Source organism: Hibiscus syriacus, unplaced genomic scaffold, assembly GCF_006381635.1.
Source record: "Hibiscus syriacus cultivar Baekdansim isolate YM2019G1 unplaced genomic scaffold, ASM638163v2 tig00112352_pilon, whole genome shotgun sequence".
Lineage (NCBI taxonomy): Eukaryota > Viridiplantae > Streptophyta > Magnoliopsida > Malvales > Malvaceae > Hibiscus > Hibiscus syriacus.
The window spans coordinates 176951-239634 of NW_024063312.1; the positions used below are offsets into that span (position 1 = coordinate 176951).

The 62684-nt window shown below is 36.0% G+C and overlaps 6 protein-coding genes, 2 long non-coding RNA genes and 4 pseudogenes across 8 annotated transcripts; 4 read left to right on the forward strand and 8 right to left on the reverse strand.

Annotated features, from left to right (window-relative positions):
• Positions 1 to 8237: 8237 nt before the first annotated feature.
• LOC120178528 (probable prolyl 4-hydroxylase 4) lies at positions 8238 to 10354 on the reverse strand (the record flags this gene model as incomplete). The annotated part of the gene is made up of 6 exons (XM_039184344.1): positions 8238 to 8371; positions 8578 to 8757; positions 9501 to 9558; positions 9978 to 10082; positions 10180 to 10237; positions 10314 to 10354. Coding segments are annotated over 6 exons (576 nt in total), but the record flags the coding sequence as incomplete, so codon positions are not given.
• Positions 10355 to 11319: 965 nt separating this feature from the next.
• Positions 11320 to 14354, reverse strand: LOC120178530 (receptor-like cytosolic serine/threonine-protein kinase RBK2). The gene is made up of 9 exons (XM_039184345.1): positions 14329 to 14354; positions 13704 to 13912; positions 13204 to 13599; positions 12861 to 13112; positions 12615 to 12769; positions 12459 to 12538; positions 12231 to 12366; positions 11961 to 12110; positions 11320 to 11528 (listed from the first exon to the last, which is right to left on the reverse strand). Exons 1-9 carry the CDS (start codon positions 14352 to 14354, stop codon positions 11343 to 11345), a joined length of 1590 nt encoding a protein of 529 aa, XP_039040276.1. The 3' UTR covers positions 11320 to 11342.
• A 125-nt stretch (positions 14355 to 14479) lies between these two features.
• LOC120178531 lies at positions 14480 to 16982 on the forward strand (annotated as a pseudogene).
• A 355-nt stretch (positions 16983 to 17337) lies between these two features.
• On the reverse strand, positions 17338 to 19547 carry LOC120178514 (peptide methionine sulfoxide reductase B5-like). The gene is made up of 3 exons (XM_039184336.1): positions 19313 to 19547; positions 17575 to 17731; positions 17338 to 17504 (listed from the first exon to the last, which is right to left on the reverse strand). The coding sequence occupies exons 1-3, from the start codon at positions 19408 to 19410 to the stop codon at positions 17340 to 17342; spliced, it is 420 nt and encodes a 139-aa protein (XP_039040267.1). The 5' UTR covers positions 19411 to 19547; the 3' UTR covers positions 17338 to 17339.
• Positions 19548 to 20561: 1014 nt separating this feature from the next.
• Positions 20562 to 29231, forward strand: LOC120178515 (SAC3 family protein B-like). The gene is given in 20 exon segments (XM_039184337.1): positions 20562 to 20869; positions 21147 to 21240; positions 21523 to 21753; positions 22272 to 22514; positions 22769 to 22924; positions 23208 to 23279; positions 23357 to 23616; positions 23887 to 23987; positions 24065 to 24280; positions 24797 to 25024; positions 25100 to 25191; positions 25271 to 25364; positions 25714 to 25806; positions 25898 to 25962; positions 25964 to 26213; positions 26216 to 26862; positions 26934 to 27048; positions 27340 to 28424; positions 28426 to 28762; positions 28765 to 29231. Coding segments are annotated over 20 exon segments (4851 nt in total). The 5' UTR covers positions 20562 to 20754; the 3' UTR covers positions 29122 to 29231.
• A 310-nt stretch (positions 29232 to 29541) lies between these two features.
• LOC120178509 (probable protein phosphatase 2C 35) lies at positions 29542 to 31949 on the reverse strand. The gene is given in 4 exon segments (XM_039184333.1): positions 29542 to 30033; positions 30036 to 30201; positions 30574 to 30705; positions 31016 to 31949. Coding segments are annotated over 4 exon segments (1275 nt in total). The 5' UTR covers positions 31928 to 31949; the 3' UTR covers positions 29542 to 29968.
• A 2531-nt stretch (positions 31950 to 34480) lies between these two features.
• On the reverse strand, positions 34481 to 52094 carry LOC120178517. Its single transcript, XR_005521520.1, has 3 exons — positions 52082 to 52094; positions 47163 to 47168; positions 34481 to 34554 (listed from the first exon to the last, which is right to left on the reverse strand). It is a non-coding gene; the product is annotated as an uncharacterized LOC120178517 (long non-coding RNA).
• Positions 34789 to 35875, reverse strand: LOC120178512 (S-adenosylmethionine decarboxylase proenzyme 4-like). Its single transcript, XM_039184334.1, has one exon. It carries the CDS (start codon positions 35826 to 35828, stop codon positions 34800 to 34802), a length of 1029 nt encoding a protein of 342 aa, XP_039040265.1. The 5' UTR covers positions 35829 to 35875; the 3' UTR covers positions 34789 to 34799.
• On the reverse strand, positions 41231 to 41849 carry LOC120178516. The gene is made up of 2 exons (XR_005521519.1): positions 41594 to 41849; positions 41231 to 41405 (listed from the first exon to the last, which is right to left on the reverse strand). It is a non-coding gene; the product is annotated as an uncharacterized LOC120178516 (long non-coding RNA).
• On the reverse strand, positions 41962 to 45481 carry LOC120178511 (annotated as a pseudogene).
• Positions 52095 to 53567: 1473 nt separating the features above from the next.
• On the forward strand, positions 53568 to 55876 carry LOC120178532 (annotated as a pseudogene).
• A 465-nt stretch (positions 55877 to 56341) lies between these two features.
• On the forward strand, positions 56342 to 62396 carry LOC120178533 (annotated as a pseudogene).
• Positions 62397 to 62684: the final 288 nt, after the last annotated feature.

Sequence of the window (62684 nt, forward strand, 5' to 3'; positions counted from 1 at the left end):
TTGGCAGATAGCTCTTCTCGACTTAAGCTATACTGCAAATGATGTGCCTTGGAGCTGAGCGTAGTCGAACTCAAAGGTCTTTGGCAGATAGCCCTTCTCGACGTAAGCTATGCTGCAAATGATGTGCCGTTGAGCTGAGCGTAGTCGAACTCAAAGGTCTTTTGCTAACAGATAACCCTTCTAGCCTTGAGTTATGCTGTAAATGTTATGCCCTTTAAGCTGAGTGTAATCGAACTTAAGGGTCTTTGGCAGATAGCTCTTCTCGACTTAAGCTATACTGCAAATGATGTGCCTTGGAGCTGAGCGTAGTCAAACTCGAAGGTCTTGGTGGGCAGATAGCCCTTCTGGCCTTGAGCTAAGCTGCAAATAGTTTGTTTAAAAATGGCTTCCCTTTACGGGTCGAAAACGGTCATGATTCTTCAGGTGGTTCCCCTAAGCTGGTCTGGGAAAACCTACTGATAAATTCTGACAGCCGGATATCTTCCGTCGTGGAATTGAAATCTGGCTTGAAAGTGTTAACTGGAAACATGTTGCTCATTGTTGAGTTGAGCTGAACTGAATTTGATCTGAATGGGTTCTCGAACTCATCTGAAATTGGTTCTGAGATCCGTATATATGTAAAGTCGGTTGAGGTGTAGCTTCTTGCTGCTGAGTTACACCATCGTTCTTTAAAGGTGCTTGCAAGTCGAGTATATCTTGAAATAGAATTGAAACCTGACTCAAAGGGCTGTAAAAAATGTATGCTAAAATGATGAATGTGATGCACCTAAGTATGTCTAAGATGCATGCAACATGAATGAATTATGTTTTATCTCTTAGACTGGAGTCCCATATTTTGCCTGCCAATTAGGTTCATGGAATCGATCGTGCCCCCTTTGCTTCTCGGGCTTTGGCTTTATAGACCTTTCAAATATGAGACTGTTTTGTTTGAAAATGTTTCTCCTTTTTCTTGTTTTAGGAAGGAAAATGATAAAAATTCTGTAAAATATTGTCCGCAATTGAATCAAATTATAAACATGAGTTCAAAGAATATCAAAGGAATCAATAGCTCTTTTAATGCTTTCAGAGTTACAGGTCTTTGACAAATGTTCAAAGGGACGAGTTGGCTTTAGGTTGGCCTTCTATTTTCTAAGGTTCTGGCAAAAAGAAAAAAAAGTCATTTTTCTTGGTCATTGAACATGTTTTGACATTTTGATTGGATGCGGACAAAATGACGCAACTAGCATTATCAACTACTAGGCCCTCTATTTCGGTTCTCCGAAATCTTTCATTTGTTCAAGTTTTGTAGGCTCCTCTAACAAAGGTAGTGTAGAAACATCGGTCTAAAAATGAAATTCTTGAGTGCTCGTGTGTAGTTGACTATAACAGGTGTTCCTTAACTCCCTTAGTCCATTTTACCGAAAATTTCTTAGATAAATTTGATTTAATTTGTCATTATCTGGCTAGCTGAATCCATAAAGCCGGGGCATTTAACCAATTGCCTTAGAGGGACAACTTAACATTATAATCACTCTTATCAAGTCAACTGAAGGGTTCATCTCATCACAGAGTCTTCAGCCTGACAAGAGCAGTGGAGCAAACACCGAATTGCCAAGTATCCGAGCAATGTCATGGTTTGAACGTAATCTACTCATAAGGCCAGGGCTTTCAAGTTTCCTCTATAACCAATTGCCTTAGCGGAATAGCTCAGTTTTTACGGATTTAATTTCTTAAGATTGTTAAGAAGAACCTGTTATAGCCTAGGTATTTGTTGAAAGTCAAAAATTTCATCTTTAGAGTTCAATTTTCAAGCAACTGACCTAAACTAGATTCACTTACTCGACTATTCCATCTGTGAAGATCATTATCATCACTGAACGTCTTAAATAAAAAGTATAGTAATCTTCATATGCAAACGATGCCCCATGTTGTCCGCACCTTATGAAAGGAAAATGTTATATTGCAAGAGTAGGGTATGGTGTTTGAGTGTATATTCTGGGTAAGGTCAAAGTCCTTGTTTTTAAATCATGTTGCTTCGTCAAAGATCTTGTAACTTTGAACCATTTACAGAGTTTCTTAATTCAGATGATATTCAAAGAATTGTGAGTTTGCAAATGTGATTCATTGCTTACAACCTTTAAAGTAGCATAAATTTATTCAAATATCCAAAGAAAGTTCAAAAACAAGTCCCAAACATGAAAAAAAAATAAAAACAAATTCGAACAACATGTCTCAAAATTGAATAAGGCCTCATCTGGATGCCCCACTTGCCATGACTCTTTCTGCTTTAGGAGTGTCATTGCTTTCATCGTAAAATTCCAGCTCTTTCCTGTCCATCATTAGTTGGATCAAGGCTCTAAATTCGGCACATTCTTGTACATCATGTCCATCTTCATTGTGATAACAACAATAACTGTCACTTTTGAAATCTGATGTGCTAAGATGTGGTGCAAGAAACCCCTCATTTATCATTTGCCTCCATACCCAAGCAAGAGGTAACTTCACTTCGAAAACTCTGGTTTTGGCCTTTTTACCTTTTTCCTCGGTGACTGCACTTTCCTTATTCTCTTCATGATTTGGTTGGGGGTTCTGTGCAACGTAGAGTGATTCTGAATTATTAAAATGAATCCAACCCCTGTTGCGCATCCTTTGGATAACCCTCTTAAAGGGGAGGCAATTTTCGATAGCATGCCCCGGAACACTGCCATGATATTCACAGTGCGCATTTTTGTCATACCACCTGGGGTATGGGGGCTTTAGAGGTGTCTCGGGATAGGGTGACACCACATGTGCGTCAAACAGTTGTTGGTAGAGCTCCTTATATGTCATGGGAATGGGATCAAAATGCTCTTTTTCTTTCTTCGGTTTTTGCCTACAAAAAGGTACGACTGGAAACGACTTTGAAATGTTGATGATCTCTCTTTCCTTCTTCTTCAGGGGAGGCTTTCCACCCGTTCTACCTCCTGGGTTAATGGTAATTTCTACCCTCTCTGTTTTGACCTCTTCTTCAAATTTCGGAATGCGATAACTATCCGAATTATCTTGAAGTCCTGGTAAGATTCTGGGTGAGACAACCACTTGCGGGGTAAGTGGCATGGTTACCCCTTCCGATGAACCTGTCCCAGGCGCACTAGTCTGTTGTAGGCCAACTAACTTGGCAACGATCTGATCAACCAAGGACTCTTGGTTCTTTGTGATTATTTCTAGAGTATTTCAACTATTTTGGTCTATCTTATCTTCTAGCTCTTTCTGTAGTTTCAACATATTCTCTTCGATTTGTGTAATTCTGGCTTCCATCCTCTTCTTCTTCAAACGAGTGTTATGTGGAAGGGGTGTGTCCAACGCTTGAGGCGGTGTATCTAGTATTTGTCCCCCTTGATGAGACATGTTTATATTAGTTAATGTGAATGCAAAGAAAATAACAAAATGCAAAGAAAATAAGAAATGCAAAATGTCTAAATATATGATGCATGAAATGTCCGAGGCATTGATCCAAAAAATTTGCATGTTATTCTGAATAACCCTTATTGGTGACAAAAGTGTTACGTCTGAAGAGACAAAAAACTCTTTTTGATGGTACAAATCCTGTACAGCTTCTGATTCATCTTTTTCACTAGTTGAATATCCTGTCGAACCATTCCGGCTCCTTTGGCTAAAATGTGCAAATAATGAGATGCTTGCCCAAAAAAAAAAAAGATCTCGAATGACTGCATCTCCGACTTTCACTTTCTACCGAGCTTGTTTCTAACGAAAGTGTCATTGGAGCCTTCCATCGAGAGAAACTATCCGAAGCTTGCTTCTTGAATTCGTCAGTAATGGCATCCAGCTCAGCTAGTGTTTTACCATCTTGTTCTTGTAGTTTTCGAAAGGAGCGACCGGGTCAGTGACCTTTTCCTCGTATTGCCCCTGCAACTTTGCCTTTGAGTATTCTTTGACCACGGTTGGACTTCTGAGTTTTTTTTTATCTCTTTGTATTATAACCCATTCGTCCATTAATGCAGATTATTCATGTTTTAACAAACACATTTTTGGTGGATCAACACATCGTTTTAAATGATGCAAACGATGAACACAAAATAAAAGAGAACAAAAAAGGGTTAGTGAGGTAAATCAAAACAATAATAAAAATGAAAAATGCTACCCCACATGATATCTACCCCACATGCTTATTATTCCTACCCGGACATGATCTCTATCCCGCATGCTAATTTCAAACAAAACCTAACCACATGTTTGTCTAGTTCGCATGCTTTGAACAGAAAATAAAGCAGGAAATAAAACAACCTAGGGTTTGGAATGAGGTTTCGGGGTGGGCTCTAATTCCCTGTACTCTCCCGGTTTAGGTTCTAAAAAGGTACTCGAGTTCTCCTTGCCGGTGCCCCCTTGGGCTTACCAGACCCTTAGTCCTAAACCCATCACAGGCTTGTGTGGACTAAGTTAAACTCGAGGGGACACGTTCCCTTATGCCCGCACGGTGAATAAATTCACACGAAGACATAAGGTATATGAATCCTGAAGGCTACTTGCTAGGCATATGCGGTGAATAAATTCACACGAATGCGTCGCTTTCACCCCCACTTAAAAGGGTTCGGAGCTCGGGTATAGAGCCTGAGATGAAACTTTTCGAAAATCTGAGATCATTGAAAAAATGTTAGTACAACTATTTACTTGGAAAAATAATCAAAGGGCAAATAATTGGAATCGAATAAATAAATTAAAATTTAAATTTACAATTTTCGCATAAAAAGACAACCGAAAATTAATTCTGGCCTGACTCACTTACCTGTCCCCAGCGGAGTCGCCAAGCTGTCGGAACCGTCTTTCGGTTGGGCCCGAAATTGGGCTTCGACTTGAGTGATTGGGTTGGGAGTCGCCACCGACCATTTATTTTAAAACAAATGGGTTGATCGGATACCCTATTTCTTACCTGATCTGCGTTGTACCAGAAATATGTTGGGCTCGGGAGTCGGTTACGGTCAAGGAAGGATTAGCACCCTTGAACCGCCCTTTCGGTACCAATTAATTTACCGATTGTCTTTAATGGCGAAAATAAAAAAAATTTAAATTAGAATTTAAATACTCGATTCGAATTGTTTACCTTTGACCGATTTAAAGGACCACTGAAAATGTTAAAGAAAATGTTAGATGATAAAAAAGATATTAAATAAATCAAAAAAATAATAATAATAATAATAAAAGTAAATAATTAATTAAAATACTAACAAAGTAAACCAAAAAGAAGATTAGTAAAAAAAGGAAAAAAATGAAAAGGTTAGATATTGTAAAAAAACGTCCTGAAAGTAGATGTCGACTAAAATGAGCCAAAATTAATAAATAAAATAATTAATAAATAAAACACGGGCTAAGATATAAACAAAGGATGAATGAGTGCCCAAAACAGAAAATCAAAACTCCATTAAATGATTAAATGGCCATATTACAAAGATCGGGGGACTAAAAAAGGTATTACCCCCTTAAGGCTTAAAAACGCGGGTATTAGGCTAAAACGACGTCGTTTCACGTTTGTCTTATAAACCCTATCACAAGGCTTAATTTTCTCATTTATCTCCCTTTGCTTCCTTACCTTGAAACCAGAAAAGAGAGAGGAGAGAATGAGCTCTCTCAACAGCTTCGGCTGAGCCCAGAATCCGACGAAGCTTCACCGCCTAGGTCGCCGTTAACCGGCGGCGTCCGTCGTCCGTCGGTGCCTGAGGAGAAAAAGGTGTCTCCTTTCGACGCACTTCCACTCCCGGATACGAATCTGGGCTTCGTTTTGTCTGGAAACACCTCAAAGTCCGTAGATCTACAATAGACTTTTCGTATCTTTTGTTTCTTTTGCTAGGTGTCGAGTTTCCTGAATGGTTTTTGTCTCACTGTGATGGCTCGATTTTGTTGTTTTCGCCTTGTTCTTGTGTTCTCGTTTACTGTTGATACTTGGTGCTGTTGTGTTGATGGTGTTTGGTGCGATGTTGTTCCCTCGGCTCTCACGTGGGTATTGTGACTCTCTCGATGATGATGATGGTTGGGTTTTTGACCGTGTTGGTCATGTGGTTTGATGATTCTGGTTTTCTGTGGATGATCTGTGGTACCGATGATGGTCCCTCCCTCTGTGATGGTTGGCCGTGGGTTTTTAACCTACGCCGGCCGTTGGGGGTCCCGACGATCTCGGGATCGTGGTTGGTTGGCCGTCTTTTTATAGCCCTTGAAAGGGCCGTTTGGTCCGATAATCTCGGGACGATCTGCTCACGTTGAGGTCGTCGTGGGCGGAAATCCTGGGATGGTTCAGTCCCGAGATCTCGGCCGGTCGCTTCGATGATTGGCTCCATTGGCTGTGGCGTTCAGCTTCTTCCCTTGACTTGATCTCGGCCGTTGGATTGGGTCAGATCAACGGCCCAGATTGACTTGTGCCTTTTCCCCTTTTGCTATTTGATTTGTGCGGCGCTTGGATACATTCGTTGAAACCTAATGCTCCTTGGGCTAGTTCACGGCCTCCAACCGGACTGAGACTTGTTAGACTCAAAATGGATCTGGACAAAAAAAAACAATAAATTAAATTAAATTAAATGAATAAATGAAATGAAAATAATAATAATAACATACTAATAATAATAATAAAACTATATAATATATATATTTCAAAAATATTTTTTTTAAAACTATATATTATATTCTTAAAAATTTCCAAAACTATATATTATATAGTTTTCAAAAATGATTTAAAAATATTATATAAGATTAAAAATATGTTTTTAAAACTATATATTATATAATTTTTCAAAAATGTTTTTTTTAAAACTATATATTATATATATTTTCAAAATGATTTCAAAACTATATATATATTTTTCAATGCATTTTCAAAACTATACATTATATATGTTTTCAAAATTTTTTTAAAAAACTATATACTATATATATTTTCGAAATGTTTTCGAAACTATATAGTACATATATTTTAAAAACATTTTCAAAAATTATATTATATTGCTATAAAAAACGGACGAAAATGAGTGTCTACACCTATACTAAACAATTTTTTTATTATTCTATGTGATTCACGAGATAATATTTATTCTAAAGACTCACAATCATTTTATAATAAACGCTCAAATACCTATACAAATATTATGCTCAAACCAAATAACTCTAAGATATAAATTATTCACTTAGATCGCTTTAATCGTACAAATAATCTATTTAGTCTTTGAAAAAAAGGTGTGTGGATTTGATATAATTTGAATTAAATAACATATAATATTAATTTTTTAAAATTAATTATAAAAATATAGTAAATATCATTTCTTTGTTAGTCATTAAGTGACATTAACACTTGTTGAACTTGAGTCTAGTTTAATTATGGCATATACAAAATAGAAAACATATAAAAAAACTAAAATGTATAATAAATAATAAATACAAAATTTACATATAATTTAAAATTTCTAATTGTACTTAGAATAGTATAATGTCTAATTGTAATTTGTCAGCGAAGTTGTTTCTTTTTTCTTCTTCAAATTCAAAGAATTCATATAATTTTTGGGGAAACACACACATGTCATTGATTTATATTTAAATGATGAATTTAATCATTGATGTTTAAAAAGCTTCAAATAGTCATTGAAACTCATATAATTTAAAATTTCTAATTGTACTTAGAATAGTATAATGTCTAATTGTAATTTGTCAGCGAAGTTGTTTCTTTTTTCTTCTTCAAATTCAAAGAATTCATATAATTTTTGGGGAAACTACACAACATGTCATTGATTTATATTTAAATGATGAATTTAATCATTGATGTTTAAAAAGCTTCAAAATAGTCATTGAAACTATGACTACAATGTTATACAAAGTGTAATAATTTGATAAAATTTAATAATCATTTTACAACAATTTGATAAAATTTAAATACATTTTTTAGGGGTGGGTACTCAATCGAGTCGAATTGAGAAATATATTTCGAGGTAATCGAGTTGATTGGTAATACTTTATCATTCAAACTTTATTTGAATTTATTTCAAGTCCAATTGTTCCAGGTTATGTTCAAATTTAAATATAATTATTCATAAAAATATGATACATATTGATTTTAATTTAACGTCTTTCTCTAATTATATAAGATATACACCTATGTGTATTCATTTTTTATATTGCAATGTTATTTAATAAATCAGATCACTTTATAACACAAAATATATTTATAACTTTATTTTTTTTTAAATTATTTTGCAAAAAAAGATATTAATGGGAACATAAATGAGTTAATGGATCCACTTTGTTGCTGACCATTTCTCACCTTCAATTACCGGGCATCCGGCATGCAGACTGCTCGGGTCGGGTATAGCATTAGGGTAGAGACTGAAGAAGAGTAGGGCATCCCCTCTTTTTGGTTTCACTAATTATTTCAAAGTAAAAATGCATAGGTAAGAAAACAGCAAAATATCAATTAATTGCTTAAATATATATAACTTTCCAGTTTCTATGTAACCTTAACGCTCGGCACCGAATTACTGGCTTAAAACACCAGTCGAAAAGAACATGTGACCAAAAGCATGTGAAATAACAGAGGTAAAGCTCTAATACAAGTATGGACACTTCAACAAACCTCTGCTTCGGGGAACACTGTTTCGCCACCTTTGGTCACATTTGTAAGATACATCAGCACAGTGGCTATGCGGTGTCCACCCCTGGCAATGTTCACCTTGTCAACAAAGTAATCGTAGTGCGGTTCATATTTCTGCCCATGCTCATATCTCAAAACTTGGATGCCTTCTCCATTTTCTGGACGTGAAAAAACAAAAAACATGTTACTATGTACTTAATTTAATCTCAATTCCTAAATTTGATTCTCCATTCTCCAAAACATGTATGTATCTAGTTTTACATTAACATAACATATATAAGATTTGTTTCTCAGCCAAGGAGTGGCAAGAAGCTTTACAATGACAATTAGAAGATGATCACATTCAGATGATTTAGATATTGAATATTCAAAGATCATTAAAAAAAATTGATTTCCAGATGCATAAATCATCTATTCAACTACATGGTCCAAAGATGAACAGAAATCTGCAGAAGAGCCTTTATCTTATGCAAAACACCTTCCTGCCTACATCATAGTCACCGGTCAATCCTGTGGGTTTAGTACTTTCAAACTTGTGGATACAATCACAATAGCAGAATCTAACTAAATTGCAACTAAAACCTTGACTAATTGAAGATATGTTTCAAAATTCCTTAAACTTATTGTTATTATGTGAAGGAAATATTCACATCCTGTTAAAATGTCATGAAAACAAAAATTTATGACTGGGAATAAAGAAAATGATCGTATTGGTCACCAATTCCACCTGGTGCCAATGGTGCTGACAAGCTGGTGTCGATGGTGGTCGAGCACCGAGGGCCAGCTAGTGGTGTCGACGGTGGCCAATGGTGCTAGCACCCAAATTAATCATGGTAAAAAGTTAAGATCAAGAGAGAAAGATGCATGACCATCAGTTTTCTTGAGCATATATTATTCATACCTTCGGGAAGAAATGTCCATGTTGAAATCTTGTCCTCAATACCATCAACAATAGGATCCTACAAAAAGAAAAGGGAAATGATAACCAAATGCATAAGGGTGCAAAGTTCCGACTGTGACTAATCACTAAAAGCTTGTCAGAGCGAACACTTCTGACCTTGATTAACATACATTTCTTTCATCATCACCGTACAAATCAAACCTATATTAACAATGCAAAAGCATGAAACTATCTATGGGATCAGCACTATTATATGTACTTATAAAGAAAATTGAGTAAGATCTTCAACAAATCATACAAAAATAATTACCTTTTACATCAAAAGGCCAATTTTAGAAAGAATAAGTGTTCAAGTAAAGCTTATCTTGAAACGCCAATAACTAAAAGCTTCCATAAACGGATAAAAAATAAGATTCACAAGTAATATATATATATATACACATTTAATCAATAAAAAAAAGTGTATAAATATTGAACCTTCGCTTTAGCAATAAACATTCCCGAACTAGTACGGAATTCGCTAAGCTTGCTCTCTCCACTAACATTATCAGCAACTGCAGATCTCTTTAGCTCCGATTTCACCTTTACAGTAAGGGGAAAAATCAGATTCTTATAAATGTACTAAAATTAAACGAATTCAAGCTATAAAACAAACGAAAAAAGTGGAAATGCAACTTACGAGAGATATCAAATGATCGCATTCGAGGTCCGTTAAGAAGCCTTCATAGACAAAAGCTCTGCAAAAGAAAAGAAATTTAAGACAAAAATGAAAGAAAATAAAAATTAGTTAAGAATCGAAGAGAAACTGAGGACCTAGGTTTCCAAGAAACTTGTTTGACTTTTGAAGGATCAAACGAAAAAAGTGGAACTGCAACTTACGAGAGATACCAAATGATCGCATTCGAGGTCCGTTAAGAAGCCTTCATAGACAAAAGCTCTGCAAAAGAAAAGAAATTTAAGACAAAAATGAAAGATAATAAAAATTAGTTGCGAATCGAAGAGAAACTGAGGACCTAGGTTTCCAAGAAACTTGTTTGACTTTTGAAGGATTGATAATGGAGCTTGGAGAAGTCAAGAAGGAATCGCAAGATAGGTACAAGAATGACAACAATATCATGAATTGCAGTGTGTAACTCCTCGAAACAGTCATTGCAAATGTGGAAGGATTTGGATAGAAAAGTGAGAGATTTTCTGCGAAAATGAAAAGTCAAAATTTTCTCGGGAAAATGATATTTTCGTGATCTGATTTCTGAGTGAGCTCTGACCCAGTTATCCGTTGAAAACTATATATATGAGCAGTGATCCACGATGGTCGGTAATTTTTCAGGTTATTATTTTATTTTAGATTTGACAAAGTAAACGCTGCCGTTTTGCAAGTGAAAATTGAATTTAAGGGTAAAACAGCATTTGGTCCGTAAAATTTGACCGATGGATTTTATTTTGATCCATAATAGTTTCGTAACTTGACAATCTTATCTAATTTAATCCCTGAATTTGAATTTTTAATCCCTTTGATCACATGAAAATTATGTCACATCATCATCATCCGAAAGTTTTAAAAAATGTTTTTTTAGAATAATGAAATGATACCGTCTTCAAATTTTACATCTAGAAATGATAACGGATGAGGCTGATTTTTTACCTATCTCGAACTCGATCTGATTTAACATAATTTAAATTCTTTTTTCTTTCAAAATAGAAAATTAATTGAATAAAACAAATTTGGTAAGTTCACATAATTTACAAACTTCATAATTTACAAACTTCATTGTAGAAGAATGAAAAACCAAAGCCACCTAGATTAAAAGTAAACTGTCAATGGAGTGAAACTAACAAAGTTCTTTAAACATCATTAGACTGTTCTAAAAGAATCTCCATTTGATGATTGATATCGTTCAAGTTCTTCGTTGAATTGTATTCTTCTGCATCGAAGATCTCCTCCGAGTATGTCCTTTGAAGCGTTGCCTCTGACTCACGTATTTTCAGCACCTCCAGGCCTCTGTCGTTGCCCTTCAGAATGTCTACAACCTACATCCAAATGCCATGTTTGAATCCGGAACACAACACACAAATGAGAGCATTCTGCAGAAAAGTTTTTTTGTTCGCGTTTTGAGTTTGAATATGTGGAGACACTTCAGCGTGATAAAACCTTTAGGGACCTGTAGGTGCCTAAAGAGAACACTGATTTGTATCTCAGAATACGACCCAATGAGTCAGGCTCGGTATGGCCTAATTCTGAATTATCCCCTTTAAGCACCAGTAAATACCTTTGAGGTTTTGTCATATAGGTGCGCCTTCACAATTTCAAACTCACATTAGATTGTGAGTCGAATTTGTGGAGTTGCATATGAAGGTAGCAAAACCTTGAGAGGGACTGTGGGTACCCAAAAGGATGATTTCGGGTCATGCTTGTTTCGTTGTAACGAAAAAATTAGTTAGGAGGGAATGACAGGGACATGCCTCGTTCATTTGGGGTCGATTTGCTGCAGATGGATGTACACAGATAGAAGCTGTTGCAACCATACGTTGCAACTGGTCCGTGTCATAAGCAGCGTCTAAAACTGGATCAATGAGTTCTTTCATCTTATTTTCTTTAATCAAAGGTTTTGCCTGCAAGAATTCGCATACATCAGTGTTTGATGCATAATGGTCTCGGTCATATACTTACATATGACAGTAAAGCTCGGTCCGAGTAACATATTACATAATGATGGAGCAAAGCAAACCTACCCACATAACAATGCTTTGTTGTGAGCTATCTATGGCTTGCCTCCCGGTGATGAGCTCCAAGAGCAATACCCCGAAAGCATAAACATCTGTTTTTTCATCGACCACGCCATGCATGAAGAACTCAGGTGGAAGATAACTGTCATGACAAGATTCTGTTGGAAATTTTTATGTAATAAAAGTATTTTCAAAGGTTCAAAACACCATTTGGGATTTTAAAAAATTACAAACCCGAATGTTCCTTCGACTTTAGAGACTGTATGATGAGTCCATTGATCAGGTAACCATTTTGCCAGTCCAAAATCACATATCTGGAATCACTTTGGAAATTCAGCCTCAAGCTATACATATATATGAATGCATGCATGCATGCATGTATGTACGTACTTGAGCATCAAAGTCTTCTGAAAGCAAAATGTTTGAAGCCTTGATATCCTTATGGATAATTCTCCTCTGGCAACCTTCGTGAAGATAGCAAAGGCCTTCGGCAGCCCCTAAAGCGATCTTGAATCTGAGTTGCCAGTTCAGTTTCTCCTTTGGGCCTGTATATATGTATATATGCATATGAACAAGTTGACTTAAGCACTTTTAAAGAAAATCAAACTTAAGATCGGCCTAGGGGCAAAAACGAACCATAAAGTATTGATGCCAAGCTTCCATGGGGAGACAACTGAAGAACAAGGTGCATCCCTCCTTCAACTCCATAACCAATCAATTTAGCAATGTTAGGATGATCAACATGCACTATAATTCCGAGCTCAGATAAGAAATCGATGGTCATCTCATCCGATGAACCGCGGTTTAGCCGCTTAATTGCGACAAACATTCCACTTTCCAATTGCCCTTTGTAAACCTCTGCATACCCTCCTTCTCCTATCAGATTTTCTTCTCAAAGAAACACAAACATTACCAAATGAATGTTTATAAAAACTTAACATAAAACGATCGAGTCAGATGATGAAATAAAAAAAAATACCAGGGCTGAAGTTATTGGTTGCTTCTTGAAGATCCGAAAGAGAGAAGTTCTTCCAGGAAGATTTAAAACCGCCTAGTTCAGCATCAAGAGCTGAACATATATTAGGAAGTATGTCATCTCTAAATCTTATGCTATTTTTTCTAGTGAGCGTAGGCTTGACCGGAGGTAAGGATTGAGAAGTGGGTCCTCTTTTCAATATCCGAGAGAATCCGCGCCATTGAACAATCTGAGATATACCATTTTGAGATTCAGAGTATGATGAAACTCTGGCCTTATTACCAGAAGTTGGCTCGGATTCTATAGACTCTGCACTTCCTGTAGATTCTTCATTTGGTTCTATGCATTCTGTGGTGGTTGTCGAGCAGTCCTCATATTCTGTGCCTAACGAAGCAACTTCTGAAAATGATAATAGAATCCTAACATTCCATTAGCAAAGGTTGTTGGAATTTTTTATGATATTCAGACTGTGGGGATCAAAGAAATGAATGATCAAAATATACCAGCTGAAGTCGTGTCGGAGAAAGCGTGTCGATGATGCAGTTTCCGTAATTGGCGAAAAGGCTCCCATTTCCTCTTTTCAGGGGCTCCTTTCTTGACAGTTTTGCTACCAGCCGATGTTTCACCACTACAAGTGGGGAAATTAAACAAACAGATTGTTGAACAACTAGTTACACACACACATTGACAATTATTCTCAAGAATTACACAGCTGCATGCTTAAGCACTGTGATTGTGAAGAACAGATTCAAATGCCATTTATTTTGTGTGTATGTGTATATATATATATATATGTTTGTGTGTGTAAAAGAGACTTAAAAATATCAAACTTCAAAGCATAAACACATGGATCTTCTAAATTCTAAATTTTGGTTCATGGAAACTAAAAGACCCCACGTCCTTACAGAGCTAAAAGTTACCAATAAGGTGTTGGTTTTAAAGGCCAAAAGCTTGTGATAATCCTTGAAAACAATAATACAAATGCCATTTGCCTTACGAAAAAAATTAAACATGAAAAACTCAAAGTATAATTACATTTATATCTATGATCCTAAGTTCTAAATTCATATAAACAAAGAAGCTTCAAAACACAAACAAATGACAAATCAATTATTCAAATTAAAGTACCTTGAAGGTTCTTTGGTATCTCCCATGGCTTCTTCTGTTTCTTTTTTTTCTCAAACCAGGGAGATCTGAGAAGCCAAAAAAGAATTTACAAAGAAATAGAGAGGTTGACAATGGGAAGAAGAGTGTTTTCTTTTTGTTTCACCTCTGACGGATGGCCTGGTTTTTGTGCCTAAAAGTAGGCTTTCCCTCACTTTCTTAACATTTCAATCCATTCACTTTCTTTGGCATAAATCTATAAAAACAAAATGGATAATCAAACAGCTTTGATCCTATATTTAGCATGATGTTATGGAGTTTTGGGTCTTTGGAATGTGTAACAAAGTCAACAACAAAATCCATTCTTTTTCTGAGTTCATGCAAGTGTTTTGCTGATATGCTTCAGCCAACAAAACCCTTTTTCCTGGGTCAATAAGATGAACTTTACATGTTGAGAAAACCAGAGAATTTGTCACCTTTTTGTGCTGATTCAAATAAATCCTTTGAGTTGGATCCTTTAAAGTTCATATATGGAATGAGCACATAGAGTCTTTGAAGTTAAGTTCCAATCTTAATGTTCCAAACATAGTAAAATAAATTGGGACAATAATTTTATAATATTTAATTTAAATTAATCGATCAATAAATCAAAATCATTGCTAGATTTACATATTACGTCACCTTTTATTTGAGTGTTAATCACGATAAATATTTTTTTGATAAAATTAACAATCTTGAATTGTGATCGTTACTGGTGATTAACTATTTTTTTGATAAAAAATATTAAACATGGTTTAAAAGATCGAAGTTAAATAAATTAATTTTTTTAATGAGAATGATCGTAAAAACACACATTCTTTCTCTACAGGAGAATCTTCAATCTTTCACCTTTTATATCTTTGATTCTTGTGATTTTTGATGTCATGTCACAACTATTAAACGAGTAACATGGATGATGAGGAGAGATAAGGATACCCTTTATTCTACTGTATGACAGTCTTAATATACGATTAAAGAAATATTTTACTGAAAATATTAATATTTTTTAACATTTCCGGTAAAAGGCTATCTAAAATATTATTTTTTTTGCCGAAAATGTTAATTTCGTTACTTAATTTCCGGTAAAAAAATTAACATAATATCTGAACGTTCAATGTTAAATTATTAAAATTCTTTACGAACAGATAAAATAAGTTTGAGTCATCTTAAGGGCTGTTTGTTTACTTTAGAATGATTAAGCGCTGAATGATTCAAATGATTAATAATTCAGAGGCTTTGTATGAATTAGCTCTGAATGTGACATTTTGTTTGATAATGACTTTGAATCATTCAGAATGTACTTTGATGCTGAATCATTCAATACTGTTTTGCTGAATCAGCAAGCACTGAATCATTCAGAGGTACGAAACAAACGCGTTGAATGCTAAACGGTTCAGAATTCAACGCTGAATGATTTCATTCAGAGCCAAACAAACAGCCCCTTACTCTCCATTTAGACGTCTACTCTAACACAATTTGGATTTAACCAAATCATGACTCTTTGTTGAAATACACGAGATTTTATTATCAGGATCTTGTACAAATTATTTTATAATTTGAACCGTTATGAATTATTATTTTTAATTAAAAATAATTAATTTAATATTTAATGAATAAGGAATTTAAGTTTTTTTAATTAAGACGAATAAACAATAAGTTTAAATAACATAAAATTAAACTGTGTTCAATACTTCCAAAACAAATTATAATTTCATATTGCCCTAACATACAATTCATGACTTAACGTTTATAAAATATTTTTCACTTAAAATAATTTAACTCAAAATCATATATATAAATATATGATATAATAGATATTTATTTGCATGTATATATGAAGACACGCACGTTTTACGTGGTTAGAGAAAGCATGGGGCTTTAAAAAAAATCACTCTCTACTACACCAAATTTACGTGCAAGCATCTCTCTTTAAACCATTCCACGCTACTAGCAGTGTTTATAAATATGATAGGAATCGGGAGAAGTTGTTACATAGAATTGTCTTTATAAACACCAATCCTCAGTCTTTGCTAAGCATCATCACCAAAAACTTGTATGCTACTAGCAGTGTTTCGATTTCATAAAAAAGGCTAGATCCGGCAGCACTGCCGCTGCCTCTTCGGTTCAGGGAAAAAGTACTAGCCGGTTGGGGGAACCTTATCAAGCTCCTCCCGACAGGAGCTATCTTCGTGTTTCGGTTCCTCAACCCTATTTTAACCAACAACGGTCAGTGCGGCATTATAATTCGCAAGGCCCTCGACCTTGTCTTCATTGGCCTTTGTTGCTTCTTTTGTGTTTTTGCTTGCTTCACGAATAGTTACAGAGACAATAATGCTGTAGTTCATTTCGGTGTAGCCACGTTAACCGGCCTCTGGCCGCATCCGGTTTCGGATTCCGTCGACTCGTCGTGGTGTTTACTGCTTTTTCTCTGTTGGATTCCAACACCGTGAAGTGTTTGTATCCGTTTTTGGAGTCGGCTGACAGTGCTTTGGTCATGGTCTTGCCGCCGGTCCTGGGAGTGATTACGGGTGTGGTTTTCATAGTGTTTCCTTACACTCGACACGGTACCGGCTACCCTCCGATTCTGGCGGACAACAAGGACAACTCCTAGATTCCTTTGGCCATTGATGAATAAATGGTTACATAATATGATGCAGTGTGTAAATTTACGAGACAATTTATGCTGTGTTACAAAGATTTATGAATGGGAGTAGGATACTAGTATATGTTAAATACGAATATAATTATTCGAATATATTGATTTTATAATTATAATTTCATTTACATATTATATTATTTGATTTAGCAGACATAAAAATTATAATTACGACTTAAAAAAATTATGAGTCGCTATCATTTCTATTCAAAACTAAGAACAGCACTTCAAATTAGCATATAACATCATCTTCTCTGACACAAAAGGGCTCAAATAACCATACGAGGTTTTATTTTTATTTGTTAAAATCATACAACACAGCTTGTTCTTTCTTTCTTCCTCACATCGAAGGAGCTGCGTTACCCGGAACAAACTTGATTGAGACGCTGTTGACGCAGTGGCGTTCATCGGTCGGAACCGAGAACCCTTCCCCTTTAAAAACATGACCCAAGTGCCCCCCACAAGCTGCACATGTAATCTCAGTTCTTCTCCCATCAGGATCAGGCTGCAAAAGACATTGGTTGCATGTTTATGATCTGATCAAAGACAGGGATTCAGGAACTAGAAAGACTCACAGTTCGGTTTATGGCTCCAGGGAAACCCTCGTAGAATGCAGGCCAACCACAGCCGGAGTTGAATTTGGTCGTGGACTTGTAAAGCGGTGTCCCACAACCGGCACAATTGTACACCCCTTCCTCGGAAAATTTGTCATACTCTCCAGTTCCTCGCAACCTGTAGATGATGAATATGAACCATTATGCAGGTAAATTCAAGCAAAGTTCTATGGTTCCATGTTTGCCAAAACCAAGAGTTTAGTAGTCTTTAAGGGTAAATTCCAGCATTTTGAACTTTGGCATTTCCAGAATTTCATGTTACAAAACTGGACCCAGGAAGAGGAGACTCATGAAATGGAAGAAGATAACAGAAGCCAGTCAGAACATAATAATATAAGAAGCACAACTATATGTCATTGATCAAAGACCTTGTAACCCTAGAGACACCTCCACACCGACCTGCACAGTAGAATCTACTTCAACCTATTGGAACTCACAGTTTTCTCCATGAAGATGTCACGGTGATTGAAAATGGTGTAAAAATTGGCATCTCTAGTTAAACCATAATACGTAACCTACGTGGATGGATCATAACATCTTTTCCCACTCCCACTCCAATGAGGACCCATGATGCTAAACATCAAAATACATATCCACTTTTTAGGTGCTATTTTCTTCGAACCATTGGACTTCATCGTCCTGCCTACCAAAAGTGCTTCACCGGTTGAAGATAGCATGGACACTTATATATGGGTTAAACTCTACCCTCTTTAGGACAATGACAAAGATACATCTGACAGAGACTGGTTATAAGCTCTCTTTTTATTTTCTGAGGGCATTGTAATCCAATTGTATCAAATATTAAATGAATCTGAAACCAATTTTCTTCTAGATCATATAGAAACATTTTTCCAATTGAAACCCATCAGCTGTCAGCTTGGCAGCTTCATGGACCTTTCAACTCATCGATGTTTGTGCTCGGTTGGCCCCGGAAATTGTCTCTCATAACCATACACCTAAAGAGAGTATTGGGAGCGCCTCAAGTGCCCACCAAGAGGGGTTGGTCTAGGGAATACGATATGTAAACTGGAAGAAAAAATGGGAATATGCAATGGATGTGAAGACTCTTGGATCTAGGATTCTATTTTGTCTGTACCACTAACAGTATAGTAATTTTTTCAAGGTCACGGCGACACCGCAACTGCATCTGAAATATAAAATCATAGTTATTTTTAGCAAACAAATCATGACCTACCGCGACCACAATAGAGTGCGTAACTAGGAATCTAAGATCTGATGTTCTCTCATATGATCTTCTTATAATTTGTCGCGGACTATAGCGAAATTCTTCTTATGTGTCACTGGTTTTTTGGTATATCTGTCAGTAGTTTTTTCATTTGGGGTATTTCGGATAAATCTGTGTTCTTGTTTACTATCATCTACCCTTCCCTTCATTATCCGTAACACATATTAACCAATTACTAGGGTTCGACTAGCAACCGGCAGCCACAGATTTCTCTTGAAAGAGAGGGAAGAATACTCACAGACAACTATCGGCTACAAGAAAACTATAAACTATCAGCTACAATGTAGATGAAATCGTAAAATAAACAACAATTTTCACAGTTCAATCTGAACCTGATTTTATGACAAAGTCAACCCAAAAACACAATCGATGGTACAAATCAAAGATACCCAGATTCTAAAACAATACAAAGAATTGTAGTAATGAAATTGAATGATGGGATCGGTTTCTTACTCGGTTCCTTTTTCACGCAGAATCCGAAACTGCTCTGGGGAAAGAATCGCCCGCCATTCTTCCTCTGTTTTCTGAACAGAACCCGACGATGCACTCATTTTCAAAGGCGGCAATTTACAAAGCTCCCGTCTCTAACCGCGCCACTTATATGACGTGAAATCTCACGCGTGAATCTGGACTTATACTTCAAAGAATTTGTCTTTTTGCTGTTTACTCTGTAACCAGAAAATGAAATTGGACGGGAAATCGGGAAAATGGAATAAATTCATAACATTTTAGCTGGCCTTCTAATAAAGGAGGGAATTCCTAATAGGTACCTCCATTATATGATATGACTCAAATTAATCCCATCTATACTTTAATCCCTTAGTTCACATTAATCTTTTTGTTATGTACTTTTAGAAAGTACTAAAATAAGGATCAAATCTTTCAAAACAGTTAAATAAGTGTTTAGTCTTAAAATAAATAATAGTAATTTTTAATCTCTAAATTTTTTAATTTTTTAATTTGATCCATTAGTTTATTTTAGTACATATTATTCTTTGTTTTTAAACTTTTTATTTTTAATCCATTTATTGTTGTGAAAGTTTGATATTATAAAATTCTTTATAGATAAAGATTGTATAATGTTAAAAAATACCTCTAATATTTAATAAAATAATCACTTTGATCCCTTTTTTGAAATAATTTAGCTCAAATGTTTTATTTTAGGGTGAAACAGATTTTAATTGAATATAAACTATTAGTTAACTAACAATTAACACTTGACGTTGATGTTATATGTCAAATGTAAATAAGTGATGATGTCACATTATCACTTTGGATACGTAGGACTTGTCACGTCAATAACAACGTTAATTATTAGTCAACTAACAATTTTAATCCTATCTTGCCTCAAATTGAAATGTTAGGATGTCAAAGTACTTAGAAAAGTTAGGGGCTAATGTGAATATTTTATCAAACATTACGGGTGAATTTTGACATTGCGTCGAAAAAGACTAGGGATGATACTAAGAAAAGTTGTCAGTTCAAGCACTGAAAATTAATTTATCCATTTAAATAATTATTCGCTAAAAATATGAGCTTTTTGGGCCACCAATGGATACTATTACTATAATGACTCTAAATCAAGCCCATGGGCTCAGTATGAATATTTATAAGCTCAAATACAATAGAGGAAAACGGCAGCGTTAAAGGTTTTAAGGAAGCTTTGAAAAGCTAACTCTTTTGCTGATGAATCTGGGTTTTTTCTTCTTCTTAATTTACCGGTTAGCTCTTCTCCTTTCTTTCTAGATTCAAAAAAACCCCAAGATCACTGAGCTCCATAGTTAACCGATAAGAAAAGATCCCTTTTATCGCATCAGCAAGCAAAACCCATATTTTGAAAGCTCCCGATACGCCTTAAAAGTGCACAAAGAAACAAGGAAGAAACGTGAAAAAATATGTCAGGGTTTGGGAAGCATTCAGGTCCAACAAATGCCCCGAAATCTGCAAACCCTTTTCAGTTTCAACGCCCTCCTCCTCCTTCCACCACTCCCCCAATCAGACCCTCGAGGTATTTTGCTTTAAAGTTTGTTCATTTGAGGGATTTAATTTGATTTTCCAGTGTTTTTGTAGTTCAAGTTAATTATCTTTTTTTGTACTCCTTTAATGGTTTTTATGAGTTTGGGGTTTATGAGATTGATTGCATTGAATGAGAGATTGAAGAATGTGGAAAAAAATATGGAACTTTATGGTGTTTTTTTTATTAGGGTTTGAATTGTTATTTAGGTTGCCATTTTATTTTGTTATATACCAATTATACTTTTGGATTGTTTTTGTTATTGTTGTAGAGTAAATGAAGATGTAGATAGAGTCCGGTCACCATCGTCGACTTTTGAGTACTCCGGTCCTGGTGTGAGACCTTATCAATATGGTGGTGTCCAAAGGTAAGACCACATGCTATTTGTATCTTATTTATATATATTTATTTTAGTTTGCTGAAGTTTGATTCTCATTGTTTGAATTGCTTTCTTTTGTTACTTGTGATATGGCTCCACTTATGTTTACATATGAAATAGTTCATGTATAAGTTCTACAATCCATAAATAAGTTTTTTTTTCTAATGGATGTATTTTGTACTGTAATCTGTGTTTCATTTTTGTGACTATGAAATAGCAGAATTTATTTTGTTCCAAAATACTGATTTGATGGTTATTGTTCTCTTCCAGGCCTGTTGAATTATCCCCCCGGTGGGATGATGGAAAAATTTCCTTAAAATATTATGATGCCCAACTTCGTCCTAGGCCACCTGTCATCGCTTCATTTACTGCTCCACAAAATTCAGAAACTAGCTTTACTGCCAAGGCTAGATTTCAAGAGTCAAAGAGGACTAAATCACCTCCAATGGTACCTACAGATGAGACTGTACCAAGAAACTCCACTCAGACGATCCCTCAAAGGCATGTTCACACTTCCATTTTTCAGCTACTTGCATGAGATAGTATAGTCTTTCTGGATGTTGTAATGATTTGGTGCAATTTTGTGACATCTTAACTTGATTTTCCCTTTTCCAGTCCTACACGAAGCTTTTCATGATGATTTCCATTATTTTTAGTTATTGTATGTTTGCTTCTTGCTTTATAAAGGGCCGTCTATCAAGAGGTTGCTTGAAATTGGCATCTATTTTTTAAGCAATCTTAAGACTTGTGGTTTGAATGTGGAAACTTACTATCTTATTGAATATCTGGACTGATCATTTTGTCGTTCATCAAGCCAAGGATTTGGATAAATCAACTCCTTTAACTCTCTTCCGCATTTATGTTCTGTCATGATCTTGGGATTTTCATTGAAGATTTCTTCGTATGGTTGAGACTTTTATGCAGGCAATTTATTCGTAAGGATATGTTATGTATGTTCTATCACTTGCAGAATCCCTTGAAAGTGACAAGTTCTGAAAGAAGTTTTATTTTTATTGCAGGCCTTCTTTTTTTCCTCAAATGCCGCACAATCCAGTCAAGTTGCTAGCCACCTATTCCAATTTCCCAACTCGTCAGGACCGATCTGTGGTCTCACCTCAATTAGGTTCCCCTGACTACGGCAAAAACTTCATACATGAAGTGCCTGATATGCAAGCCCCAAAACAAGGCAAGTTGCCACCTGAACAATTTGATGACAAATTTTCTCAGGAGCATCCCATGTTTTTTCGCAATGGCTCTAAAAGGTGAGTAAGCAATATTAGCGGATGCATAAATGCATTTTTGTGCTTTCTTATGTGTTTGAAAGCCGTGAAGGTAAATGGTTATTGAATGTCAAACCAGTCAATATTGTATGGTAGAGTTGACTATAATTTGTTGGGAAATTGAGAGATCATGTGCTTATGCACACAGATTTCTTTTACTGTCTTGATGTTCTGATTCATCTGTCTTTGTGCTTTCTTCTTTTCATTCCCATTAATTTGGTTATTTACTCTTGCAGGCCAATGGGATCTCCTCCAAGGTTAGGACCGTTAGGTACCAAGTCAACTTCTCCTAGCTCTAACGTACCAGTCCGTCCAAGATCATTGCCTTTTGCGGGAAATGATCCTTCTCCTGCAGTGCGGAACATTGGGCCTCCAGTTTCTAAAAGAACGAGGTCTCCTTCAATTTACGATGATGAATTTCTTCAGGATAACTCCACCCCACTGAAGTGCGAAACATTGGGCCTTCAGTTTCTAAAAGAACGAGGTCTCCTCCTTTAATTTATGATGATGAATTTCTTCAGGATAACTCCACTCCTACTGAAGTGCGAAACACCAGGCCTTCAGTTTCTAAAAGAACGAGGTCTCCTCCTTCAATTTACCATGATGAATTTCTTCAGGATAAATCCACTCCTACTGAAGTGCGAAACATCGGGCCTTCAGTTTCAAAAAGACGAGGTCTCCTCCTTCAGTTTACCGTGATGAATTTCTTCAGGATAACTCCACTCCTATTGAAGATGATACTAAGCGGTAAATTTTAATAACTAGTAAATCCAGTTATTATATATTGCATTTATTATGAGTTCCGATGTTCCTCGTTATTGCAGAGAATTGCAAGCTAAAGCAAAGCGATTAGCTCGTTTCAAAACTGAATTGAATGAACCTGTTCAGACGAACCCTCCAAATTTTGCAAATCAAAGATTGTCTACGACTAGATTTCAGCACAATGTGGAAGAGAAAAATAAACATGTTGGGGAACAGTCTATGGATTCATCCGGGGAGTTCTTGAATGACACTGTTTTATCCGATTTTGACGGCACAGAAGCATCCAGAGTCATCATTGGGTTATGTCCAGATATGTGTCCGGGTATGTTCCTAGACTCCTGAAACCTTGGAGCAAGCAGTTATCAGGGATATTCGAAATAATACTTCGAGATAGATATTAATAGAAATGTTGATGGAGAAACTATTATTCCTTGAAACAAAGAAAGCCACTTTTTATTGTTCTTCTCTTTCGGTCTTCAGTTTTATCTAATTTCTTGTGTCTTGAGAAAACAGTTATCTTATTACATATGAAATAGCTTTTTAATGGACAACAGTTTCCCTGTTGATGTGATCCACATGTTTCCATTTTCAGAGTCTGAAAGGGCAGAAAGAGAAAGAAAAGGTGATCTTGACCAGTACGAACGCTTGGATGGTGATAGAAACCAAACAAGTGAATTCCTTGCTGTTAAGAAGGTAACGTGAAAAGAAACTGCTTGTCTTTGTAATTTGTGTGATAAAGAATGATTAATATGCTCTCATTTGCTATACAGTATACTAGGACAGCTGAGAGAGAAGCAAGTTTGATACGGCCCATGCCAGTCCTGCAAAAGACTATAGATTATCTACTTGATTTGCTGGATCAGCCGTATGATGACCGGTTTCTTGGAATATATAACTTTCTATGGGATAGGATGAGAGCAATTCGGATGGACCTGAGGATGCAGCACATCTTCGACCATGGGGCTATCACTATGCTTGAGCAAATGGTATGCCCTTGCAACTGGATCTTTTTTGTGGTGATTCTTGAATGCTTATGCATGTTGACTAAAAATCAACCCAACAAAGTATCATTAGAAAAAGCTCATTTCATTTACATGGTTAGATGGAATGTGTCCTATTTACAATATGCTTGTGACATATTTACATAAATCATTGATAAGGTGCACATTATAGTTGTCCCTGTTAGGGCTTTAAATCTTTTTATTTTCTGAATTCTAGTTAGCTGTTGTGGGAAACATTTCTGCCACTATATGTGTTGTTCACTTGTAGCATGATACTGCCGCCGCCTAAGCTTCTGCCTTTTTTATTCCTTGAACCATATGGCATTTATACTTAGAACGATGAACTGATAAACATAGCTGTTTTTTGGTCTTGCCTGCATTTTTGTTTGCCATTGTTTACTACCACACCTAAAGCATAAGCTGTAACTTGTTGCATATGGAGACGAATATCTAAATGTGCTCTCTAGACTAATTAGTGGTGCCAATTGCTGTGTTTGTCAGATAAGGCTTCACATAATTGCCATGCATGAATTATGTGAATACACCAAAGGCGAGGGCTTCTCTGAGGGATTCGATGCACATCTAAATATTGAGCAGATGAACAAAACATCAGTCGAGTTATTCCAGATGTATGATGATCACCGGAAGAAAGGAATTAATGTTCCAACAGAAAAGGAGTTTAGGGGTTATTATGCACTTCTCAAACTTGACAAGCATCCGGGGTATAAAGTAAGTCAATACAAATGATAAATTAATTATACAAACTTTGTTAACTTTTCTTTGAAAATAATTACTCTCCATTAGGTTGAGCCTGCAGAGCTCTCACTGGACCTTGCTAAGATGACTCCAGAGATAAGACAGACACCAGAAGTGTTATTTGCTCGTAATGTAGCTAGGTTGTTACTTCCCTTAAAACTTTCATTGCCACTGGGATCTTGAACTTGGTCTAACTATTTAAACTCTTCGCACTTCCAGGGCTTGCAGAACGGGTAATTTTGTTGCCTTCTTCAGACTTGCAAGGAAGGCAAGCTACCTTCAAGCATGTTTGATGCATGCACATTTTGCAAAGGTACGCTTGAGGAATTATTCCATCTCGCACCTCTCCCTTCAACATAAAAATCTCAACTTCCTTGTATTTGCATTCATTCTATACTGTTTTCATATTTGTACCATTTCTTTTGTTTGCTGCTTGGCACCAGAGATGGTGTTCTGGATGATCATGCCTGCGGGAGCAAACGCATTTCCTTTAATAACACATTTATGCCATATTCGAGTCTGACTAAATTGTGTCATTCATGGAAGACATTATGTCTCAAATCACCTATAAATTATAACATTTACTCTTATGTACTGCATAATTATTTTTTCTTTCCTCTTTTCTATATTCATTGGGGTTTGAATTATGGTGCTTTGATTAGTTACGGACCCAGGCTTTTGCTTCTGTACACTCTAGTCTCCAGAACAACCAGGGTCTCCCTGTTACCCATGTTGCCAAGTGGCTTGGGATTGAGGTAATAATCTGTAAAACAGAAACTACATTTTATTTTCATAATCATGTTAAGTTCCTTATTATCTTATGCTGCTTTTGAACTTTGGATTTAGGAAGAGGACATTGAAAGCATTTTAGACTATTATGGTTTTTCAATAAGGGAATTTGAAGAGCCATATGGTGAAGGATGGTTCATTTCTTAATGCTGAAAACGACTATCCTACCAGGCGTTCAAGACTGGTTCTTCGAAGACGATCTAGAACAATAGCTGGAGATGTTGTAGCTCCTCATGAAGTGACTCCCCTGCCCATAGGAACATCAAAAGAGAGCCAACTGGTAAAGCATATACACAAAGACCAGAGAGTCAACCGGTTAAAGCATATATACAAAGACCAAAGGCCTTACCTTCTCCTAAAAGGAAGAGTTCCATTTTAGCAGCCGATGAAGAAATGTCTAATTCTAAAGTTGCTCCTTCTCCAAAGTCTAGTTTGCAATTGCATTCTGCTACCAAGACATCGAAAGGGTTACAACAGCTCCAAGATGGTCATATTAACTCTGGTGCCTACAAACCATTTAATTTCTCTTTGGAACGTAGTTCCCCTAGGTTACCTCCAGCTAAAGTTGCAGTTATGGAGAAAGGAAACAATGATGCTCTTTTCACCATATCGGGTGACAGAACAAATGTTTCTGGCATGAAACAAGTGCCACAACAAATTTTTTCACAACCATCTCAGGCTGAGAGATTGCCTAGTGGTAGATTTGATCTCCCTGCAGAAAACTCCATACCTCGAAGTATGGCTATTGATGATGTAAATTCTCTGCCAGTGAGATCCCCTAGAGGCAAATTTACAAACAACTCGATACCTCAAACTATGGCTATTACTGACTTAAAATCTCAGTCGGAGAGGCCAATTGTCAAATACAATTATGCTGTGGAAAATTTGGAGCCTCAAGGAATGGCAGTTGATGATCTAGGAGATAAACCTCGGGATAGTCATCAAGAACTCGAGAATCGAAAAACAGTAGCGAATACTCGACATAAGGAAGTTGCCGAAGCAAAACTCAAGTTGATCCTGAGGTCTGTAACATTGCCAATCTGGTTTTAGGTGCCACATTGTGTGATATTCTTAATGGTATCTTTCCTTTCAGGTTGTGGAGTCGACGTGCTGCAAAACAAAGGGAATTACGTGAACAAAGGCAATTAGCAGCTGAAGCTGCACTAAGTTCATTACCACTGGGAATACCACTTCGGCAGAATAATAATGTAAGGTTCTTTTCTTATTCTACTGCAATTTTCAGACTCTAAATGTAACTCGTTCTGCATTTTGCTTATTATTTTCTCTACAAGTAATTCTAGTTCCAATTTCTTATTTGAGAAGTTTACATTGAGTCACTGCCCCTCTTCCTCCTGAAACGGATAGTTCTCGGTCCATTACTCGTGACTGATATTTTATTCATCTTCTTTACATATTTTTATGAGTTTATTGACACATATTGAATTAGTTTCTGTTATTTCATTGTGTTTATTCTTATTCTTTTTATTGATCCTTTGTAGCAATGGAACACATTTGGTGAGCTTGACTTTGATCATGTCATGAGGGAGAGATACGAAAAATATGAAAGCTCATGGTCGAGGCTGAATGTTTCTGATGTAGTATCGGGCATATTGGGTCAAAGAAATCCGGATGCTAAATGCCTATGCTGGAAAATTATATTATGTTCTCCCGAGAGCAAACAAGAAGATCAACTGGGGCAGAAGAACCAGGTTGGCCAATTGGCAGCAGGCCCATGGTTGTTCTCTAAGATTATGCCTTCTGCAGAAGATAATAATGATGAGGATTTAGCCATAGCATCTCCTGGTTTGTCGATATGGAAGAAATGGGTTCCTAACTTATCTGGTACCGATCTGATATGCTGCCTAACTGTTGTGAAGGATGCAAGTTGTGGTGATCTAAACGAGGCCACATCTGGGGCAAGTGCAATATTGTTCATCGTATCTTATAATATTCCATGGAAGCTCCAAAAGGCCCAACTTCATAATCTTCTGAATTTGGTTCCTCCTGGTTCATGCTTACCACTTCTAGTCTTAAGTGGTTCTTATAATGTTGAAGATTCTGATCCTTCCTCAGTTATAGCTAATGAATTGGGGCTGCATAACATTGACAAATCACGAGTATGTGGCTTTTTGGTTGTTTTCCTTGTTGGTAAGCAGCATTCAGAAAGCTCGAATGGGTTTCTCAGCGATGAAAAGTTAAGGGAAGGGCTGAAGTGGCTAGCCAATGAATCACCTCTCCAACCTGTTCTTAACGGTGTGAAGACGTGTGACCTTGTAATGTCCCACTTGAGTCCGGTTTTGGAGGAACTTGACGAGATGGGAGATTATGAAGTAGGTCCAAATCACTGCATCTCAGTCTTCAATGAAGCATTGGATTGGTCATCGCAAGAACTTGCTGCTGCTATTAAAGCAAATCCTACCAACTGGCCTTGTCCGGAGATTATGTTTCTTAAAGATTTTAGCAACGAATATTTAGCTGTGAAGTTATTCTTGCCAAGTGTGGGGTGGAGCTCGACAGCAAAAATTGCACCACTTGAATGCGCGTTGAAAGATTGTCAACTTCCCCGTTTTCCGGATGATATCATTGTTGCAAAGTGGTTCCAAGATGGGAAAATATATTGATAACCACATATTACTACTTGAAAACTGCTTGGCCGAATACCTAACACAATCGACAAAGATGATGGGAATTCAATTAGCTAAAAAAGAGACATCCGTGATGTTGCAAAGAAACACACGGCTTGAGCTGCGCAACTTGAGCTACTATCTTGTGCCAAACTGGATCACAATCCTCCGACGGATTTTTAATTGGCGACTTTCAAGTTTATCAACCGGGGCATGCCCCTTTTCTTATGTATTGCAGATTTATCATGTACCCCCAATGTCGGCAGAAATAAAGTTGCAACTTGAAGTGACACTTCACCTCATTGTTTGAGTCATCCATCTCTAGATGAAATACTTGAAGTCAGCTGTAGTCCACTCAAGTCTCGGAGGATTAGTTTTGATCCTGAACCTTCTCGGGTAGAGACAACCTTCCACACTGTAGTTCAAGAGGCGACTACAACCAGTAAGTCCCAGAAATCATTGGATAAAGATGATAATTCTTCACAGGAGCATGGATTGGCAATTGCAGATGACGTTGCTTGTACGACCAGTAAACCAAATGGTAGTCACGGTAAAACGATGGCAGCCATAGCCAAAACGGATAGATTAAGCGAGTTGTTGGTGAAATGTGACATAGTACAGAATAGTATAAGCGAGAAGCTATCAATATACTTCTGATATTGTTCCCATTTGTAATTTACATTTCATTAAATTTGAGCTGGTTTTGTAATATTATCTCTCTTCTAATGTTTCTTTTGTATGATGAGAAATTAACAAGGCTTTGCCTCTATTGGCCAGCATGCTCTCTCTACTTGATAACAGTCGTAAGTCTGTAATCAATAAGAACCACATTTATAAGTTCCTCTGGTAACTATGGTGGTTGATACTGTATTTATATTAGATCTTGACAGATCATTTCGGTTCAAATCTCAATAATCACTATAACAAAACATAGATCATAAAGCCTGTTAATTTGTCATTATGCAGCTTATGTACCATAAAAGTCATACATTTGACATATCTCACATGAAATTTGCAGAATCCATGTAGGCAGTTAAAAAATCAAGGTTATATCTGTGTCTCAGTGCTGGAAACAACTGATCTTTAGAGGCAACAAAATGGAGTTCTTCCTCGGAAGTGTATTAACATGGAAATAGCGTATTTCCAGATCCCCGTTCATTTTGTGAATGTCAGCTTTTACCTTGCTATAACATAACTTACCTTCAATCTCGAGAAAATGGTTTCTTTTCTACACACGTTCGGGTTACTAGGTGCAAGATCACCGCCAAGGGCACACGTTTGCTTGACAAATAGTGTTATCAGCAAAACCAGCAAGATGTCATGGGGCCTTGAGATCATTCACCATGAGAATCTTGCACCAAGAAAGCAACTTCTCTGTTTCGTTTTGGCTACCCCACATCTAATTTCACAGGCCTCAGCAAAACCAGCAAGATGTCATGGGGCCTTGAGATCACTCACCATGAGAATCTTCCACCAAGAAAGCAACTTCTCTGTTTCCTTTTGGCTACCCCACATCTAATTTCACAGGCCTCTGCCGCATCGGAGATGGAACAACAATCGCAGCGTTTGATTCATTGAAACACTCTGTTGGAAAGACTGCTGTATATCTGAAAAATCACTTCTTACTGAACCATATGTTTCCGACTCCGAGACACTGCACATATTGAGACTTCCCTTTACCGACCTCATAACCATTGGCCTGCAATCCACTCCGCTATCTGTGGCACCAGCACCCGACTGCAAGAAATAAAAAAGGTTAGTTAATCATAATGAAATTCATGAAGTAAAATAGGAAATCAACACCTATACTGTGGCCACTACAATATTTTTTAGATGAAGGTAATTACAAGTTGTATAAATTGCAAAGCACAAAAACAATCGAATTCTCACTTTTCCTCTTCTTTTTCTTCTTCTTTTCTGAATCAAGATAGATTATGTAACTCATACACGTAATTCATTGAGGTTTGGCATTAAATTAAGTGCGAAGCGGAACTTAGTGATCTAAAAGATCATACTTTAATCCTTCTATGAAGGAATACACCAGCACCAGAAAAATCTTAAGTCATAAAGAAAGCTTGTATTTTTATACATTTTGAGAATATTGCATACATTTGACAAGCCTTTAATCTGTACAATGATGATTGTAATATCATCGGTCCGATTTTCATTATCCAACCAAAGTTTGTAGGATTCTCCAGCAATTGCAGCACATGCATCCCTCGGATCTGTGTATGCCGATGCCTATGTGAAGAAAATTAAAAAAAAATTGTTAAGGACGTCTCATCAATAGTTCAGAAGTTCACTAACGGTACAAAAAGCAAAAGACATTGGAAAACTCTTTTCCACTACCATTTCAGCATTTACACTTAAAAACAAGTTTACAAACATCAATTTGCAAGAAACATGCATTTAAATCTAAAGTAAAGACACTTCATCAGTTGCTTGCAATCAAAATGCAAATGAACAACCCTTCTAATGTCAATAAATGAATGATGGAAACACAGTATTATAAACAAGAGGGAAACATAATCGGTAATTGTATGAATCATACCATGTTGACGACAGTTTGGCTTGGGAGAAACTCGAAAACTCCATCACTTGCAACCACAAAGAATAGATGATTAGGTGTGAGCCGAACAACTTTAATCTCGGGAACAGCAATCACACCAATTGTCTCCGCTGTACTATCACCTACACTCCTAGTAAATGCAGTCCCAGGATACATCCCATTAGGAACCCACAACCTTGGAGGATCACCACCATGGCTTTCTTCATTGCCCCAATTTTGAACATTCGGGTCTTTAAGGCCTTCCACTTGATCAACACTCAAGACCCTGGCACCGCATAGCTTCACCCTTTCAAACTCATCTTTCCTAAATGGTGTTTGATCCTCGGATAAATCCTCAGCCAAAATTCGATCCCCATCCTTAACAGCAATCACAGCTCTCGAATCCCCCACATTAGCAACATAAAGTGTATCCCCAACAACAAGCACAGTTATTGCTGTGGTACCACTCATATAATCATCAATCTCACTATTATGTAACTCAGAATTTGTAGCTAAAAATGCTGAATTATAAGCTTTCCAAGGATCATCCAACAGTGAGGAGTCACTAGATAGCATCTCTATAAGTCTATCCTTAACAAAGTTGGAACATTGAGCACCGTATTGACCATGTCCATCAAAGACACCAAAGAAATGAACATTTGGGTTACCTTGAATTTGTGTTTTGATGCAGAAGCTATCTTGGTTTTCCCTCTCCACCGTGTCTGGGTAGTAACCATGCTGTGTTAAGGCTGAGCACTGCAAAGTAAAGTTTTGAGATGGAACAGGAATTAACTCCAATGACCTTTGTGTAAGAATGTGTTTGCATTTGAAAGGTTTCTTTACTTTATGGTGACCTGAATCATCATCTGATGATGATGGACATCTGGAACAACACTTTCCAAGAACACATCCCATTATTTCAAATCAAAGTTACACACACACAAAAATGCAGCTTAAATGTTTGATAAAAGGCCTAAAGAAACTGAATTTGAAATCAACGGAAGCAGTAGAAGGATTCAAACCATAGGGCAAGTGGAGAAATGGGTTTTTGTAAAGGTAACATTTTGGGTATTTTCAGAGGAAATCTGGTTATAAACATGCCGTAAAGAGACGAAAAATGGAAAGCAATGAACAAAGAGAAACAAAAGTACCCAGGAAAATAAACAGCAAAAGAACTAATTTTTATAATGGCAATGCAAAAGCAAGAGCGTGGGGCTTCTGAGAGAAAGAAAAGTGAGAATAAACCCCAGACCAAGCAAAAGAAAAACAATGAAATTCTAAATCAAGGATGGGGAAAGGATGGAAAAACACTGAGGAATTAAGCGATGCTTTCTTTAATACAAGGCAAGAAGAAAAATATTTATTTTTTGAGAGAAAACAGGGATCAGTTACCCGAGAGGGGAAAAGAAAGGAATCAGCGAAGGAATCCCAAAAGAAAAAAGGGCAAAGGGAAACCCTAAAACTGAAGGGAAACGTGGGGTTGATTGCTTCAAGTTTTCAAATTTGTCGAGAGAGGAAATCGATAACTGTGCATGGGTGAGTTTTGTCTTTACCCCGGGAAAAGCAAGAACAAAGAAATAAAAAGAGAGCGAGAGAGAGAATATTTAACAGGGTAAACTACGCATTTAGTACCCAAACTATCATTTTAGTTCCTTTTTAGTCACCTAACTATTATTCTTTTCAAAACCATGCCTAACGTTATGTTTTAGTTTCATTTTGATCACCCACTGTTAAGAAATTAAAAGAATTGCTAATGTGACATTTAAAAGATTAATGATGACACATCAGCATCATCATTAATTTTTTAACAATAGATGACCAAAATAAAATTAAAACATAATATTAGATATGATTTTGAAACAAAAAATAGCTAGGTGACTAAAACAAAATAAATGTGATAATTGGAATATTGAACGCACAATTAAAAAGTGAGCTTGTTTTTATTTAGGCATAAATGACAAAAAACAATGCTCTTAATGTTTGATAATAATGTCACTTTGGTCCCTATCTTTTTTTTAACAAATTAACCCCAAACATTTTATTTTCTACCAAAATATTCTCATTGGATGAAAATCGTTAATCAACTATCGGTCAACAAGTGATAATGTGATAGTCTGTCATGTCAAAATAACTAATAACATAACAATCTACCACATAATAATTTTTTTTTTGAAAATAAAAATAAAATATGTTATAAATCATATTTATATTTAATTATTTACGATGGAGTAAAACGTGTTATTTAACATATCTAACTTCAACATTCATAACCATCCCTTGTCTAGGTAAAGTGAGGTATTGGTTAGTTGAAATAGGGAAAGTCATGATTTTAAAGTTAGTTGAAATCATAAATCTGTGATCGTTTAATCCCCACCTACTGAATGACACTTAATCCTCCACTAATTTAGTGTTACTCCTAAAGGTCCAATGTTCCCTACCAATACCCTTATGTAGCAACCTTAATGGCCTGTTTATACTACAAATCCCATATGGGATTTCACATTTTTCATGGGATTTTTACCTAAGAAATGTTCCCAACATCTAACTATATGAGCTTCATGCCTTTGCTTGGGGATATCAACAACTCTCACATGGAAGATTCTTCTTTGTGTGGTAAGCAAATTTCTCACCATTCTTTTGTTTGTCTTGTGTTACTAAATGCATGTGGCAAAATTACTTAGAATATAAGTTTGTGCTCTATCACACATAAATATTGTGTAAATTCTTCGTAATTTAAGTCTTCATATAAATTATGTTCGAATGGAGCAAATTATATAGATTGTTCAATGATTGATTCGAGATTAATGTTAACTAAAGATTTGAACATAACATAAATTTATTGTCACTTTACTTGTAATTTAATCGACTCGTAAATTTTTTATATTAATATTTTTTGAATTATTTGTTATTAGTAAAAAAAAATTCGTAAAACACTCAAGTTCAGCAGTTGTATTAAATGATAATAAATGACAATTGAAGTGTTATAAATAAAAATAAATTTTATTAAATTTAAAGACCAATTTATAATAGTTTTACAAGTTTAATGATGTTTGCAACTGCATATAAATTTTGATGAATTTAAATTCTAAATATAAATTTTAAAATGGTCATTGCAAGAGGAGTAATACATTTGGATAAATTTAAGGACTATTTTATAATAATTTGACATATTTAATGATTGTTTTATATTCGAACAATAAATTATAATGACGAGTTTATAAGTGTTTTAAGAAATTAATTATTATTTTATAATATTTAAAAATTGGTGGATTTAAAAGATCGTTTCTAACATGGTTTAATGATATATGATGTACTCGAACTTTTCTATAATGTGGATCAAATATATTATCGATGTTCAATTTGATCGATTCGGTAAATCTATTTATTCTGATTTTTTTAAAAAGGATTAAATAAGTAAAAAAGTGAAATTTTCCATATAAAACCTTTAAAAAATATGAGATTTTTTTCCATATATTCCCACTACATATAAACTTCAAAAATATTTTAGGCGTGACAAATCTAAGTGGGGTGCATTATAATGGCTACACCCCACCATTTTGATATTGCCACGTGTCCCTCTTGAAATCCCACCACTCTTTTCTTCTATCTTTTTCTACTAAAGGTTCCTCACATTCATCAACTTTTTCAACCAATCAAATTCAACCACGTCATCATATTAGTTTTCCCCGCCAATTAAAAAATTTTACTCTCTAAACTAAAACCCTTTCACCACCTTCTCTTTTTATATACCTTTCTCGTTCGTGTTGGTGTTGTTGTTTTTCCGATGTTATTTCCGGCGATTTGTCGAGGTGAACGTTTGGAAAACAACGATACCGGCAGCGGGGAACTCATCCATTGCGAAAGTCCGGCATTTGAGACCCAACGGTTCCATAGCACGCGCCACCTTCGTCCAGACTTCACGGCTGTTACTCGTCGTGGAAATCGAAACCGTCGCCGGCTTGAAAACCTGAACAGATTTCTTTAAGGTCTCGACAATATCAACGTCGTCATCATAAATGGAGCCGACGCACTCGAAGCTAGCGTAACTGTAACCGTCTTCAGGCGTAACGTGAATCGTCGAGTAACGATCGCCGTCGACTCCGTTCATTGAGTAACCGCAAGGATCGAACGCGAAATCACAAATGAAAGCATCAGGGTTTATGTCGTCGATCCCCGTCAACTCCGTCATCTCTTTTCCCGCCAAATCCCCTGTTTTGCAATCAACGGTCTTTTTGAAGAATTTGCGCGCCAGATGGCGGTCGAGCTCCGTCATGCAAACTTCGAACGTGACGTCGGAATTAAGGTTCCGACGGAGATGGTGATTCTGGTCTGCGGCGGTGAAGACATGCCACGAATACGAAGGGTTCTTCGACGGCATAACGGTGGCTTTCCTGTAAACAAGATTGTTCGGGAGATTTTCCTCGATGTAAATGACTTCTTCTTTGAAATTGGTATGGGGAAAAGGCTGTGATTTGGGGAAAATGAAGCTTCCTCTGGTGTAACGACACTCGCATAATGTGAGGTTAAGCTTGCCGGCGAAGTGAATCAATGGACGAACCGATTTGAGAAGCTGAGTCGTCCCACAGGTTTTGATGATGATCTTCGTCGGATAAACGAACAAACTCGATTCCGAGAGGACATAAGCATCGAAGAAATGGTTGCCGACGGCGGAGACGACAGTGCAGTGGACGGCATGGAGGACTTGTTCAAGTGATTCAAAATCAATTAGCCTAAGACCCATGTTTTCCAACGGATCATCACCGAAGAAATGAAGCTCTAAACGCTTCTCAAACCCTTCAAACCCTGAAACCGCCATTGTTGAAACCTCGAAACAGAACACAAGAAAACAAAAAATACCCAGAAACAGGAAGGTGAAAACAGGGACAAAGATGGTGGAAATCGAGTGATTGGAGAACTACAGGGTGAGAGAGAAGCAGGGGAGATATGGGGTTTTATAGGTGAGAGTTTGTGTGTATGTGTGAGAGAGAGAAAGAGTGGGGGGAGTGAAAGGGGCATGCGGGTTGAGGCAACCGAGAATCATAATTGCAGGCATAATGAAGGTGACGAAGATGATGATATTTGTTTGTTTTGTACATTTCTTGTTTCTGTTTTGGGGTTTCGATTTGATTTTGTGCAACAAATCTTTGTTTTCATGGAATTAGGAGGATATAGTGTTGTACAAAGGAACGGGAATTATGCCCACGCGCATGCATTTCAGGTTTTTGTCTTCCACGTCTATTTTTCATAATTCATATATTTTTTCTTAGATAAATATAAATATAATCGATTACGGTAAAAAAAAAATTATACGATTTGAATATAAGATCAGATAACTTAGATAAATGATACTAATATATATAATTGATTACAGTAAAAAATAATTTATATAATTGAAAAATAAAATAAAATAAAATAAATATAATTCAGTTTAAGAGTTCAAAATAAAATATCACATCATCAATATTTATAAGGTGAAATTATTAATTATGCACAAAAGAAAATACATAAAGGAATCAGGCGTGGCTACTAAATAATTAGAATATCCTTGAAATTAGGGGGAACCCCCCAATACACAAACAATGCCACATCATTTTTGGGGAGGGCAAAATTTCTGTACACAAATTTTGATTTAATAAAATTGTTTATTTTACCAAACTAGTCAAAAGAGTCATTAAAATTTATCGATAGGTTATAAAATGGTCATCAAATTTATCAAAACTTATCAATATGTTATAATATACAATGACCATTTTGTAACAATTCACTAAGTTTAATAATTTTTTATAACTTTCAAAATTTTAGTGGTCAAAAAGATTATTTTAACAACCGAAGAATATTTTTAATTCAAGTTGACTAAAAGTTCGTCTCGACCTGCTTATTGTCATCCTTATATGCAAGTTTTTCATTAAGTTTAAAATCAAGTCGGGCCCAACTTTATTTAAGAAAGAAGCTTGCTCGATATTATTTTATACTCATCCACGAGACTCAAACGTATAATCTTATTTAAAGAATTCCAATCTTTTTAATACTTGATTCGACGAGTATTAATCACAACATTATTTCTAATAATGTTCGGTTCAGATCGGATCATGTTATTTTTCCAATAAAAAAAATAGTGAAAGTTTAATGTTACTTTAGAGGAGATGATCATGGTGTTTATTTTTGTAGTGTTAATGGAAACTTGATGTAATTAATTAGTCTTGGCTTAGCTTTTGGAAGTAGTTTCGTAATTGACTTGAACACTTTACACCAAAAGACTACAATAATAATCCCACATTATAAGCCTCCAATGAACCTTCCCCATACAAGTATACAACGGAGTTACATGAACAAATAAATGGTAATATACAAATGAAATATCATAATCAGATGCTGCAAAGGTTTATTACGAGATTATCTTTTCAACTCAGTTTGGTTTGTTCATAACGTCATAATTCGAATCTCTGACATAATTTAAGAGATTTAACGTTCATCTCATTAGATCAATTAATTGTTGATAAGAACTAAATACATATATGTCAAAGTTGAAACATAGTTCAACATTTTAATTTAACTGATTACATTTATATCCATATTTTACTTTGTTTCGATTCAATCCTTCAAGATATGGTTAACCCTAACCATGAATGAGTTTTATTTGATTCAATGTTATAAGAATTGAATCAACGATCGAATTAATCAAATTTTCAATTTTTTGTATCCGATTAAATTATCAATTTTTAATTCGACCGATTGATCTGATATGTAATGAAATACAAAGGGGTATAAGACAAGAAAGGGAGGAGAAAGTGTGGAGACGCAATGATGGGTAACGGTGAGTTTACAATCAAGAAAATGCGGAGAGTATGGGCGGCTGGCATCCCCATAGGCCCCATTGTGACCACATTCCCACATCTTCAATTGCACGCGCACCCACCAAACTCAATACACTACCTCTAACCCTAATTCGAATTTATCTAAATAAATTTATTTAAAGATCAAGTTTGAATTAAATTTTTTTATTTTATTTTAAAAAAATTATCAAAAAATAGTATGTCGACGAGTTAGTAGGTCCCACTATCTAACCTTTTTAGCCTCTCCCACCTTTTGCCCCAAACCCCAATATCATGTAAGCCGAAGCTAAGCCCCAATGGTTGGTCCCATTACACGTGTTCAATATGTCCCCCGACACCACCGTGGCCTGGTCCCATCGTAAATTACCATCATCTAAGATGTACCCTAACATCTTGGCAAACCTTGGGTCCTACTTTGATGTGTGTGTTTTTTTCCTTAGACAAATGGTCCAACACAAGGTTCTTTTAAGACTTTTTTTAGGAGTTGCCTTTAGCCGCCACATATGCTTTGCAAGCTCACCATTAGCCACGCACATGAACCATACTGGTGCACAAAATGCAAAAATGCAGCCCAACAATTAGTGGGTACTTCTTGAAAAATCGAAAAAAGTTCGGTTATAGAATGATACAAATAAAAAATTATGTGAAGTTTATACTTTTAGATTTATTCGATTCTTATCTATCTTTAGTTATCATATATAATCTCTATAAGCACCATTTACTATCTTATCTATCTTTAGTCATCGTGTATGGTCTTCGTGTGAACCACTTACCAGGCACAAATGCAAGCATGCAACCCAAAAAACAATGGGTAGTTGTTCTTTCTTCTTTCAAGGCATTAATGAACATGCTTGAATTTATCTGATTGTCAACATATATAATTTTCGTGCATATTAATTGTCACATACATGAAAATCGATGTGCTTAGAGATATAGAACCTAAAATTTAACGGATGATCGTATGTTTCCTTTATTGATCACTAATAAAAGAGAATTATAAACATAGCGGATATCGATCCGTTCGAATCTATCCAATTGTCACACCAAACTTTAGCCACCAATGTGTCTGCGCACACCATTTGCCACACATGGACCAAGTAGTGTGCCGATCCAAGTATGGAAAGCTAAAGCACTAGTGAATAAGACTTTACTTGCTGGTGCTACTGTACCATGCGCACAAAAATGTTGGTAAAATTGTACAAAAAGGCCCACCACTTGTCACTATTGATAAGTTAGTGCCCCAAAAGTGCTTTGATTATAGCTTATGGGGATATTTCATTTTCATTGGGGTATATATCACAACTTGTCAACCAATGCTTTGTGGGAGGGAAATATTGGCTTCAATATCCATTTTAGTCCCCTAACTATAATCGTTTTTCCAATTTGGTATTTGAACTTTTTTGTTTCACTTTAATGCTTGGGTTATAATTTTGATTACATTTATAAAAAAAATTATCAGTTTTATATTTAAATACTTAATAAGTCCTTATATTTTTACACTTAGATTATTTAAACCATGTTAATATAATCACAATTCTATTCATAACTTTTCTATAAGGTGAGACTGAAGCTTCGAACGCCTCGCTAGCTTTCGGGGTTATGTTTGGTTAAGATATGGATACAACAACGAGATTGGATGTGAAAATCTTGTTGGGAAAATGGTCCCAAAAGATATCATACCTCGTAGATGCTAAAGATTTTTGAGGCAAACAAGACATGTTAGAAGAAGCTTTTGTTTCGGTTTGTGGGCACCAGCAAGCATAACATAATCATAATAATATTGTTGAAAAGTTGGTCCTTCAACCCCATGGAAGTATGAGTGACAGAATCCATGCCTCGAGCCCTAAACAACAAAGGAAAGGGGCATTCATTTCAATATTCCCAAGCCCTATACACGCCACATAATTCCTCGTGCTATTCTTGTTGCTTACCTTTGCTTTCATCTCTTGTACATGGAAAACAATCTTGGCTAAATTACTTTAGGTCACCCAACTGTTACTACTTTTTCTTTTATTTTGCCCATCAAACTTTCTTTCTTTTTATAAAATCATCACTAATGTTATTTTTTTTATTTTGATCATCCACCATTAAAAATTGACGACAACGTTAACAATGACAAATCCAAAAATTTAAGAATGAGGATCCAAAATTTTAATATTATTTTCTTAAAATAATAGATATGCATTTTTTTCTTAACACATTAAACTAAATTTAACCATGTTTCAAAAAAAAAAACGAAGATCACTTGACCAAAAACAAAGATCACTTGACCTCCTAGGATTTAGTGCAGCCACCCCTAGACGTAGATATAACTTTTTTTTTATCAAAATAGAAATTTTCACGTCATTTTTCTCTCCACGTCAATACTATCACGTGTCATTTTTTAATAAATTAATGTTCTTCATAGTATTTTTCTCTCCATACAATAACACACGTCATTATTTTTCACATATTATTATTAACTTTTAACGAAGGTTATATTAATAATAATCTTATATGAACAATTAACGATTAAACTAAAAAAATGATAATAATTTAGGGATGCAATAATCTTTTAGTTTCTACGCTGACGAAAAAGACAAGGAAAATGAGCAGAAGGAATATGCAGAATCTTTTGTTGTTGGTTAAAAGAAACAGTAAATAATTTGCTTCACCACGCAATAATCATTTCGATGATTCTGTCACGATCTCATCTTAAAATTGTCGTGCCTTTAAGATTTGATTTGATAAATGAATTTGATTTTATAATTTAATTTGATATTCTTAAATTTCTTATTTTGTTAATTGAATATACAAATTGAATATCAAGATTTAATATGGTATGTTAATTATTTTATCTAATTAAATATTTGAATTTATTTAGTTTTCCAAATAATTCGTTCAAGGTAAATTCTAAAATTAAATGGCTTAATTTACGCTTAATATATATGCTAATTACGTATTGAAAGTCTGAGACTCCACTTATCAGCTTTGCTCATAGTCCAAGTGTCAAGTAATGCTTGCCGGACCGCTAGTGCTAGTTCCAGTGTTTTTCCTATATCAAATGTCCTTCACTTTCAGCCTTTTGGTTCAGTCGAAAAGACTATTCATCGGTTGATAATTAGCCTTCCCTACAAATTTCAAACCCTCCTCCACTAACACTGGAATCTCCATTAATGGAGATTATAGGTTCACTCCATGTAAATCATACAACAGAAGGCTTGATACATGGAAAGTAACTTTAAAAAAAAGCCATTAAATAAGCAGACAAGGGAAAGAAAACCTTAAAAATTCACGTTTAGTTAGGTTGTTTGAGATGAGGCCAGCTTTGGTTACTGCACAGCTTTGATGTCATAATTAGATGTCTACACAGAGATAGGAAAGGACTGAACTGGCTCTTCTTTTCGTTCTAGAGCTTACCTTCCATTTCTCCACCAGGACCTTCTTTATGCTGGGGCAACTGGAAACAAGGGTAGCAACTACGGCAACTGTTATGTTCGGGCAGTACACCATGTGGCATGACTCGAGCATTTGGCAATTTTTGACGAGATGGGAAAGACCAATGTCAAATCGCCCAAATTCTGCCATTAAAAGGAATTGATAAGCGAGTTATGAATCTGAATAGCACGCAAAAGAAAATAACAATCAGTTTGAAGTTCGCCTGCGTTTCGGATAAGTATAGGAAGAAGCAGCAAAATTATAAGAGCAAAGAATCAAGCTGAAGAGAAGCTTATCTACGAAAAGAAAGAGGGAAAGAGAGAAGGCACACCTGGAGAACACTCGCATCCAGGTAAACGAGTTGAGGACATCCTCTTGCAATGGCTAAAAGATTAGATGTATTGCCGATATGCATACACCATATTTCCTAGTCATATATGCATACACCATATTTCAAACTAGGACTGTAAATAGACGAGATAAATCGCAAGCTATTCGAGTTCGACTTGGTCAACACTTGATTCGAATGAATCAACTTGAGCCTAAACTCGACTCGAGTTCTTAACGAGCAAAAACGAACTACTCGAAAAACTCGCAAACAACTCGAAAAATAATATATTAAAATTTTAATTTTTATATTGAATTATTAATAAAATTATCATTTATATGTTTTCTTTAAAAAAAATTACAGTATAAGATTTTCATGTACTTAAGGTTTAGGTTCGAGCTCGAGTTGGAACTTCAACCAAACAAAGTCTAAGAATGTTTGAGTTCAAACGTTTTTGAGCTCGAGTCGAGCTTTAATTTTTTATTTCAAGTTCGAGTCGAACTTGACAACTTTCAACTCGCATGCTTCCGAATCAAGTCGAGCTCAACTTTGAACTTTTGAGTCGAGTAGAGCTCAGCAATACTCAAGCTCGACTCGTCTCATTTATAGCCCCCTATTTCAGACCAAAACAACTCAAAAGTCAACTGACCACATGAAACAGGTGTGGACAAATAGCATTATCACACAAGGCTGGAAGGAAAGTACAATGAGACACGCCTATCACAAAATCGGAGACTAAGATCCGTGAGAGAGTGACAATTCTCACCAACAGCAAAGATTCCCTTGCTTCCAACCTATTGGCATGAAAGGCATACAAGTTAAGGATTTATATCACAGTATGGACATTGCGGAAACTAAAAAAATAAATGATTGCCAGCACCTAAAAGAAGCAAGTCTACAAATACGAAGACTCAAAAGATGAGGCATTTAGACATATGTGAAATTCTCACTTCAAATATTTTGAATCAAAACAACATTCTTTAAACAATAAACCACCCAACTGCCATTTTACAGAGGATCGAAAAGCTTCCTGCATGAGACAGTAGCGAGATACAGGGAGGAGAGCGGGAAGAGGAAGAACATTCTGTAAAATCTAGATTATATATTTTCTCATTCCATTCAACTGGAAAAGTCTTTTCCTGATGAAGTCCATACAAGTGGTTCAAGTATATACCAGGTTGAGGAATATTTCCATAAATATGTAAGACAGACAGATAGTGTGTGAGAGAGAGACCTCATAACATCTCCTAATATGAAGTTTCTTTAGATTTCGGCAGCCTTTTGCTATACTGCAAATGGCTTCATCGCCAAGGCTAGAGCAATCTACCAAGTTAAGAGCTTGCAAGTATTTACATCCCCTTCCAATTTCAGTAAGAGCAAAATTACCAATCCTTTGGCAGTATAATAAAGCCAACTCAGTCAGGCGCCTCCACAAAGTCAAGAACTTCAATTGATATAATTCAAAATTTTCAGAAAAAATAAAAAGAGTACAGTAAAAACCCAATCAGAGGGATCGTATATGAAACCTAGCTTCAGCTGATAGAAGATAAACATAAAGGCAAGGGAAAAAGTCAGTAGCAAGGGAAAGCAATAGTAGGTAAACATACGGGCCGGATTTCCCCACAGACTCCAGTCCAATGGTTCCAATATTCTGGCAGCCATTGACTTCAAGATGCGTAAGTTCAGCGCAGCCAGAAGCAATTGCCTCTAGACCCCTGTCACCCAGGAAATTGCAATCACTCAAAGTAAGGTTTTTTAGCTTCTTGCACCCTTTGCCAATAGAACAAAGACCCCTGAGACATGAATGAAGCCCATACTTCAATAGTCATGCCATCTATATGAAACATAGTAAAACAAAGACACTTGAATTACACAACAGAACCTTGAGAAAGATCCACTTTCATTCCTAAAATGAATTAGAGGGGGAAAACTAATTGGCCGAATAGCCTTCAACAATACAATTCAATTAGTGGTATTCAATCATATTGCATTAGAAATTAGGGAGATGTAACGAACTCGTCTGTAAACTGCTGGAAACTGTATAAGGCCAACATTTCCAATGACAAACAAGAAATCCCCACAGCCATCAAAGCCCTGCCTGTAACATTAATACATTGTAACTTCAATACTTTCAAAAGAGGACATCCTTGGGCAATAGCAATGATCCCCTTATTGCTGATAAGCTCAGAATCCAATGATAAGGTCTCAAGAGATTTGCCATGGGACCCCACAGCTTCCAGTGACTTGTCAGTTATTCTGCCACAGGCAGCCACACGGAGTGATTTCAATGATTTCCCACACTGGGTTGCCAACTCAACCAATCCTACATCGGTCAAGCTTTCACAGAAACGCAAATTTAGGTCCTCAAGTTGCTTGCAACACTGGCCAATAACAGCTAGACCTTGATCCCCAACATAACAACCCTAAAAGAAATAAGCAACTTAAGTTTGCCTGCTGAATTGAATTACTCACAGAAAATGACAGGTTTCATCATGTTGCTCCAGTTCTTTTTCTAGAATTACCCATGCCTGACATATATTCAACATATCCATGTTGAGTGCACAACTATTCAGATGCTCCCACTAAAGTCTAAGTAACATTAAAATTCATAGATATGGTGATGCATTTTAAGTATTATTGACTAGGCACCAGGGACAGACACTTAAGAGCACTGTATTTACATCAACAGGTAGTAGAACTAATTTGTTGAAAGAATAAGCCATAACCAATCAAATTGAGATACATAATAGAGTAAAATACCACCAAAGCCTCCCCTAGCATATGACGAATTACCTGCAAATCCAAGGATTTTAAGAATTTGCATTTCCGTGCAAGGGACATTATACCAGAACTTGTAATGTTAGAACACCAGATTAAGCTCAACTTTTCTAGCTTAGAAAACCCATCAGCAACCGTGGTCAAACTGGCATCTGTCAAACAGAATGATTCACAATCCTCTTCTTTTTCCGGACTTTTTTCGGCTGCATGGTGTAACTTGAAAGATGTAAGCACATTCTCAGCTCTGCGGCGTCTTTTACCCTGCACCTAGAACAATTTAAACAACCTCATTAACATTCCTAGCGCTTGGTCACTTTTACAGCATTTTCTATATTTAAAAAATCAAATAAACGATTTTCCTTTCACGTAAATAAATTTAATTATACAATTTAAACTACCACGTTAACATATCTAACATTAGTCTCATCTACTACATTTTTTTGGAAATTCAAATAAATGATTTTGCTTTTACATAAATCAATTTAATTATACTGTAATCAGCTCTGCCACGTCTTTCCCACTGGTGTTAGAACAATTTATACTATAATCAGCATTTTTTTAATTCAGTATCCTTTTATATAAATTAATTTAAGTATACTTCAATCAATTTTACAATCTCAACGAACAATTAGTGAGTACTTAAGATAGATCAATCTTAGCGTGCATAAAATCCTGAATTAATTCTAAAAAAATAAGCAAAATTCGACGAATCTGAGATTAGATTTACCGCGTTAAAAGGCAAAGTAATCGATAATCTCTCGTCGATATGAACGGCCTTAACATTGACGAATCGTTGAGCAAGGAACTTGATGAAAACGTCTGGGCTCCCGGAGGCGCCGATTCCGAGGTGGAGCGGCTAACCCGTTCGAGGCCAAGCCACCGTTTGCAGACGAGGGAACATGCGTCGTGGCTGGCTTTGGAATCTAGCAGCCGTAAGATCTCCAAGATCAGCTCGTCGGGAAGACATGTGTTGATCCAATCATGGCCACGCATCGAAGGAAAATCGAAATGAAATTATTTGTTTTTTTTTTTGAGAAAATTATTCTGTTATTGATGAGGAAACGAAGATAATTCAGAAGAGTAAATGGAATTTTTTAATTGGTTTTGTTTGTAAATATTGTGGGAAATCGGTGGAGGCGGTGGCGGGTAAGCTTATATAGGAAACTTGTCTTTTCCGATAATGCCCCGTTACTCTTTTATTGGTTTTATGCATGATTTGATCCTTGAGCTATAGTCTGTTTCTCACTTTAATATTTTTTTTTTGGATAATTAAAATTTTTATTACCCAAAATCAAACCTGTACAGCTCGAGTTACAAAAGAATCAGAGTTTTGAATACAGTGATCAACCTATAAAAAAAATGAAGATCACACTATATTCCAATTCTTAGAAAGAGTAACATTAACATTATCATTTCTATTGAATTTTCTATTACTTAAGTGCAGTACAATTATGTCTCTGATGGCATGGAACAATTCTTGAGCATTCTTAGATCGACATTGGAACATTCGCTCGTTTCTTTCATCCCACAACAAGTAGATAGTGGCATTAAAAGATAATTTCAAAATAAAAGTGAACATTGATTTTCCTTTCCAAGTAGTGGTAGCCCTTGCACAAAAAGCTTCCCATGAACAAAGGTAAAAACGAAGCCCTGAAAGAGAAAAAACAAATTTCCAGATGAAAATAACCATAGGACATAGAAGGAATAAATGGTCCCTTGTTTCCAGAAGTTCATCACAAAAAACACATTTGTAGTCAATGATTAGTCCTATACGGTGAAGTTTTTCCCTTGTAGGAAGCCTATCAAGCAAAACCATTCAAGAGATTAAACTATGGTTAGGTATATGCATTGGAAACCAGACTAATTTCTGCTAGGGGACAATAACTCTCTTTACACTAATAGCTTCCCAAACTGCTATCATTGTCGTAGCTCCAACATCCAGAACTGGACGAGCTTCTTGTTTCAGTTTTAGGAGTTTCCTTAAGCTCCGACTTTGTGATGATTGGATGTCAACATTCCAAAAATCTTTGTCCTTAAAAATATAGCATTTGATCCATGCTACCCAAAGAGAACCCTCACATGCAAGAATTTTTTTTAATGAGAATGAGCATACAAGCTTTGTTTCATGTCTTCAAATCTTTGATTCCAAGGCCTCCATCTGATTTGAGGAAACAAATATTGTTCCAGCTAATACGAGCTCCAGAAGCTTTTTGGTCAACTCCTTTCCAGAAAAACCTTGAACATAATTGCTCAATTTTTTTAAGCACTGACTGAGGCAGGAAAATTTGTATACACTAGAAGTTGGTAAGGCTTGATAAAACAATTTTTATAAGTTCCATTCTCCCTGCATAGCTAAGGAATCTAGAAGACCATTGATATAGCTTAGCTTTAATTTTATCAATGAGAGTAGAGCAGTCCTTCTCTGAATTTTCCTGGTGACTAGGGGATGCCCAAATATCTAACAGGCATATTGTTATTTTTAAAGCCACTAAGCAGATTGATTTCTTCCAGCTTTGGGACAAACATACCAGCAAATAGCTCATATTTGGAAGCATTGAGTTTAAGGCCAGACATTTTATAAAACATATCAAGAACACTATTAACACCAATAACAGATTTAATGTTCCCTTTGCAGAAAATAAGAATGTCATCAGCAAATGAGAGATGAGTGAGACCCATTTTTTTCATTTAGGGTGATACCCAAAGATTCCTCTAGTGGCAGCTAAGTTTAGAAGCTTGGAGAGGACATTCATAGAAAGCACGAATAACAAAGGAGAAAGTGGGTCTCATTGACTAATTCCTTTACCTCCCCTATAGAATCCAACTAAAGTCTCATTAAAATAAACAAAGTAACTAGCAGTTGAGTAGCAAATTTCAATCCAAGTGATGAAGATTTTAGGCAGTCCAATGGCTTTAAGAACAGAAGAAATAAAGTCCCAATTAAGGGTATCAAAGGCTTTATGAAGATCAATTTTCAATGAGCATCTAGGGGAAATGCTCTTTCTACCATAACCTCTAACCAATTCTTGAGCATGTAGAGTATTATCAATAATACTTCTACCTTTAATGAAACAGTTTAGTTGAGAGTAACCAAATCAGGAAGAACATGATTTAATCTACTGACCAGAATTTTAGTGATTGCTTTATACACAACTGAGCAGCAGGAAATAGGTATATAGTCTTTCACTTTGCATGGATTAAGAATCTTAGGCATAAGAGCAATATAAGTAACATTAAAAGTTGAAGAATGAACAGATCTTGAAAGAAAAATTTAATGGCAACAATGATATCATGTCTAATGATGGACCAGAAGAGTTTAAAGAAAAATGATGTATAGCCATCTGGGCCAGGGGATTTGTCGTTACCTTGACTAAAGAAAGCTTTCTTGATATCATCCTCAGAGATAGCTTTAACAAGATCATTGGAGTTATCCTCAGTCAGAGTATAGTTCAGTAAGTCTTTCAACAGATCAGGGACATTGCTTATCACTTTAGTATCAGCAGAACCAACTAAATTGTATAAGTAATTCGAGACCTCAACTGACATAGAATCAAATATTTCCAATATGTTGCCTTGATCATCAATCAAAATACGTATGGTGTCTCTCTTATGTTTAAGAACCACAGTTGAGTGGAAAAATTTAGTGCACTTATCTCCCTACTTAAGCCATTGGATCTTAGCCTTTTGCCTTAAGAACAAATTCTCAGCATCTTCAAGCTGCTTTAGCTCAGTTTGCAGTTGGATTTCCTTATCAAAATTGTCCTCTCCACTTAAAGTTTTAATTTGTTGATGTTCAAGTTCAAATTTCTTCTATAAGACTGTGTTTCTTAAATCAATATAGTTGGAACGGTTGAACTCTTTAAGATTAACTTTTAAACGTTTCAATTTCGAAAAAAGAATTTGCATTGGATTACCAGTTGTTGGGCTGCTCCAAGACTGCTGAACAGTTCTCATGAAATCAGGATGATTCGACCAGAAATTAAAGAACTTAAAAGGCTTTGGCCTATTAGCTTGAATTTCTTTAGAAAGCCAAACCAAAGCTAAGAAATTGTCAGAGATGCCAGGAGCTAGGAATTCAACATGAAAAGTCAATAAAGAGTTAACCCAAAAAGAGTTGGCTAAAACTGTATCAAGTTTCCTAGCAAGGAATGAGTTTTGCTGTTTATTACTCCAAGTAAAAGATGGACCATAGGAAGAGTGATCTATTAAATCAAGATCAAATAACACTTCTTGAAAGTCTCTCATGTTAGAAGTGATAATAGGACCTAGGAGATCATAATCAGAACTCTCGAAAGGATTTAAGGTGATGTTGAAGTCACCACCAATGATCCAAGGAGTATGGCCTATCATGACATTCAATTCTCTTAATTGTTGTCACAATTGTCTTTTCACTACACCATCATTACTACCATACACTGCCGATATAACAAAGAAGTTGCCAATGTGCATTCCCTTAATAGACAAGCATTGATTAGAGGATTGAATAATAGAGAAGTCAATTCCGGATTTCCAAATAATCCATATTCTCCCATTATCAGCATACTCATAATTAGTATTATATTTTCACCCATTGAATTGTCTGTAACACCTCTAACCCGAATATGAGTCTGAGGTGTCACATTGACTTTTCAAACTTTGATACTTAACGAAAAAACAGGGAAATTTTAAACTTTCATTAAAATAAAATACGTTAATTTACATAAAAGAGACTACAAAATAGAAAATCGATCAGAGCATTCGTAATTCACAACTTATTACATGCCAACATTGTATACACAACCAAAATACCTACTTTGTCAATTACTCCTAATCTAATCTTTTAGTAATGATGTTGTTGTTGCCACTTCTATTAATGCTCTTCTTGTTTCTTGGTACCTACGTGTAAGTCACTTACACGCTAAGTCATAGACTTAGTGAGACAATAAATGAACATGTAACAATAGATTCATGAATATGCATTCTTACCATTTGATCATGACATTTCAATATGCATGTATATATATTCCACTATAACATATATAATCATGTCATGCATATATGAAACTTATCTTCTTGTATCACTTTCACTTTAATTTATCTTTCAATTGTCTATGTACATTATTGAGAACAGAGGTACGTGAGTACATTGAGGTTGTGCACTAATGTTGTCACCGCAGCTTGATAAATTCCCACTAGGGGCAGTAAATATTTGTCCCGAATGATTACTACGTCCCGAAGGACCACTGGATACGTCTTGAAGGACCACTAGATATGTCCCGAATGACTACTATAAGCCCTTGACTCTTGGCATGCCAACTATACCTACAGCTCTCATATCATATAGCATGGGCTTAAATATGAATATATTTCTCATTTCATATCTCTTTCATCATTTTTCATATAAACACATATAATCATTTCCATTATTCCACATACCTGGATTGTTTATCTTGTAATATCATTCGCTCACATAATATCATTTTAAAGCATAATAAATTATACATGATATCACTATAACAATAATATATGTATGCATGTACATGAGTATAAAATCTGAATGCAACTATCAGAGATAGACTTATCACAAGTCTTATCTCTATACACTTTAACTATAAAATGCACTCACCTTAGCCTTACTTGTTTTGCCTCGATCCTAATCCTTCGTTTGTTCCGGAACGAAATTACGTTCTATATCTAGAATGGTAATACATTTATATATATCAATAATCCAATTGGCTGTCCCTTGTTCCCATATGTAATGGGGTAAGGGGGAGGTAAGATAGTAGGCTGCCCCCAACACTAGATTGAGAGCAGTTTCCGTAGAATACCTCCAAATTATGAAATGCCATCCATGGGACTCGATCCCACGACCTCAAAATAAGAACCTTATACTCTACCAACTGAGCTGGATGGTCATCTCATATCAATAATCCAATTGTATACTTTAATCTTCCAATTTTTACACTAAAGAAAATACCAATTTCATTTCTTGTATAAAGTAGGTATCGATACATCCCTAACTGAGATATAGATACCCTGCCTATGGTATAGATACCCTGCCTACATTCTGGAAATTTGCATCTTCAGGGGGTTATCGACACCCCTATATGGTATCGATACCATACTGACATTATGTAATTTTTCGTTCAAGAGGAGGTATCGATACCCTTTCATATGGTATCGATACCCTATGACCAAAAATTATATTTTGAGCACGAAAATCACCTTATTTCTGCTCAAACACTTTCTATTTCACTTCTTTACATATACTTAACTCATCTACTCATACTTGAACTCGTTAATACTCATTCAATACATCATTAACTTCAAAATCCACTTCTCTTTGTAGAATTCAAAAATCATACTCAAATTTCAATATGTTCTAAATCAAATTCTAATACTTCATATTCTTTAATTAGGTTGATGACAAGTCAAATTTAACTTCAAATTCAACTTATCAACACTTTTCCATAATTTCATATAAAAACACATTTTCTTTAATGTCTTATAACTTCTTCATCTTTTGATTATAAGACAACTTAAGCTTTCCTTAAGCTTAGTTATCATCTAATGATCAAAACTCAACCTTTAATTCAACAAATAAACAACAAAATAGAAAACTCACCTTTGCTCTAGCTTGGTTCATGATGGAGAGAAAGGAGAAGGATGAAGAGAACTCTGGAAACTTTGTTTCCTCTCCTCCTCATTTCTCACGTGTATATATCTCATCCTTATCATATTTTAATTTATTTATTGGTTAAATGACCATTTTGCCCTTTAATACACTTAATAATTACTAACAATCCTTCCAGATAAATCATTGAACTATTCAATCATCCTACTTTAATCACCAAATTCTGAAGTTTTACAATTTAGTCACTAACTCGTATTTTGGGATGTTACATTGTCTGTCAATAATACTTCTAGATTTGTCAACTTTAACCCTTGTTTCTAACAAACAAAGAAAATCAATTTTGTTCTGAATGGCTCTTTTGAGAACTTTATTCTGTTTTTGAGGACAATTTAGTCCTCGAACGTTCCAAAATCCAACTATCATTGGGGAGGGAGTTCAGTAAAAACCCATTTACTAATAGCTACACTGTTCTTTAGCAGCTGTAATCTTTCTTTCTTTTTTTGTTTTCAGTTCATTAATTACAACAGTTACACCTAAAGAAGATTTTGAAGCTTCCTCTGTTGATTTTCAAGAGAAGTGATAATTTCATCAGCCCTACTAAGAATCTCGAATCTATTAGTTGAACCAGATAAAACAGTTTTGGATTTAACTTTAGCTGGTCTATCCCTGCCCCTTTTGAGTAACTCCTGAGAGTTGTCATTTTTTTCAGTAGTAGGAGGAATTGAATGTTCAAAACCTGTTAACACTGGCATAACAAGCTCATTAGGGTCTGTTTCAGTCTCCTTACTAACAGTTTCTTTATCACCACTAATTATACTATTTTTTATTGAGTCTTGTGGTTTGGGGTACTGTTCTTGTAACATTTCTATGCCCCTACAATTTTCTCTGACTGTATAACGTTTGAAGAGTCTACTTTTTTTTCTTCCAAACTTGCGTTGTAGGAGGAGCGTGTTTAGCATTCTTATAACCCTTTTCAGAATGGCCGAAAGTTTTACAGACCCTATAGCGAGGAGGCAACCAAGGCACCTCAATTGCTACTGTAACTGAGTGTCCATCACTAAGAGCAACCTCAATAAATTCAGGGATATCATCAGAAACACCAATTTCAACATAAATTTTGGCATACTCGAGGTGGGTTTTAGCAGCAGTAATAAAATCCATACTAAGGGGATTTCCGAATGCACTCGCTATATAGCTAAGTCCAGTACAAGAGTATAGTTCGAGTGGTACATTGTACAGATGGACCCAAATAGGTAAACAAGAGAGATCAAAATTCAATATGTTCAAATTAGGTTCCCATTTACGCAGAATCAATGGTTTATTCAAGATATGCCAAGGTCCGTTTTCTAACACCCAATCTCTATCAGATTCAGTAGCAAACGAAAATATATAGAGGTTATTTCCAGCGATGTTAACCTGAATGTTGTTTCCAGCTAAAGCTTTCCTCCAAAGATTATCCACAATTCGTTGCATTGACGCGAATCTGGGAGCTGCTCCTAGAAATTGGCCCACGAGAGAAAGTTTCCACTCATAGATTCCATAATCGAGCACTTCAGGAGGAGGATGAACAAATTTTGCCCCATCACGAACCCTAGGAGGGAAAAATTCCAGAGTTTGACTCGCAGTACATCTGAAGAGCTTTATCCAGTTCAAAGGGTTTTCACTCATGATGAAAAGAACACTAACAGGAAGGGAAAAACGTTAAGGCACCGAAGAAAAAGAAGAAAAACACCGAAGGCACGACGGAGCCTCAGAAGCCGTTAGGCCAGCTAACGTGCGTCAAGAGAACTCTAAACGTGAGCCGAGAAAGAAAAAGATTGATTCGTATCTATTTTTTGTTTCCTCACTTTAATATTGATTTATATTTTTGTTTCATTTCAATATATTATTTTTATTAACATATGGTAAGTACAAGTAGTATATGTTCAAAAATAATTCTCAATTATTTGACATTAAACGCTAAGACTCTTGGCATTCATGGTACTCGAATCCAATACCTCAAAGAATAATAACAATTTATTTACCAAAGATATCACTTGATTTGTGTTTCATTTCAATACTTAAATTATCATTTTGTTGTATTACATCCAAAAACTATCAGTGTCGAAGAATATTGTATTTAGGGATAAATGACGATAGCGAAAAACTTTTTTTCTTTGACAAACTATATCAATAGTCATTAATCTTTTTTATTTTGATCATTAAATTATTTTTTTTATAGAAATATCACTAATATTACATTATTTTCTTATTTTGATCTCTTATAATCAAAATTTAACGATAATATTCATGTATATCTTTTTTATTTTTAAGTAATTCTGTGACACAAATCATTATTTTATTTTTAGGCGAAACTGGGTTTTGGATGAGTGGAACCCTTGATTTTAATTTGTCTTTAGTCTCCAATTAATCATGTTGTTATTGTTATTATTTTAATTTTGATGTTTCTTTAGCTATGTTTCTATGATTGAATTTCTGGGTTTCTCTTAATTTCTTCATCAAATTATTGTATTGTGTTAAATTTTCATAAGCTTTTTTTAGCATATTTGAAGTTGTTGAGCTTGAACGATCTTAGCTGTATTGTGATGATCTTCTCCTAACCATTTTTTTAATGAACACAGTTCAGATAATAATTAGAGCAGTGGAGAATGTATGAATCCAATGGTTGTAAACGCCTTCCCGGTCGGTATAGTACATGTAATCAATAGTGGTGGTAGTGTAGAAGGTGAAGAGTTGAGAATGGAACCGTCTGTGGGTTTGGAGTTCGATTCGGCATACGAGGCCCGTGAGTTCTACTGTCTGTATGCAATGCGTGTTGGGTTTAAAATTCGAACTGGCTAGTTGTATCGATCGAGGAGAGATGGGTCGGTGTCGTCTAGAAGATTCGTTTGCTTAAAGGAAGGGTTTCAGCTGAATTCGAGGACTGGTTGTCCTGCTTTCATTAGGGTGCAAAGGTGTGATTCCGAGAAGTGGGTTATTGACCAAATTCAGAAGGATCATAATCATGAACTTGGGCTTGAAGGGGAAAGCAGTCCGCCCGTTTTGCAGCAGGGACCTCCTGTTGTTACGAAATCGTTGGTTGAAGTGTTGCGTAGGCCGAAAGTCAAAATGCTGGGGCAAATAGATAATGGACGACCGGGTATCATAAATTTAAAAAAGCAAAAGCGAGGTGGAGATGGAAGGCAATCTATAGCTGAACCATATACAGGTCTAGAGTTTAATACAGCTAATGAAGTATACGAGTATTATCAAGTATGTGCTGAAAGTGTTGGTTTTCGAGTTCGGATTGGTAAGTTGTTTCGCTCAAAGAATGATGGATCAATTACTTCCCGAAAATTTGTGTGCTCAAAGGAAGGTTTCCAGCACCCATCGAGAGTAGGTTGTGGGGCATTTATGAGGATTAAGAGGAAAGATTCAGGAAGCTGGATGGTAGATCGTCTTGATAAAGATCATAATCATGATCTCGAAGTGCAGATGGCGTGCCAGAAGAAATTTTCCACAGATTCGAAGAAATTCATAGCGGAAGAAACCAATGGCATGGTCTCTATGGATCTCGGTGAAATGAATAAGAGCAAGATTAACAAAAGAAGCCGAGAAAACAAAATTGGAACTGATTGGTACCCTGTACTTTTAGAGTATTTTCAAACCAGACAATCAGAAGATACCGGATTCTTTTATTCAGTGGAGGTTGACAACGGAGTGTCATTTGGGCAGATGGCAGGTCTAGATATTTATGCAGTCAATTCAGTGAAGTCATTATTTTTTATACTTCATACAGGAAAAGTAACTATGAGGTGCCATTTGCCACATTCGTCGGAGTAAACCACCACAAGCAGCCAGTACTTCTTGGATCTGCTTTGATTGCTAATGAATCGAAGGAGTGCTTTACTTGGTTGTTTCAAACATGGTTTAAGGCAATGTCTCGGTGCCATCATAAGTCGATTATTGCCGATCAAGACATGGCCATACAGCAAGCAATCACCGATGTCTTTCCTGGTGCTCATATCGCTTTTCCTCGTGGCAGATTAGAGCCAAGGAGCGGGAGAATCTGCTGTCAATGCTATTGAATTCAGACACGAGTACGAAAAGTGCATTTACGAAAGTCAGACAACTGTCGAGTTCAACACCACATGGAATTCACTTATCAAAAAATACAACTTGAAGGGAAATGTTTGGTTACAACACATGTACGATATGCGTTAAGGCAGGGTTCCGTTGTATTTACAGGGCAATTTTTTTGCCGGCATCCCTATAGGTGAAAGTGTCGAATCATTCTTCGGCACACAGGTAAACGCCAAACTCCACTAAGGGAGTTTATTCCCCGATACGAACAAGGACTCGAACAACGACGTGAGGATGAAAGGAAAGAAGATTTCAACTCTTTCAATTTATAGGCCTTTTCACAAACAAAAGAAGCAATAGAAGAACAGTGTAGGAGGCACTATACTTTCACCATCTTCAAAATATTTCAAGACGAGCTTCTACAATCCTACAGTTATATTGGGATAAAGACTTACGAAGAAGGGACGATTTGCCGGTACTTGGTAAAACGGTCCGGGAACGAGAACGACAAACATGCCGTTACCTTTAGTGAAGTCAACCTGAGTGTTAATTGGAATTCGAAGGTGTACTATGCAGACATGTATTGAAGGTGTTCAAATTGTTGAACATAAGAGAACTTCCTTCTCGATATATCTTACCTCGGTGGTTGAAAAATGCCGATTACCGCATCCTATGCGGTGTCGAGTCCGGTGTAAGCTCCCAAGAACTGAAGGCAATTATGGTCTGGAGTTTGAGAGAAACAGCTTGTAAATATGCAGAATGTGGGACAACGTGTAGAAAAATATAAACTTGCATGCGAGATCATGCATGAAGGTGGAAAAAAGCTTTATTGATCCCTGTATGTAAATATGTATCTATGGGGTTTTCTCGGATTGTGATACTTAATTTAGTAACTCTTCTTATACAATTTGCGAGTGAATTTTTCATATACATATTTATTCGTTTAAGATTTTTTATGTAAAAATTGTGTAATTTGCTATTATTATTATTATTATTTTTCATAATATTAATACTTATAACTTTTATAAAGTAGCATTTCTTGTTTTATTTTAAAAAAATAGAATATTTTTTGAATTTAATAAAATAATTGAATTGTTTTTTAGATATTAATTGAATAATTTTAAATTGTAGGCACATTTTAACCCGACATTTATAATTTTACATCACTGGAGTCGGTCCAAAGCCCAAAACGCATCGTTTTAACCCATATTTCGAAGGGTTATTTTTCTTAATTGAATAATCAACACCGACCAAACCATAAAGGAATAATCTTATAAGTAAAGCTCAAGGGGAAGCCACGAAGCATTATTTTCTAATTTTCTTTTTAATTATTGTTATTATTTCAATGTTTTCTTCTATTGACTTCTAGGTTTTCCCCAGAAACAAACAGAGTGATCTAACCGAGGAAAACACTAAATTATTTCTTTTTTAAAAATTCAACTAATAATAAGCAACACTGATTGACAGACAAATTCGAAACCTAATTCCCTTATCCCTCTATTTTTAAACAAAAGGAAAGAATATTTCTCAGCCTTCTTTTCTTTTCTTTTTTCTTTCTTTTTTTAATAAAATGACGAGACATATTGAAGCTTGAAAAACTTCGGCAAATGATGAGAGATTCTTCAGCACGAACGGAAGATTTGAATGCGCCACCAGTTTCCAGCTCGCGAAGGACCAGGTAAAACGTTTTATGCCAATGAATTTCGAGCCTGATTTCTTTTTTTTTGTTAGGGGAATTGGAATTGAATTTGAATTCTAGGGCTACTCTTTTGGATTCGGATAGATTTTGCGGGATTTTGATGTAAATTTAGGATCCCGTTCCATATTGATTAGAAATTGTGGTGTAGTTTGAGTTTCGGATTTGTTTTCGTGTTGAATTTTGAAGTTTGAGTTGTTTTCTGCTGATTTTTTATTAGTTTTGGAATTAAGCTGGAATTGTCCCCATCATGTTATAGAAAGGATTTGAATGCTAGGAACTTTGATTCTATTTTCTTGATCTAGGTATAGTTTTTTTGAATGTTTATAATTGTCGAGAATTTTCAACCAATTCAGATAAAACAGTGCTATAAAGAATTGATGATCTTCTTTTTTACCAGATTCATTTTTTGGCCAAATTACTATAAGAGATCCATGGCTTAATTGCAAGAAAATTGTGTTTGGAAAATGTTATTCCCTCCTAAGCAGATGAAATTAACACAGAAATGTTACTAGACTTGTTACATTTAATGAAGTCAGCTGAGATATCTACCGATTTAGCTATTTAATTTGTTCTTCAACGCTCATTGAGCTGTAGATATTTAGGTTTAAATTGTCCACTATTACATTTATATTGATTGAAGTACATAATTTTGATATTTCATGCTTATGCTGAATGAATTCTTTTTATGTTTTTGCTTGCACTAGCAATGTCTTTCAGTTATTGGCACGGAGAGAAGTTTCTCCACGAACCAAACGGTCGTCACGAAAGCTATGGGGAGAAGGGTCAAAGAGCCGTCCTGATTCCTTCGGGCCACAATGTCAGGCAACAAGAGATGCGAGATCTGATCTTCTTTCCTGGTAATACCATTCTTTTCCACTTACTTTCACAGTTTTGCAAGTGGAAGCTACTGAGTTCTGTATTCTACTTTGTGGCCCATTTTTTTTATCGTCCTGTGTTCATGTGTGATTCATAGAACTTTGTTACTATTTTATAGTAGGGATCCTGATAAATTTTATTTCAATTTCATGGGGTTGCAGGGTAGAGGCAGAGTCGTTACGACATTTTTCAGCAAAATACTGCCCATTGGTGCCTCCTCCGAGGTCTACTATTGCAGCTGCCTTCAGTTCGGATGGAAAAACGCTTGCTTCTACACAGTGAGTTATTTTTTCCAGTATTTTATCAGTCCAATAAGGGGTAGTGTTAACTTCACCCTAAGATTTGATACATATTTTGCCTGGATTTTGGCCCCGCAGTGGAGATCATACAGTTAAGATTATCGATTGCCAGACTGGAAACTGTTTGAAGGTGTTGAGTGGTCATCGCAGGACACCTTGGGTGGTAAGGCTGTAACTTTTGCCTTTGGATTGAAAAAAAAAATTAATTGTATAAAACAAAGCTGCTCAATTCATCTGTATGCATCCAGAAGATCACTTTGATGCTTTTAAGAGTTTGGATTTTGTAAATGCATTTTCAGATCTTTGATTCAGCACATGAAGACATCAATATAATATATATTACAATCAGATTTTCAGTTTATTAACTTGATCCTTTTTTTCTTGAATGCCAAAATGGTTTTGCAATTGGGGTGTTCATGTAGAGCATGTATTAATATTTTGCGATGCTGGGATTTTACAGGTTAGATTCCATCCATTGTATCCGGAGATACTTGCAAGTGGAAGTTTGGATCATGAAGTTCGCTTGTGGAATGCAAATACTGCGGAGTGTATAGGAACACGTGATTTCTGTAATTGCTCTTATGATTTCCCTTTGTAGTTTAACATTAAGAATGCATAAATGTGTTAATGCTCTGTGTTATTTTTCATTTCTCTCCTTAATGCAGACCGTCCAATTGCGTCTATTGCATTCCATGCTCAAGGGGAAGTTCTTGCAGTAGCCTCGGGGCATAAGGTGAGGCTGATTGTCCCATATATGTGTATTACTTTATCTGGATTGGTACACAACTGTCTGACTTTTGAGTTGTTTGTCAGTTATATATATGGCATTACAACAGGAGAGGAGAGACATCATCTCCTTCTATTATACTGAAGACACGACGTTCTCTTCGGGCTGTACATTTTCATCCATATGCTGCTCCATTTCTTTTGACTGCTGAGGTGAAATTTCTGTTCTATCAAATTGATTATGTATTTTGGTCTACTCTCTAACTAATTAGATTTCTGACTGATTTGCAGGTCAATGATCTTGATGCACCTGATTCGTCAATGATGGTGGCAACTTCTCCTGGTTACTTGCGCTATCCAGCCCCAACTGTATATTTGGCAAATGATCGATCTAATTTGACAAATGAACTACCTCTAATGTCTTTACCTTCCATGATATGGCCATCATTTGCTAGAGATAATGGGAGAACATCTTTGCAGAATACTGATGGCGACATTGGTTCAAATGGTGTGCATCAGAGAGGTGATCAATCGGCTTCAGTACGGCTTCTGACGTATTCAACTCCAACCGGACAGTATGAACTTTTGCTGTCTCCTGTTGAACCCAATAGCTCTTCTCCGCTGCCAGAAGAAACCGGAGGCAATCCTTTACCAACTGAGATGGAAACTGATGTTTCCCATTCTGCAATGGTGCCCATGGAGACAATGGAGGTGCAATCAGCGGAAAGAACTACTCAGTTTTTTCCTTTTGGTGATCCAACCTCATGGGAGCTGCCTTTCTTGCAAGGATGGTTAATCGGTCAGACCCAAGCTGGTCAGCGCAATATGCGTTTGGCTACTAGTGGTGGTCATGAGAACTCACTTCCAGCTGGTGAAACAGGAACTTCTGCTTCAGTAGCTTCTTCAGGTATGGCCACAAGTGGTGGCCACTCGAGAGTTCATGGAAGATCAAGTTCACGGCATCGTTCTTCACGTTCTCGCATGGTCTCCTCAGGCGGCACTGCGGAATCTGGTTATAGCAACATCATACATGATGGTAGTGATCCTCAACCTGCTGCCAGCAGAATTCAATCTGAGCTTGCCACATCTCTTGCAGCAGCAGCAGCAGCAGCAGCAGAACTTCCTTGTACTGTTAAACTTAGAATATGGCCACATGATATGAAAGATCCTTGTGCTTTCCTTGAACCAGAGAAATGTCGCTTGACCATTCCGCATGCTGTGCTTTGTAGGTGTGTTCAATTTATAATTCCATTGCCTGTATTTCAGCTTCTTCTGGAACTAATCTTCTTTGGTATCTTGTTGTTGTTTTGTTCTTATGTATGCTGCAAAATATCACTGATATCCTTTGAACTCTTATCTAAAAACATAATTGCAGTGAAATGGGTGCACATTTTTCACCTTGTGGGAGATTTTTAGCAGCCTGTGTCGCCTGTATGCTTCCTCATTTGGAAGCCGATCCTGGAGTCCAGAGCCAGCTTAATTCTGATGTTGGAGGAGTGCAACATCCCCCACACGCCACCCAATTTTGGCACATCGTGTTATGTATGAGCTTCGTATATATTCGCTTGAGGAGGCCACGTAAATTCCAAACGTCTTATAATCTATTCTTTTTATTCCTACCGCCCTTCTGCTGATGGTTTATATTATTGATCTTTTGTAATTTTGATGGTCTTTTTGTGTAGATTTGGATTGGTGCTTGCTTCACGGGCAATAAGAGCTGCTCACTGCTTAACATCTATTCAGGTCCAACTCTTGCTCCCTGTTCACCTTTTTGTGTGGATTATGCTATTCAGTTAATTGAATGAAAACTTGTTTTTGTTTTGATTTGTGGACTTCTGTGCTATGGGATGTCCATTGCAAAGTTGTAATATATATACTTTTTGTTTTCTAATTTGCAGTTTTCACCCACATCCGAGCATATATTACTTGCATATGGTCGTCGTCACAGCTCACTTCTCAAAAGTGTGGTAATAGACGGACAGACCACAGTGCCCATTTACACCATTCTGGAGGTAAAAGCATGTGATTTTCTTTATCTATGTTTTTCGTGGTTCGGTTGCCTCACTGCTATTAATTTTTGAGAATTGTTTTCTCCTGGATGTTGAAAGGCATTTACACGTATTATGAATGTCCACGGTGTTATTTGCTCAATCACAGCTAGTGTCTCTGGTTAAACCGATTTTATCTATCTGATTGTGGTATTGTTTTAAGAATATAAAATCTCTTCTATCATGTTGTCTTGTATTTCTGCTTTTCATGTTATTTGTTGTACCTCATTACTCAGGTGTACAGAGTTTCTGTTTCTGATATGGAGCTTGTGAGAGTTCTTCCAAGCCTAGAGGATGAGGTAAATGTGGCTTGCTTTCATCCTTCTGTCGGAGGTGGCCTTGTATATGGAACAAAGGTCAGCAATTGACACTTCAATGAATTTCATATTTGTGTTTTGGTACTAATCCTGTTATTTTATGTGTGGCAGCCGACTAATTATTCCAAATTTTTACTTGTCCCAATGCAGGAAGGAAAGTTAAGGATTCTCCAGTATGATAGTTCAAATGGTTCGAGACATAACATGTCCAGTTTTCTTGATGAAAATATGCTCGAGGTAGGAGGCCCAAGTTTGCAGGTTTATTTTTCTTGGATTCCTTGTGTTTACTGATAAATTTCATGTGTGTGTGTGTGAGGCTCATTTAAAATTTAAAACATCGACTTCTTCCTGTTTTGATTTCTCTTTGAACAATCCGGTTTGATTACTTTGTCATATCTTTTTCTGTTTGATTTCGTCTGATACATATAGACTGATTTCCATTAGTGGGATTATTTGGCTTTTCTATTTGCTGTAGAACGATAGAAATCACCCCGAGTTAATCCGATCTTCCTTATCATAGTTTATCCTATTTTCTTTAGAACGATTGAACACACCGAGAGTTTATCGGATTTTCTTTCTAATCATAGTTTTGAAATCAACCTAATTATTTTAATATTGTTGTAGGTCCCAACATATGCTTTAGAATGCTAGTGTTACCGATAAAGCCAGTTCAGTTGACTCGCAGCTCGGCTTTGATGGTTAGTTTCCTTCACTCTATTGACATTTCACGACAATAACTATAATTCCCGAGGAGTTTAGTTAGAAAAAGTGAATTCATTGAGCTAATCTTTTACTAACATTTAAGAAATAAAAGTGAACAAATACGCAATGCTGATTTTATGAATCAATGTTATGCGGACTCGATTTTGAGTTTCGAATACAATTATGTATTTGACAGAATGTATATTCAACTTTGTCCAAGTTTTGTTGTGTATTTGGAGTGTCTTATTCCTAAGCCTGTTCTAAAATTAAAGGAAGAGTCGGAGCAGTATAGCGAGTAATTAATTTGGTCTATATTTATTCTGTATCAGATTTGATCCATTCCCGCCGTCTTCATGTGTACCATCTTTGTAGCTACTCGCCGGATTATTATTTATTTTGTTACGGCTGCAAACTACTCGAACACTACTTTGCTTCTCTGTAAAGTTTCTCATCTGGTAGGTAGATGCCAATCCGATCTTGTATTTTCCATTCGTTGTTTTCCATAGGGACACATGTTAACGTCTTCATCGTAGAAACCGGTCGAACTCGAACAAGTTGAATCGGGATTAAGGACGTCGGTTGTTGCATCTACTATTTGTTTAGGTTTTAAATGGATGTTGCTGGAAACGTTTCGTCTCTCTTTGGTTTGATTTCGAATTTTTGATGTCTTGCTTAACGACATAAAACAGATTGGTGGTTATAATTTAGTTACCAGATCTTTACAACCTTTAAGAATTCTTCAAATCATATAAAGTTGATGACAAATGCCAAAATGTTTTGATTGAATCCTCGAAATATTAACATCGCATCAATCAACTCTGTTTGATTATCTCGTCGCTAAATTGAGTGTTAAATTATACGACCTCGATTGTAAGTAGACGTGTTTGAATCTTTTCTACACTATAGCTTAGATCCGAGTTATATATGGTTATCTGAAACCCATATGTTCAACGTCTTGGATAAAATCTCAACAT

Excerpts from the sequence above, each read along its gene's own strand:
- LOC120178512 (XM_039184334.1), bottom strand. The coding sequence starts at position 35,828 with ATGGCGGTTTCAGGGTTTGAAGGGTTTGAGAAGCGTTTAGAGCTTCAT.
- LOC120178514 (XM_039184336.1), bottom strand. The coding sequence starts at position 19,410 with ATGAGTGCATCGTCGGGTTCTGTTCAGAAAACAGAGGAAGAATGGCGG. Across the intron at positions 17,732-19,312 it reads CTGCGTGAAAAAGGAACCGA|GTTGCGAGGAACTGGAGAGT; the intron begins GTAAGAAACCGA and ends CATCATCTACAG. Across the intron at positions 17,505-17,574 it reads CTGGAGCCATAAACCGAACT|CCTGATCCTGATGGGAGAAG; the intron begins GTGAGTCTTTCT and ends TGTCTTTTGCAG.
- LOC120178530 (XM_039184345.1), bottom strand. The coding sequence starts at position 14,354 with ATGGGAGATACCAAAGAACCTTCAAG. Across the intron at positions 12,770-12,860 it reads CTTGGCATCAATACTTTATG|GCCCAAAGGAGAAACTGAAC; the intron begins GTTCGTTTTTGC and ends ACATATATACAG. Across the intron at positions 12,539-12,614 it reads CAGAAGACTTTGATGCTCAA|ATATGTGATTTTGGACTGGC; the intron begins GTACGTACATAC and ends AAGTGATTCCAG.